At 45.6% G+C, this 71765-nt stretch overlaps 4 protein-coding genes across 4 annotated transcripts; all 4 read right to left on the reverse strand.

Annotated features, from left to right (window-relative positions):
• Positions 1–12656: 12656 nt before the first annotated feature.
• LOC115641097 (olfactory receptor 49-like) lies at positions 12657–13310 on the reverse strand. The gene has a single exon (XM_030544201.1). It carries the CDS (start codon positions 13308–13310, stop codon positions 12657–12659), a length of 654 nt encoding a protein of 217 aa, XP_030400061.1.
• An 18057-nt stretch (positions 13311–31367) lies between these two features.
• On the reverse strand, positions 31368–32339 carry LOC115641098 (olfactory receptor 49-like). Its single transcript, XM_030544202.1, has 2 exons — positions 32010–32339; positions 31368–31835 (listed from the first exon to the last, which is right to left on the reverse strand). Exons 1-2 carry the CDS (start codon positions 32337–32339, stop codon positions 31368–31370), a joined length of 798 nt encoding a protein of 265 aa, XP_030400062.1.
• Positions 32340–36398: 4059 nt separating this feature from the next.
• On the reverse strand, positions 36399–37379 carry LOC115641099 (olfactory receptor 6N1-like). The gene has a single exon (XM_030544203.1). The coding sequence runs from the start codon at positions 37377–37379 to the stop codon at positions 36399–36401; it is 981 nt and encodes a 326-aa protein (XP_030400063.1).
• A 21502-nt stretch (positions 37380–58881) lies between these two features.
• LOC115641100 (olfactory receptor 11L1-like) lies at positions 58882–59871 on the reverse strand. Its single transcript, XM_030544204.1, has one exon. The coding sequence runs from the start codon at positions 59869–59871 to the stop codon at positions 58882–58884; it is 990 nt and encodes a 329-aa protein (XP_030400064.1).
• Positions 59872–71765: the final 11894 nt, after the last annotated feature.

The following is a 71765-nucleotide window of genomic DNA, read 5'->3' on the forward strand; positions in this document are numbered from 1 at the left end:
TGGTACGTCTACATTACAGCATAATTTCGAATTAACTTAAACCGGTTTTATAAAACAGATATTATAAAGTCGATTTTATGCGTCCACACTAGGCACATTAATTTGGCGGTGTGCGTCCATGGTCCTAGGCTACCATCGATTTCCGGAGCGTTGCACTGTGGGTAGCTATCCCGTAGCTATCCCATAGTTCCCACAGTCTTCCCTGACCCTTGGAATTCTGGGTTACTACCCCAGTGCCTGATGGGGCAAAAATCATTGTCGCAGGTGGTTCTGAGTACAGCCTCACTCCTCCCTTCCTGAAAGCAGCAGACAGCCATTTCATGCCTTTTTTACTGGGTGAACTGAGCAAACGCCATAGCACAGCAAGCATGGACCCTGCTCAGCTCAGTAGCGCGATCGTGGACGTTGTAAACACCTCACGCATTCTCGTGCTGTCTATGGTAAACCATGAACTGCAAATGCAGGAGAGGAGGAGGCAGCTACGGCAGCGCGGCGACGAGAGTGATGAGGACATGGATACTGATTTCTCCCTAACTGCGGGCCCCCACGCTTTGGAGTTCTTGATGGTAATGGGGGAGGTTCTACCCATTGAACGCCGATTTTGGGCCCAGGAAATAAGCACAGACTGGTGGGACCGCATAGTTTTGAAGGTGTGGGACGATTCGCAGTGGCTGCAGAACTTTCGCATGCGTAAGAGCACTTTCTTTGAACTTTGTGACTTGCTTTCACCTGCACTGAAACGCCATAATACCAGGATGAGAGCAGCCCTCACAGTGGAGAAGTGAGTGGCAATAGCCCTCTGGAAGCTTGCAATGCCAGACAGCTACCGGTCAGTTGGGAATCAATTTGGAGCGGAAAAATCTACTGTGGGGGCTGCTGTGTTTCAAGTAGCCAAAGCAATCATTAAGCTGCTGCTACGAAAGGTTGTGACTCTGGGAAACGTGCAGGTCATAGTGGATGGCTTTGCTGCAATGGGATTCCCTAACTGTGGTGGGGCGATAGATGGAACCCATATCCCTATCTTGGCACCGGAGCACCAGGGCACCCAGTACATAAACCACAAGTGTTACTTTTCAATAGTGCTGCAAGCACTGGTGGATCACAAGGGACGATTCACCAACATCCACGTGGGATGGCCAGGAAGGGTTCATGACGCTCGCGTCTTCAGAAGCACTGCTCTGTTTAAATGGCTGCAGCAAGGTACTTACTTCCCGGACCAGAAAATAACAGTTGGGGATGTTGAAATGCCTGTAGTTATCCTGGGGGACCCAGCCTACCCCTTGATGCCATGGCTCATGAAGCCATACATAGGCAGCCTGGACAGTAGTCAGGAGCTGTTCAACTACAGGCTGAGCAAGTGCAGAATGGTGGTAGAATGTGCATTTGGCCGTTTAAAAGCCCGCTGGAGAACGTTACTCACTCGCTCAGACCTCAGCCAAACCAATGTCCCCTTTGTTATTGCTGCTTGCTGTGTGCTCCACAATCTCTGTGAAAGTAAGGGGGAGACCTTTATGGCGGGGTGGGAGGCTGAGGCAAATCACCTGGCCTCTGATTACGCGCAGCCAGATACCAGGGCGATTAGAAGAGCTTACCAGGAAGCGGTGCGCATCAGAGAAGCCTTGAAAACGAGTTTCATCACGGACCAGGGTACGGTGTGACTGTTGTGTTTGTTTCCCCTTCATGAACCTCCCCCCCCTTTATTGACTCCTCCTGTAAGCAACCCACCCTTCCCCTTTGATTAGAGCTTGCTTCTGGAAATGAAGTTACTATTGTTTAAAAAGCATGTATTCTTTATTAAAAGTCATTCCCTGTAAGCAACCCACTCTCTCCCTTCGATTACAGCTTGCTTATGGAAATAAAGTTTCTATCGTTTAAGAAGCATGTAATAATAAAAAGAGGCAGAGAATTAACAAGGTATCCCAGGTATGGTTTGGGAGGAGGATAGGAGGGAAGAAAAAGGCCATTAAGGACATTTCAATGTAATGACAGCTTTTTGGTTGGACTGTCCACGGGGGTGGACTGGGCAGGTGCAGAAAGCCTTCCCCCACGCGTTCTTACACGTCTGGGTGTGGAAGATATGGAACATGGTGAGTACTGAGGGTGGTTAAACATGGGCTGGAGCGGCACTCTGTGACGCTGCTGCTCTTCCTGAAGATCCACCAGATGTCGGAGGATGTCAGTTTGATCACGCAGCAGCTCCAGCGTTGCATCCCGCCACCACTGATCTTCCTGCCGCCACCTCTCATCTCGAGCATCTCTCCTATCCTCACGTTGGTCCCTCCTATCCTCACGTTGGTCCCTCCTGTCCTCACATTCACTAGCATCTTTCCTTTCCTTTGCTACCACGTCCTTCCACTCCCTCAGATGAGCTCTTTCATTGCGGGTTACTGCCATGATTTCTGTGAACATTTCATCTCGTGTCCTCTTCTTCCTCCGCTTTATCTGAGCTAGCCTTCGGGACGGAGTAGGGAGGCTTGAAAAATTTGCAGCTGCATGAGTGGGGGAAAATAGTGATAGAAGGATTATAAAAGATACATTTCACAGAACAATGGTTATACTCTTTCACAGTGAACAACACTATTCACCTTACATAGCACATGTGATTTCACTATAAGGTCGCATTTGGATTCTTTTAGTATTGAGTGCCTGCGGCTGTGGTGTAACAGATCAACACAGATGCAGGTTCGGGTATCACAATTCAGCTTGCATGCGGTCATGGTAAGACATACAGCTTCTCCCTGTGCTGCTGCTTTTACAAGGAGCAGCAGACGCCAAACCCTAACCCTAACACTGGAATTGCTTTACCCCTCCCCCCACCGCATGGCTGTTATAATGGCAGATCACTGCTAATCACCCCCCCTTTCTCCTCCCCCCACCCCCTCACCACGTGGCTGGTAGTTGGGAAGATTCCTGCTGGCCAAACGCTATAAAGCTCAGCACCATTAACCCCCTTCCCCTCCCCCCGCTTGGCTACCTGCACAGAAGAATTTCTTTTAAGCAACAGTCAAGCAGCCCAGTAGGAATGGCCAGCTCTGTCCCCTTAATAAAATACCTTAATTTCAACCAGGTTATCATGAACAATATCACTCTGCTGAGGATAACAGAGCGAGATAAAGAACGGATGTTTCTTGAATGCCTGCAATCACCGGGACCATACGCAGCTAGGCTTTGTCATGCAATGATACCAGATTACTTGCGACATGCATGGCATGGTAAAGTGTCCTACCATGGTGGACGGAACAAGGCTGCCTTGCCCAGAAACCTTCTGCAAAGGCTTTTGGAGTACCTTCAGGAGCGCTTCATGGAGATGTCCCTGGAAGATTTCCGCTCCATCCCCAGACATGTTAACAAACTGTTCCAGTAACTTTAATGCCTGCTAATGCATGCCAAACACTCATGGCAAATCAATCATTAAAAAACGCTTGCTTTTAAACTATGTTTTATATTTACAAAGGTACACTCACCAGAGGTCGCTTCCAAGGCTTCACTGTCTGGGCTAGTGGCTTGGGAGGGCAGGGACAGTAATTCCATCTGGGCCACAAAAAGCTCCTGGCTGTTGGGGAGAATGGAGTGCTGTGTGGTCTCTGCAAGCTCTTCCTCCTCTTCCTCCTCGTCATCTTCTCCCTCCGCTGAATCCTCATCCATGGTTGAGATTATAAACCCCACCTCGGAATCCACGGACAAGGGGGGGGGTAGTGGTGGCACAGCCCCCTAAAATTGCATGCAGCTCAGCGTAGAACCGGCATGTTTTTGGCCCTGATCCGGATCTGCCGTTTGCTGCTTTGGTTTTCTGGTAGGCTTGTCTGAGCTCCTTAACTTTCACTCTGCACTGCACTGAGTCCCTGGTGTGGCCTCTCTCCCTCATGGTATGGGAAATTTTTTCAAAAGTTTTTTCATTTCGTCTTTTGGAAGGCAGTTCTGATAGCACTGAATCCTCTCCCCATATAGCAATAAGATCCAGTACCTCTCGTGCGGTCCATGCGGGAGCTCTTTTTCTATTCTCAGAAGACTGCATTGTTACCTGTGCTGATGAGCTCTGCATGGTCACCTGTGCTGATGAGAGCTCCACGCTGACCAAACAGGAAATGCAATTCAAAAGTTCGCGGGGCTTTTCCTGTATACCTGTCCAGTGCATTAGAGTTCAGTTACCTGTCCAGAGCGGCCACTGGTGCACTGTGGGATACCGCCCGGAGACCAATAACTTCGATTTGCGGCCACACTAACACTAAATCGGTATGCTAATATAAATTTTAGCGTTACTCCTCTCGTTGGGGAGGAGTACAGAAATCGATTTTAAGAGCCCTTTAAATCAATTTAAAGTGCATTGTAGTGTGGACGGGTACAGAGTTAAATCGATTTAACGCTGTTAAAATCGATTTCACTGCGTAGTGTGGACCAGGCCTAAGACAAAGCCCCAAATATCGGGACTGTCCTTATAGAATGGGACATGTGGTCACCCTAATACCGGGTAGGCAATGGGTGGATACTGCAGCTGTAATCTCCCTACAACTGAACTGAGAAACAATCAACAAAAGGACTAGAGACTTAGTGTTCTGCTCTCCTCCCTATGAAGATGAGTCATGGAAGTGAATTGAGTTTGCAGGTCAGAGCAGATGGCAGGAGTGGGATGAAAACCCCAAGCAAAAGGAACTAGGGATCTCTATGTGGATTGGACGCTTGGAGCAGGATGTTTCTAGACATTAGCAAGAGATCCCCATCTGCTTAGCCTGAGTTAGTCCTAAAGGTCAAATGCAGCTTGCTGCTGAGAGAAGGCTGTGTTACCTTAGGAAACCTGAGACTGTGACTCAATCATGGGTCTGTTTGCTTGCATTAACATTGTAAATATCTCATTTCCTTTTCCTATTTAATAAATCTTCCTATACAGTAATTCACTATAGGATTGGCTCCAAGTGTCCTCTTTGGCGTGAGACCTAAAGTGCAATTGACCTGGGGGATGTCAGGAGTAACCTGAATATTGCTGTAATCCTTGCTGTAAGGGGGCATGTAACACAGATACACTCAGCTGGGTGGCAGGACAAAGCAGCGCAGCTAAGGGGAAGTTCTGGGGGGACTCTCTCAAGGCTGTTAAAGTGCCTGAGGAGTTTGCACTCGGTGCAGTTGTTTGGTGAAATCTAAGTTTAGACCTGACAACCAATGAGGGGCTTGTGCCCTGGTTTGTAACTGTCTGTCTGGAGTTTGGCACTCAGACTCTTACATCCCCACTGAGAGCATCACACTCACTGTCACAGGAAGTCACTGATATTAAAGACCTAACTAGATTCCAGAAGAGATTGGTTGTTCCTGATAGCCATATAAATATGCAGACTTATCATAATAATGGCAACAATAGAGTTTGGCTTAAATTCCAAACCATGAAGTTTAATAACCATTCCAAAACTAACTATTATAGACCAACACAACACATGTGAGGGGAGATTATTCCAGAACTGCTATTGCAGTGTTCTTACATTTACCTCTGAAACATCTAGTACTGCCTGCTCTCAGAGAGCAATACTGGCCAGGATGGCCCTTGGGTCTGATCTAATCGGGCAGTTCCTATGTATGTTACTACATTCTCATAGAACAACACAAAGAAACCCCAAATTCTAGTTAGTTCAATAATCTGCACTTTTGATATTTCAGCCTCTGACAGGCTGTTCCCTGAAAAAAACAGCTGACCTGGCACAGATAACTTCGTAACACTTTTTGGTGAAGATCGATACAAAAATCATTTGAGAGGAGGTTGTCAAACTGTCTATAGGATTGCAACATTAATTCTAATAAGAGATTAGGACACCCAATTCCTAGGTGGCTTCAAAATCTCAACCATAGCACCTAAGCAATGTCTATATCTTGTTTATTCCCTGGGTTCAGCTGACTCATGGATTCTCTTGCAACCTGACAGACTCAGATACGGTGAAACAGTTTATTTACTTTTAACTAAAAACATTTTTCAAATTCCTTCTCATCCTCCTAATTTCGTTCTTACACTTTACCCATTTAACAACGCATTTTAATGTTCCTTTTATCAGCTTCACTTAGTTTTGATTTCCATTATTCTATACCATGCTTCACCTCGTTCTGCAACCAAAGTTGGTCCAGTAAAAGATATCACCTCACCCACATTGTGTCTCTAATATCCTGGAACCAACACAGTTACAACAACACTGCTAACAATATTCACAAAGTACATTCATGCCACTATTTAGAAGGTGGTGTAGAAAAGCAATCAGGAAGAGGGTGCTCACCTGTAACCACAGGACAGCTCAAGTTTTGAGTGATGACCTCTTATTTCTCAGGGTTTGGTGGCCAGGACTCGGTTTTTTCCACTGAGGTAATTGGGTTTCATCATTCAGTAGAAATTGGATCTCCTCACCAAAGACACCTGCATTTACCTGAATAGATGAGCAACTGCTGCAATCTATCTTAGAACATTGATGAGCTGGTGCATGTGATCTACCTTTGGAAAATGGGCTTCCCCTTCGATTTAATAACTGTAAATGCTCTCTCATATTTGTATTCTTTCTTCATGCTTCTCAATATGGTCCCACTTCAACCTTTCTCTCACTTGGTTCATTTTGTGCCTCCAAAGCTTTGTAGCTAACAATGCCTAGCGTGACTTGCAATTATACAAGTCCCATTGTATATCATTTTTTGTGTAAGGATCCTTTGTGGAAAATATTTTAGATCATGTGTAGACATGCAGATTCACCCCTGCAGCGCGTCCTGCTGGTCTCTCAGGGAATTAACTCTTTTACCAGCCAGGAGCATCCTCTGCAGGCTGGTGATTCATCTGTTCTCTGGTCCTTGTGTCCCTTCCTGGATCCCGGTGCCCCTTTAACTGGGGTGCTAGCCCCTGGCAGTACCCCCACAGTTCTGGGTCTCCCCCTTCCAGGGGAACCCCCAATCCACTATCCTCACCTCGCCTCAGTTTCAGGCTACTGCCAGTCATCATCTAGTGCCCACACCCTGGCGCAGACTGCAGTATCAGCCTACTCATCACTAGCAAGGTTGGGTTTGGACCCTCTGGCTTTGCCTACCCCTGGGCTGCCCCCTGCAACACCTAGTACCTGTTGGCCTTGTGCTAGGCTGCAGTCTGGGGCTTTCCAGGCTGGAGTTCCCCAGCCCTGCTCCACTCAGGTACCATGTCTCTAGCTCCCTGCAGCCAGGCCCACCCCCCCCTACAGGCAGTGGGAGACTGACCCTTCTGGCTTCCCTGGCCTTCTTAGAAGGCCCTGTTGCTCAATTTGGTGCATGGCCCCAGCTGCAGCCACTTCCCCCAATCAGCCAGCGTTTTACCTTGCCCAGCCCAAGCCCTCTGCAGGGCTTTTCCAACCCCTTTCAGGCTGGAGCAGGTGGTCACCCCGCTACACATGGACAAACACCAGCATACATTTTTGGGAGATGCCTGTGCAAGGTGATGGCCAGTTATAATGTACTTGCACCGCCCTTTTATTAGCATTCAAGAGATGCTGCCATCTAATGGGCACTTTTGAAAGTAGCTGCCCATATCTCACGCCTACAACATGCTTCAACCTAGTGGACATTTTACAGTATAACTTTCCCATTATTGTATTGCCTACTGAAATCTTGATCACCAGCCAGTATTTCTGACACTCCCCTTCTCATTTCCTCTATTCTGCTGCCATGTAGTGTCGATTTCCCAGAATGACAGCCTGTTGCTCTCCTTTCCTCTACGGATTCTACTTGCTATAGCTGACTCTTACCCGTGCTCCAAAACGTCTGTTAGTCTATAAGGTGCCACAGGATTCTTTGCTGCTTTTACCCGTTCTTGACTCTCATGTCACCTGGTAGCCATTATTTAGTATAACTAACAACCCATAACTCACTCCATAACATCTGCTACTAGCCACAGTTCATTACGCTCCACAGTGCTCTCTGCTCAACGGTCTTCTGACAGTGGCCAGTGCCATAGGCTAGGGACATTACCCCTGCCCATCCTGGCTAATACCCATTGATGGACCTATCCTCCGTTAACCTATCCTTGGGTCTGGGCAGTCCCTGTGCCCCTGGCTTGTTAGTCTACCTCTTTGTTTGCCCAACCTTCCCACCTCCAAGGGCCCAGTGAGCCTGGAGCTATTGCTTTGCTGGAGCTGGTCACAGCCAGGCGTAGCCAAGATAAGAGCTTTGAAGCTATTCCTGGTGACGTGTCCAGGGCTCACTGCTGGGCCTAGCGGATTGCATCTGACCTGTGTGAGTTCAGTGGAGGTGGTTGGTTTGCGTAGTTGAGAGAGAGAGCTTGGTGCACTGGGCCTGGTATAAGACCTGAGGCCTGAACCATAGTCAGCAAAGTCCAGCCATGCCATGAACCAAAGTCAGGCCATGTATTATGGCAGATGCTTACAAGTTCACTGTCCAATACATGACCTAGGCAAAGGTGTTACTAGTGTGCTAACACACAGGTACTCCCAAAAGGCAACAGACATTGGGTATGTGTGTGAACACACTCCAGGAGATTAGCCCAGGCATATCCTGGCCTAACACCAGATAAGAGGGTTTGACAGGAATTTGCAGGTCAGGGAGATCCCTGAATCCCAGGATGATGAATTCTGTGATGGCTGTTTGGTTTCCCCAGTCTCTGCCTGCCATGGTTTGAGCTCAGGAACAATAGAACACCCTGTGCAATTGAATTGGAAGAATATAGACTTAAAATTAATCAAGTCTTGTGATTTCCATCACTATTTGGAAACTCCCCTTCCTGTCCTGAAAACAGGCTGAAATTTCAAACCTAAATGTAGAGTTCAAACCAAAGTGCCAGAAGTCTCAATTTGAGAACCGAACATTTGTATCCATGTAGACCAGCCTGTGCCATGATCACAGCAATCACTACTGTAACAACCCATATCTCTGGTAGCTGAGTACTGATATAGCGGATCAGACTATTTCTTTATCTACATGATATCCCTTCTAATGACATCTTAGAGCTTAACAATGATGCTTAAATGCTATATTTCATTTCTGGCAATGACCAGAATCACGCAGTGTCTTAGGAGTCAAAATCAAACAACTAAAATCTTGGACTGAGTTTTTTCAATGCGGTCTAGAGTTCTTAGTCACTGATCCTCTGTTAGATTTATTTATACTAATTCTACAAATCTGTCCTGGCATATTCAGCATTTCAGTGCCCTGTTGGAAAAGGAACAATTTTCTACCCCTCACAATCGATCAGTTTATGCCATAAATTATGAAGTGAAGTAAATTCTCCCTTAGTTCCTGTGGTGGTGATGGTGACATGGTATGTGACTGGCAGTGCCTTTTCTGTTTCCTGACGTTCACTATGTAGCAGTAAAAAAAACCAGCTCTTTGTACGGTGACTCTTAGGAAGGGATAAAAGCAGGTTGATGTGCAACCCTAATTGGGGAGTTACCCTCCCAATGCCATAATGATTGTGGGATGATAATACAGGAACAAGAAAGGCACTGGAGGGGTGAGATGCCGTCCCTGAATTTGGAGTCTAGAGACAATCTGGCATGCATGATTCAGGGTAATAAAACTCTTTTACCACTTGCCACCCCATTTGGGGCACACTGAGCCAGATCCTCTGCTGGTGCAAATCAAGGCAGCTCCATTTTTGTCAGTGGGGCAGATCCCCAACTGAGGACCTGTCACAAGACATGGATCTCAAGCTCCATCTCTGTGAAAAGGTGCTATGAATGCTGACTGGCACTGCGGTGAGAAGGAGAGGCCAAAACTGTTAATATTCACTTGAAGAAGAGCTCGGTGTAGCTTGAAAACTTCTCTCATTCACCAACAGGAGTTGGTCCAATAAAAGGTATTATCTCGCCCACCTTGTCCCTCTAATATTCACAAAGCACGTTCATGTCCCTGTTTCAAAGTGCTATGGAAATGCAATCAGGAAGACAGTGCTTACCTGAAACCACAGGACAATCCAAGCTTGAAGTGATGGGCTCTTGTTTCTCAAGGCTTGGCTGCCAGGATTCATGATCCTCACAGAGGTTCTTGTCTCTCCTCTTTCTACAGGAACTGGATTTTCTCAGTGAAGAGACCTGCAGTGACCTAAAGAGATGAACGGGTGCATTTTATCTTTATTTGGGAAAGGGGCTTCCCCTTTGATTTACAAAGTGTAAATGCTCCCTCGTATTTGCATTCTGTCTTCAAAGCTTTTTAACATGGTCTCATTTTAACCTTTCTCCCACTTGCTTCATTTTGTGTCTCCAAAGCTTTGTCGCTAACAATACCCCATGTGACTTGCAATTATACAAGTCCCATTGCACATCATTTTTTAGTCTAACGATCTTTTGTGGAAAATATTTTATATATTTTATAATATATTTTATATATATTTTATATTTTCCATTCTTGGGAGATGCCTGTCCAAGGTGATGGGCTGTTATAATGTACAGTAGAACCTCAGAGTTACGAACTGACCAATCAACCACACACCTCATTTGGAACCAGAATTATGCACTCAAGCAGCAGTAAAGACCAAAACTAAAAATAAAAATTAAATCCAATGCAGTACAGTACTGTTTTAAATGTAAACTACTAAAAAAAATAAAGGAAACACTTAAAAAGAAAAGATTTGACAAGGAAAGGAAACTTTCTGTGCGTTTCATTTAAATTAAGATGGTTAAAAGCAGCCTTTTTCTTCTGCATAGTAAAGTTTCAAAGCTGCATAAAGTCAATGTTCAGCTGAAAACTTTTGACAGAACCAACATAATGTTTTGTTCAGTTATGAACATTTCAGAGTTAGGAACAACCTCCATTCCCTAAGTGCTTCTAACTCTGAAGTTCTCCTGTACTTGTACCGCCCCTTTATGAGTAGTCAAGATATGCTGCCATCTAGTGGGCATTTTTGAAAATAGCTGCCTATGTCTCAGCCTTACAGCTTGTTGCTACCCACTTTCCCATTATTGTATTGGACACTGCAATCTATTGGTCATGAACCAGTACTTCTGACCTCCCCCCTCCACTCCTCACTTCCTCTACTCTGCTGCCATTTAGTGTCCATTTCCCAGCATGACAGCCTGTTACTTTTTTCTCCTGTAGGGCATTCTTCTCTTTGCTTTCCCATTCTTGTCTCTTATGTCACCTAGTGCCCATTATTCATATAAAAGCCCATTTCTCACTACTTAACATCTGCTATTATCCACAGTTAATTACGCAGCACAAAGGTCCTCTTCTCTTCAGTGCTCTTTACTCACCATTTATACACCATGATACAGCTTCACCTCCCTTTCCACTTCCCTTGGTTGGTCATTTGGCAACATAACATCTCCTTTCTTGCCCTTCCTGCTGTCCACTGGGCAGCACTGCTACACCTATCCCATTCCTCTGCCCTGTGTGGCCCTACACAGCATAATCTCATCCCTCCTCATTCCTTACCTATTGCTAGATGTGTACTGTTCCAAATTATAGCTACTAGGAACCAATCACACAACATCATGATTGCAACATTAGTGGCTACGGGAGCACATACACCAGCAGCAGCTTTCAAAGTATTAGCAGTTGTTTCCCTTCCATTCAATGCATTTGTGTTGTTGTGGGGTCTGCTTCCAATGGAAATGCATAGATTGAATCTACCATGACAGAGTTCCCATTGCTCTTCTGGCTGAGATTCTCAGAGGCGTCTATGGAAGTTAAGAGTCCAACTCCCTTTTCAAAGTGATTTGGGTGCCTAACTCCATTAGGTCCCTTGGAAAATCCTTTCCATTGTGTTGGAGCCCTACGGTTCTCTCACCATTGCCCAGGTCCCCTACCTCTGGCCAAACCCTGACATGCTCCGTGTGACTGAGCCAGCGCTGCCATGCTAGGAATCACAGGAGCTCTGTCCGTTGGTAGGCAGAAGCTTTGTAAGGCACCTGGGGCTGACTAGACACAGTGTCCTGAGAACTAGACCTCTCGGGACATGCGTTTGTTGCAGTGAGGTCTGGGGGCACTGATTGTAACAGGTCCCCTCCCTTTGAACTTCTCTGTGCAGTTGGTGGCAGAAGAGCAGCAGCTGCCCTGAAGAGCTGCAGGCAGAGTCCTTCATCAGTGATGGTTTGACAGATCCAACCACAAAAGTGGCCTCAGTTCTATGTGTGCCTGGCAAAACCACAGCTGGGTCTGGAGACAATCCCAGTGGACCTAACGTGCATATACTTCTCTGTGGTTGCCCAACCTCCCCGCCTTTAAGGGCCCAGTGAGCAGTTCCTTAACTGGAGCTGGTCACAAGCAGGGCTTAGCTCAGATAAGAGCTATGAGGCTGTTCCTAGTGAAGTGTCCAGAGATCACTGCTGGGGCTTGGTTATTTCTGTCTGGCCTGTGAGTGCAGTGAAGGTGGTCGATTTACAGAGGACTATGCTGGCAATAAGCACAATTGCAGGGGTGGCATATTTCCTAGGCTTACGTCCCCACATATGCTGCATTAGGAGTTACTATTTTTATTGTCCAAACATTTATTTTGATCAAAAATGGCTTTTTTACAGATATAAAAATTGATTAAAATTTGGTCCCCACTCTGCTTAGTGCCCAGTTAAAAACTCCATGATGGGAACCTGATTATGGCCACCTCACATCCTGGTCCTTCCACTGAGATGCACAACACTGAGTGTTGAGATTTTCAAAGGGAGTTTTCAACTTAATTTTAATGGGGGCTAATGGCTGAAATCACCCAGGCAGCTTTGAAAACTTCAAGTTACATTATTATGTAGGTGTATCTGCACATTTTGGTGAATTATTATGTACGTGTATCTGCACGTTTTGGTGAAAGTCCATTTACTGACTCTTTTGCACAAGGCTTCCTTGACCTCTCTGTTTCTCAGGCTGTAGATGAGGGGGTTTACCAGCGGAGTCAGGACTGTGTAGCAAAGAGAGAGCACTTTGTTCAGGTCTCTCAGTGTATCACGTTTCGGTAGCAGGTACACAATCATTATGGATCCATAGAAAATTGTCACCACAATCAGGTGAGAGGAGCAGGTGGAAAAGGCCTTTTGTCTCCCAGTGGTGGAAGGGATTCTCAGGATGGTAGAGATGATGCACATGTAGAATGTCAGGGTTAGTAGGAGTGGAGGCAGGGTGAATATGGAAGCTATTATGAAAGCCAGGAATATGACCAGGTGGGTGTCACTGCAGGAAAGTTCCATTAGTGGGATGGGATCACAATAGAAATGGTCAATTTCATTTGGGCCACAGAATAATAACTGTGATAGGAATGAGACTAAGATAATTACAGCTAAACAACCATTTAGCCATGACCGAGCAGTCAACTGGACGCAAAACCTGATATTCATAAGAGCTGAATAGTGCAGGGGTTTACATATCGCTAAATACCGATCATAAGACATTGCTGCTAGGAGATAGCACTCTGCACATGTCAGAGAACTACAGAAATATAGTTGTGTGATGCAGCCACTGACTGAGATAGTTTTGTCCCCCGTCACGAGACTGGCCAGCAACTTGGGCAGGATGGTTGAGGTGTAGCAGGTCTCCAGGCAGGACAAGTTGCCCAGGAAGAATTACATGGGGGTGTGAAGGTGCTGGTCAGCCACAATGAGCACCACGATGAGGGTGTCCCAGGCCACGGTTGCCATGTACATCACTAGGAACATCAGGAAGAGAAGAATTTTCAGGTCAGGGAGATCCTCGAATCCCAGAAGGATGATTTCTTTGATGGCTGCTTGGTTTCCCCAGTTTCAGTCTGCCATGGTTTGAGTCCAGGAACAATAAATCAATTTGTGCAATTGAATTGGAAGAACATAGAGTTAAAAGTTAGTTAAGTCTCACGAATTAATTCCATAAATATTTGGAAACTCCCCTTTCTGTCCTGATTACAGGCTGAAATTTTAAGCCTAAATGTAGAGTTCAGAGCAAAGTGCTAGAAGTCTCGGTTTATTTCTCAGGGTTTAGACAAGGTGGGTGAGGTAATACCTTTTACTGGACCAACTACGTGGGTGAGAGACAAGTTTTCCACGACACAGAGCTCTTCAGGGTTTGGCAGACAGGACTCCAGTTGCACTGAGGTTCTTGTCTTTCATCATTCTGCAGAAATGGGACTTTCTCATTAATGAGACCAGCAGTTATCTGAAGGGATGAACTGGTGAATTCTTTGATGGCCATTTGGTTAACCTGTGTCTGTCTGCCATAGGTTGAGTCTAGGAACAATAAATCTTTTCCTAGATTGAAAGGGAAGGACATAGAGTTAAAAGTTAATCAAATCTCATGAATTAATTCCATAAATATTCAGAAACTCCCTCTCTGTCCTGGGTACAGGCTGAAATTTTAAGACTAAATGTAGATTTCAGAGCAAAGTGCCAGGAGTCTCAGTCTGAGGACTGAACATTGCTCTGATGGGGAAAAGGGTGTTTTACGGGGATACCAATGACTACTATAACAACACGTCTCTCTGGTAGCCAATACTGATAGACCGAGAAAAGATCTGATCCATCATATCATATACCATCTAGTGACAAACCAGAGCTTAACAATGATGCTTAAATGCTGTATTTCACTTCTGACAATGGCCAGAATCATACCACGTCTTAGGAGTCAAAATCAATAAATACATCAACTGAAATCTTGGACTGAGATTTCCAATGTGCTCTAGTGTCCGTAGGCACCAATCTTCTGTAATAATTAATGGAAATAAATCTAACACTATATCCTGGTATATTCAGCCTTTCAATTCTCTGTAGGAAAAGAAACAATTTTCACCCCCTCACAAGAGATAACTTTATCATAATTTATGAAGTGGAGTAAATTCTCCCTTAGTTCCTGTGATGGTTACACGGTAAGGGACTGGCAATGCCTTTTCTGTTTCCCAACATTAACTATGTAGCAGTAATAAAATACAGCTCTTTGGATGGTGGGTCTTAGGAAGGGGCAGAACCAGACTGATGTGCAGCCCTAACTTGGGAGTGACCCTCCCCACTCCATAATGAGTGTGAGATGACAATACAGGAACAAGAAAGGCACTGGGGTGGTGGGGGGAAGATGCTGTCCCTGAACTCAGAGTCTAGAAATAATCTGGCATGTGTGATCCAGGCTAGTAAGACTCTATCACCACTCACTACCCCATTGAAAAGTCATGGAAGATGGGAGACATTCCAGAAGACTGGAAAAGGGCAAATATAATGCCCATCTAGAAAAATAGAAATAAGGACAACCTGGGGAATTACACACCAGTCAGCTTAACTTCTGTACCCAGAAAGATAATGGAGCAAATAATTAAGCAATCCATTTGCAAACAACCAGAAGATAATGAGGTGATAAGTAACAGTCAGTATGGATTTGTCAAGAATAAATCATGTCAAACCAGCCTGAGGCTACGTCTTCACAACCCGCCGTATCGGCAGGTGGCAATCAATTTCTCGGGGATCGATATATCGCGTCTCATCTAGACGCGATATATCGATCCCCGCACGAGCTCCTCTCGATCCTGGAACTCCAGCAACCCGAACAGCGGTAGTGGAGTCGACATGAGGAGACGTGGAAATTGATCTCGCGCCGTGAGGACGGTAGGTAATTCAATCTAAGATACTTTGACTTCAGCTATGTTATTCACGTAGCTGAAGTTGCATATCTTAGATCGATTTCCCCCCATAGTGTAAACCAGCCCTGACAGCTTTCTTTGACAGTGTAACAAGCCTTGTGGATAGCGGGGAAGCAGTAAATGTGATATATCTTGACTTTAGTAAGGCTTTTGATACTGTGTTACATGGCCTTCTCAGAAACAAACCGGAAATACAACCTAGATGTATAAGGTGGGTGCATAACTGATTGGAAAACTGTTCCCAGAGAGTAGTTATCAGTGGTTCACAGTCATGCTGGAAGGGCATAATGAGTGGGGTCCTGCAGGGATCAGTTCTGGGTCTGGTTCTGTTCAATATCTTCATCAATGATTTAGATAATGGCATAGAGAGTATGCTTATAAAGTCTGTGAATAATACTAAGCCAGTAGGGGCTGTGACTGCTTTGGAGGATAGGATTAAAATTCAAAATGGTCAGAACAAACTAGAGAAATGGTCTGATGAAAAAAGTATGAAATTCAATAAGGACAAATGCAAAGTACTCCACTTAGGAAGGAACAATCAGTTGCACACATACAAAAAGGGAAAAGACTGCGGAAGGAAGGAGTACTGCAGAAAGGGATCTGGGGATCATAGTAGATCACAAGCTAAATATGAGTCAACAGTGTATCACTGTTGTAAGAAAAGCAAACCTTATTCTGGGATGTTGTAAGCAAGACACAAGAAGTAATTCTTCCACTCTACTCTGTGCTGATTAGGCCTCAACTGTAGTATTGTGTCCAGTTCTGTGCACCACTTTCAGGAAATATGTAGACAAATTGGAGATAGTCCAGAGAAGAGCAACAAAAATAATGAAAGGACTAGAAAACATGACCTACGAGGGAAGATTGAAAAAAAATGGGATTGTTTAGTCTGCAGAAGAGAAGACTGAGAGGGGACAAAACAGTTTTCCAGTACTTAAAAGGTTGTTACAGGGAGGAGGGGAAAAAATTGTTCTCCTTAACTTCTGAGGACAGGACAATGAGCAATGGGCTTAAATTGAAGGAAGTGCAGTTTAGATTCGACATTAGGAAAAACTTCCTAACTATCAAAGTGGTTAAACATTGGAATAAATTGTCTAGGGAGGTTGTGGAATCTCCATCATTGGAGCAGATTGTACAAACACCTCTCAGGGTATATCTAGATAATACTTAGTTCTGCCTTGAGTGCAGGGGACTGGACTAGATGACCTTTCAAGGTCCCTTCCACTTCTACAATTCTATGATTGGGGCTCACACTAAGCTGGATCCTCAGCTGGTGTAAATCAAGGTAGCATAATTTGTGTCAGTGGGCCAGATCCTCAACTGAGGACCTGTCACAAGACATGGATCTCACACTCCATCTCTGAAATTGTGCTTTGAACGCTGACTGGCACCGCAGTGGGAAGGTGAGGCTAAAACGGTTCATATTCATCTGAAGAAGAGCTCTGTGTAGCTCAAAAGCATCTCTCATTCACTACCACAAGTTGACCCAATAAAATATATTACCTCACCCACAAATATATTACCTCATTCACAAATTCCATTCAATCCTCTGTTTGGAAGGGGATATAGAAATGCAGTCAAGAAGATAGTGCTCACCTGTAATTACAAGACAGCCCAAGCTTGAAGTGATGAGCTCTTGTTTCTCAGGGTTCAGGGGCCAGGACTCAGGATCCTCAGCTTGACGGTCCTCTTTCTGCAGAAACGGGGAGAAGATAGAATGGGGGTCTTTTGTTTCCCCTGCCCCTTAGTCCAAGAACAAGGGGAGCATGCAACAAAATTAAAAGGTGGGCAGCTTAAAATCTATAAAATGAAATACTTGTTCACCGAAAGTGTAATTAAACTGTGGCACTCACTATGATGCTGGCAGACCAAGTTCTAGCTCATGCCAAGGTCCCTCGGTCTCAGCAGAACACTAACAGATACACAGCAGGAATGAGTCTGGCTCACTTGTGGGTTAGTATTCATGTAAGCAGAGTCAGGATGAGCTCTACCCTGACATCTGGTGGTGAATTATGGCGAGTGTGGAAAAGAACTTAGGGGGCTGATCTTGTTTGCATAGGCACATCCACTCCACGTAGCGTGAGCCCCAAATGGTCACTTTGAAAGCTGTGGGATCCCCAATTTCTCAGTTATTGCGGTAGGAGGAATAAAGTGTTGTTACCCTGATTATGTGAATGAAGGACTATGAGTCTGCTTTATGACAGACAGTCTCACCACCAACTAAGTAATACTAGGTAGACATGGGACCCAGGTTCCAAAACCCATTGAATTGAGAGAGATTGGGGGCAGGTGTGTGTACCTGATAGCATGGGCCACTTTTGAGGGCCTGACACATCAATTGCACCTCCTTCTGTCTCTCCACTTTGAATAGCAGAGCTAATTTTGATTCTATTAGAAGTCTAGCTAGAGGCTGCTGAGCTGAGTTCATTTTCTGCCAATCGTGCACTGGGGCTCCCCTACTACAAGCTGAAATAATTAAGAGCTTAAACCACTAAAAGAGCTAAAATTACTGAGCTGAGATCACTGAGTGCTGTGCTAACTAGTGGGGGAGCCTGATGATATATTGCTAAGCGGCTGGCAGAGCAGTTTGCAGGATCGTTGGAGCGGTGAGCACAGTGGAGTGGAGCAGCTGGTGGAGTGGAGCAGCGTGTGGGATGGTTGGAGCAGCCCACAGAACAGTGAATGGAGCAGAGCTGAGCGGTTTGCGGGGACAGTTGGAGAAGAGGAGTGGAGCAGACAAGCTGGAGCAGCAGAGCTGTTCGTGGGGAAGGCTGCAGCAGACCTCCACAGAGAGGCAGGGCAGTCGGCCTCGGCCCACGTAAGGTGCACCTTGACAAACCATGTGCACCCCACCCCCAATTCCACCCATGCTGGGGGGTGTAAAACTCTGCAATTGAACTTTTGAACACTGGGACGGCACTGACCAGAGACAAAGACTTTTGAGTTGTTGGACTTTGGGGTGATTTGGACTTAAGACCCTGAGGGGAAAAAGACATTGCCAAACTTACTTGGAGGTGGGTCTTTTGCTCATGGTTTGTGTTATGAATCCTGTTTGTGGTATTTCCCCAATGTAATGCCTCATTGTTTCCCTCCTTTATTAAAAGGATTTTGCTACACTCAGACTCCGTGCTTGCGAGAGGGGAAGTATTGTCTCATAGAGGCACTCGGGGGGATGGTATGTAATTGTCCCAGATCACTTGGTGGGGGCTCCACTTGGTTTTCCATTGCTTTATTGAAACGGAACCACTGGACACTGAACCCGGCCCTTGTTCCTGGCAACTCAGAGGGGCAGAAGGGTTACATTAATAATAAGGGTATTAGAATTATAGGAAACTTTTGAATGCTTGTCAGTTGCTACCTGCATTAATCTTCCCTGTAATATCTGTTCCATATTGTAATTTAATATTTGAGTGGTTGTAGTGAGCTTCTGTGAGTATGAATCACCACACAGGAGAGGGACGTTAATGACTGTGAAGAGCTGCTCTTCCACAGACATGAAGCCTCTCTTGAAAAAGGAAACCCATCGGTACTAGATCGGGTGACCAGATAGCAAGTGTCAAAAATCAGGACAGGTGATGGGGTTAATAGACATCTGTATAAGACAAAGCCCCAAATATCAGGACTGTCCCTATCAAATCAGGACATCGGGTCACCCTAATACCAGGTGGGTAATGGGTTGATATTACAGCTGTAATCTCCCTGCGACTGGATTGAGAAGCAACCAACAAAAGGACTAAAGACTTATTGTTCTGCTCTCCTCCCTATGAAGATGAGTCATGCAAGTGGATTCAGTTTGCAGCTCAGAGCAGGTGGCAGGAGGGGGAGAAAAACCCCAAACGAAAGGAACTAGGGATCTCTATCCTGATTGGATGCTTGAGGCAGGGTGTTTCTGCACATTAGCAAATGATCTCCAGCTGCTTAGCCTGGGTTACTCCTAAAGGTCAAATACAGCTTGCTGCTGAGAGAAGCCTGATTACCATTGGAAACTTGAGACTGTGACTCATTCATGGGCCTGTTTCCTTGCTTTAACTTTGTAAATAACTTTCATTTCCTTTTCCTATTTAATAAATCTTCCAATACAGTAGTTCACAACAGGATTGGCTCCAAGTGTCCTCTTTGGTGTGAGACCTAAAATGCAATTAACCTGGGGGAAGTCAGGAGTAACCTGAATATTGACATGATCCTTGGCATAAGGGGTCGTGTACCACAGATACACTCACCTGGGTGGCAGGACAGAGCGGTGCAGCCAAGGGGAATTTCTGGGGGGACTCTCTCAAGGCTGTTAAAGTGCCTGAGGAGTTTGCACTCGGTGCAGTTGATTGGTGAAATCTAAGTTTAGACCTGACAACCAATGAGGGGCTTGTGCCCTGGTTTGTAACTGTCTGCTCTGAGTTGGCACTCACTCTCTTGGATCCCCATTGAGAGCATCACACTCACTGCGACAGGAAGTCATTGATATGAAAGACTTAACTAGATTCCAGAAGAGATTGGATGTTCCTGATAGCCATATAAATAACCAGAGTTATCATAATAATGGCAACAATAGAGATTGGCTTAAATTCCAAACCATGAGGTTTAATAACCATTCCAAAACTAACTATTATAGACCAATACGACACATGTGAGGGGAGATTATCCCAGAACTGCTATTGCAGTGTTCTTACATTTGCCTCCGAAACATCTAGTACTGCCTGCCCTCCGAGAGCAATACAGGCCAGGATGGCCCTAGGGTCTGATATTACTACATTCTCCTAGAGCGACACAGAGAAACTCCAAATTCCAGTTAGTTCAATAATCTGCACTTTTGATATTTCAGCCTCTGACAGGCTGTTCCCTGAAAAAAACAGCTGACCTGGCACAGATAACTTCATAACACTTTTTGGTGAAGACCGATATAAAAATCATTTGAGAGGAGGTTGTCAAAATGTCTAAAGGATTGCAACATTAATTCTAATAGGAGATTAGGACACTCAATTCCTAAGTGGCTTCAAAATCTCAACCCTAGCACCTAAGCGATGTCTATATCTTGTTTATTCCCTGCGTTCAGCTGACTCATAGATTCTCTTGCAACCTGCCTGACCCAGATACACTAAAACAGTTTATTTACTTTTAACTAAATACATTTATTTTTCAAATTCCCTCTCATCCTCCTAATGTCATTCTTACACTTTACCCACTTAACAATCTATTGTAATGTTTCTTTTAATCAGTTTCACTTAGTTTTGATTTCCATCATTCTATTCCAGGTTTCACGTGTCTCTCTCTCCAACCGAAGTTGGTCCAGTAAAAGATATCACCTCACCCACCTTGTGTCTCTAATATCCTGGGACCAATATCCTGGGACCAACACAGTTACAACAACCCTACTAACAATATTAATAAAGCACATTCATGCCCCTGTTTGGAAGGTGTAGTGGAAAGGCAATCAGGAAGAGGGTGCTCACCTGTAACCACAGGACAGCTCAAGTTTTGAGTGATGACCTCTTATTTCTCAGGGTTTGGTGGCCAGGAATCAGTTTCTTCCACTGAGGTAATTGGGCTTCATCATTCAGTAGAAATCGGATCTGCTCAGCAAAGACATCTGCATTTACCTGAATGGACAAGCAACTGCTGCGATCTGTCTTAGAACACTGATGAGCTGGTGCATGTGATCTACCTTTGGAAAATGGGCTTCCCCTTCGATTTAATCAGTGTAAATGCTCTCTCATATTTGTATTCTTTCTTCATGCTTTTCAATATGGTCCCACTTCAACCTTTCTCCCACTTGGTTCATTTTATGCCTCCAAAGCTTTGTAGCTAACAATGCCCAGCGTGACTTGCAATTATACAACTCCCAGTGTACATCATTTTTTGTGCAAGGATCCTTTGAGGAAAATATTTTAGATCATGGTGTAGACATGCAGACTCACCCCTGCGGAGCCTCTTGTTGGTCTCTCAGGGAATTATCTCTTTTATCAGCCAGGGGCATCCTCTATAGGCTGGTGATCCACCTGTTTTCTGGTCCCCGTGTCCCTCCCTGGAACCCGGTGCCCCTTTAACTGGGGTGCTGCCCCCTGGCAGTACCTGCACAGTTCTGGGTCTCCCTCTCCCAGGGGAATCCCCAACCCACTATCCCCACTTCGCCTCAGTATCAGGCTACTGCCAGTCATCATCCATTTCCCATGCCCTGGGGCAGACTGCAGTATCAGCCTACTCATCACTGGCAAGGCTGGGTTTGGACCTGCTGCCTTTGTTTACCCCTGGGCTGCCCCTGCAACACCCAGTACCTGTTGGCTTTGTGCTAGGCCGCAGCCTGGGGCTTTCCAGGCTGGAGTTCCCCAGCCCTGCTCCACTCAGGTACCATGTCTCTAGCTCCCTGCAGCCAGGCCCATCTCCCTCTACAGGCAGAGGGAGACTGACCCTTCTTAGAAGGCCCTGTTGCCCGGTTTGGGGCATGGCCCCAGCTGCAGCCACTTCCCCCAATCAGCCAACATTTTACCTTGCCCAGGCCCAGCCCTCTGCAGGGCTTTTCCAACCCCTTCCATGCTGGAGCGGGTGGTCACCCCGCTACATATGGACAAACACCAGCTTACATCTTTGGGAGATGCCTGTCCAAGGTGATGGCCAGTTATAGTGTACTTGCACTGCCCCTTTATTAGTATTCAAGAGATGCTGCCATCTAATGGGCACTTATGAAAGTAGCTGCCTATATCTCACGCCTACAACATGCTGCCACCTAGTGGCCATTTTATAGTATAACTTTCCCATTATTGTATTGGCTACTGAAATCTTGATCACTTGTCAGTATGTCTGACACCCCACCCCCATATCCTCTACTCTGCTGCCTTCTAGTGTTGATTTCCCAGAATGACAGCCTGTTGCTCTCCTTTCCTCAGTGGATTCTTCTTGCTATAGCTGAGTCTTACCCGTTCTTGACTCTCATGTCATCTGGTAGCCATTATTTAGTATAATTGCCCATGACTCACTCCATAACATCTGCTACTAGCCGCAGTTTATTACACAGCACAGAGGTCCTCTTCTCTTCAATGTTCTCTGCTCAACACTTATACACCGTTATATAGCTTCACGTCCCTTTCCACTTCTCTCTGTGTTGGTCATTTGGCAACATAATGTCTCCTTTCTTGACCTTCAGCTTTGGCTGGTGTCCACTGGGTCAGTCTTGTCTGTTTAAGTGGAAGGACCAGGGATGGAGGTGGCTATATCCATGGTTACATCATGGAGTTTTTAACTGGGTATCAGGGAGAGTGGAGACAAAATTTTAACCAGTTTTTCTATATCCATATACTGATGATTGTTTGACAGACCTGACCCAAGGAACAGCCTCAGTTACCCTGGCAAAACCCCCAGCTGGGTCAAAAGAACAACTGTTCTGGGTCAGATCAATGGTCCATCTAGCCCAGTATCCTCTCTTCCAACAGTGGCCAGTGCCATAGGCTAGGGACACTATCCCTGCCCATCCTGGCTAATACCCATTGATGGACCTAACCTCCCTTAACCTATCCTTGGGTCTGGGCAGTCCCTGTGCCCCTGGCTTGTGAGTCTACCTCTTTGTTTGCCCAACCTCCCCACCTCCAAGTGTTGGTGTCATAAAGCATAGCCCTAAGTAACTTTAAAAGGTAAAAGGCAATAAGGAGATGGAATCTCCCTGTTTAGGCCTCAGATGAGCAAAAGTCCCTCCATGTTTAAACTCTAATTGACCTAACAGGCCAATAAATAGAAAAGGCCAGGTGCAACATCCGTTATCAGTTGCCATACAGCTCAAACCAGTATAAGGCAGAACTAATGAGGCTTGCATACTTTTGGCGGAGTGGGAAGAGATAACGGTTCACAAAGAAGAAAGGACAAGGTCATAATTCAAAAGAGTGGACCTAACAAGATAGACTTGTAGTCTCCAGTTTTAATTAACTGTTTAGTGTAACTGCTTGATGTAACTGCCACGAGGGGGAAAAGGGGGAGAGAGAAAAAAAGGGATGGGCTTAGCTAAAAGTAAAGTATAAAAAGGTAAACTGCTTGTATTAGATGTGCTGGATCTGAGGCGTGCCAAGTCTCCCAGCACAGCTTTGAGCTCAAATAAACTTGTGTTTTGCTTCTCCACCCTGGTGTGTTTATTGGCGCTAATCACTCTGGGCACAAACCACTGTTGCTTGCCTTGGGCAGAGTCTGTGCCTGCAACAGTTTTTGGTGTCCCTGGGTGGGCCATAGAGCCTAAAATCAGCCTTGCTTGGACCCCTCTCGGCAGCCGACGGATCGCGATGACGACCGACGCCCAGCGTGCACCGGTGACTTCATCGGGGGCCTCGGCGAAGACGCGGTTTGATCGACCCCAGAGGGCACAACGGTGCAAAGCGCTCGGACAGTGGAGAAGCAGCTGCAGGCGACGGTGCAGAACCGGTCCCTCGGATAAGGTAGGAACAGTCCAGTTGTCTGGATTTTTTCCTTTTGCCTGTTAGGACCTGGGGACGCCCAGTGTCACCCTAGGATATGGGGCAGGGACAGAGTACAGGCAGGGCATGGTGTACACCCTTAGAATGCATTCTAGCCAATTGGGAAGTGTTTGGATCAGATCCACTAACTAAAAGCAAATTAAAAAGATTCTGTACAGTAGACTGGCCTCAATATCAACTGGAAGTTCAGGAAAGGTGGCCACCGGAGGGATCACTTAATTACAACACGATCCTTCAGTTACTTTTGTTTTGTCAGTGTACGGGTAAATGGAATGAACATATGTATGCTCAGCTGTTTAAGTTGTTAAGAGATAGATCATATCTTTTGCAAAAGTGTAATCTGACTCCGGCAGGTCCAGTAGTTGCTATTGGTATTCCCCAGAACTCCCCTCCAATTGTAATGACAGATTCGATGTCCCCTTCAGCTGTAACACCCCCACAGTATAATGAGAAGGTGCCTAAAGCCCCAGGGAATGTCCCCTCGGTGGGACTCTATCCGTTAGTTACAAATGCCAGGATAGCACACATGCCAGAGAGAGATGATGAACAGGCTACTATCCTGCAAGTTTACAACCATGTCCCTTTTAGCCCCGTGGAACTGGCAGCCTTTAAAGCACAGGCTGGGGAATTTTCAACGAACCCAAGCCAGTTTATCTCAGTTTTTGAGGGGTGCCTAGCTAGTCACAAACCTGACTGGAATGACTGTCAAATCCTTCTAAAAACCCTGTTGTCTGAAGTGGAGCGGAATCAGGTTATAGCTAAGGCAAGGGAGGAAGCACAATGGAGACATGAGCATAACCCACATGCCCCCCATCCTGATGTGGCAATCCCCCGGGCTGATCCTGGGTGGAACCCTAATGCTGCCCTGCAATTCACCGTCCTCACTTCCTATAGGAATTTGCTTTTATATGGTCTCCGGCACTCAGTGGTTAGACACAATAACTAGGCCAAGACCTTTGAAATTGTGCAGGAGTCAAAGGAAAGCCCAGTTGCCTTTTTGCAGTGTATTCGGGCAAACATACTAACACAGACCCCGATGACCAGGCAACTGAAGCAATTTTACTAGCCATGCAGCCCCTGATATTAAAAGGAAATTACAGAAAAAGGAGGATTTAATGGGCATGACCATGGCACAAATTCTGGAAATGGTCAATAAGGCTTATAGCCTTAGAAAAGCAGAGAAGGAAAAGAGACAAGTGAAAATGATGGTTGCAGCAGTATAGGCTGGTGGCAAAAGAAGGTTTCGGGAAGGTGGTAGGGGCCAAGGAATGAGATGCCGTGGGCGTGGACGCCCTGGTTCGAAGGAGAGGTGTCTGGGCTACAACCAGTGTGCTATATGCAGACAGGAGGGACACTGGAAAAATGAGTGTCCCGAGATGGAAAGTACCCCTATGATGGCAGCAGAAAATCAAGACTATGGTTGTCAGGGGAGATGGACCATCCTGCTCCCGGAACCCCGAGTAAAAATGAGGGTGGGAAATTCAGAAATAGACTTTCTAATAGACTCTGGAGCAGCACGAACTGCTGTAAACCAACCCCTTCAGCTGCCAGTGGCAGATTCTCTCACAGTAGTGGGTGCTACAGGAAAAGGAGCTGAGTGTATACCGACGGCAGTAGTACTGTTAGAAACAGACAAAGGATGGAGGGCTATGCTGTTGTAACTCTTCACGAGACAGTGGAAGCAGAAAGCTTGCCTGCCGGGACATCAGCCCAGCTGGCTGAACTAGTAGCCTTAACCCGCACACTTGAACTGTCAAAAGGAAAAAGAGTTAACATTGTCACTGACTCCAGATATGCCTCTGGAGTGCTACACGCTCATGCAGGTCTGTGGAAGCAGAGGGGAATGCTGACTGCCCAGGGCTCTCCGGTCAAGCATGGACCCCAGATTCTCCGGCTTCTAGAAGCAGTACAGTTCCCCTCAGCAGTAGCAGTGATACACTGCAAGGCTCATCAAAAAGAAGACCATGATGTAAACAGGGGCAACGCCAGAGCAGATAGGGAGGCCAAGCGAGCTGCTACCCTGGAACCACTGGAAACTGAGGATGCCCAGATGCATGTCCTCATCCCATCGGTAGGGGAGCTCCCATCCCTTCAGTACTCTCACAAAGAAAGAAACCTGGCCGACACACGTGGGCTCCAGGAAAAGGAGAGATGGCTTCACTCCACAGAAGGAAAAATCCTCCTACCAAAGAGCCTAATGCGGCCAGTGCTGCAGAGACTACATCAAACCACTCACGCTGGCAGAGTGTCTCTAACTCAGCTTGTGAATAAATATTTCCTGACCTCTGGACTCAGACCTCTGGTCTCCCAGGTACAGGCCGAATGCTTAATCTGCCAAAAGAATAATCAGAACTTTCAGTGCCACCTGCTACTCTGGAACCCACCCCTGGTCCAGGACTGGTCTGGCAAATAGATTTTACTGAGTTCTCTCGAACTCAAGGGTACAGATACCTCCTCGTCTTAGTGGACTGATTCAGCGGATGGCCCGAAGCCTTCCCATGCCAAAATAATACTGCCAGAACAGTGGCTTTGAAGTTTGTCAAGGAAATCATTCCTCGATTCGGACTTCCCCAGTGGATGGAATCTGACAATGGACCACACTTCACATCAAAGATCGTTCAGAATATCTCAGATGTCCTACAGCTCACCTGGAAGCGCCACACTCCATGGAGACCGCAGGCCAGTGGAGTAGTGTACCACACCAATCAGACACTCAAGCGACATCTCTCAAAGATCTGCCAGGAGGCCTCTCTTCGGTGGGCTGATGCACTGCTCCTTGTTTTACTCCGTGTCCGTGCTCTCCCAAAGGGTAGATTAGGGCTTAGTCCCTTCGAGATTATGTTTGGAAGGGCATGGCCTATGAATGGTACACCGGTTCTGTTAGGGGAGTGGGAAGTGGGTTGTGGTTTCTTGTCTCAGTATGTGCGCTCTCTGTCTGCTGTTCTCTGTTCTCTTCACAGATACACCAAAGATTTGCAGCCTCTCCCGCTGGACGAACCTATCCACTCCCTGCAGCCAGGTGACTCCGTCCTCGTTCGTACCTGGAAGGACAAGCCTCTCCAAGAGAAGTGGAAGGGACCCCACACCGTCCTGCTGACCTCCCACGCAGCGGCCAAGGTTGAGGGACATAAGAACTGGATCCACCACTCTAAACTAAAAAGAGTGCCCACTCCTGAGCAGTGGACCATCCAGCCAGCACCAGAGACTGCCAGTGACGATCTGGGACTTAAACTGTTGTTTAAACGACATAAGGACCAAGCCTCACCCTCTCCAATCTCTTAGGCCCTTATATGGGTGGAAGCCCTTTAGTGTGGTCTCACATCCCTCCTATTTGTCGACCACAATATTGCTCCTTTCACCAGCGGTGGGCAGTGCACGTATAGGTACACACAGTACACAGGGGCCCCAGCCAAAGGGTTCACGGGTTCTTATCACCCTGCTTACATCCTGTGGGTCCCACCTGGGTACAGATTCGTGGGCAGCCCCGCTATTATTTCCACCCTACCGGTATGGAATAATAGATGCAGTGTTTCTCCTTTGGGCACCCTAATTCGCTTCCCCGGGAAAACCCTGAAACCTAGTTATGTTTGTTTTCAGATGGCCAGCCTAACTTGTTGGCCTGGTCCCTCCTGTTCTTAATTTGCCTGCTATTAGTAATTGTTATTTTGTGGATATTTGGGGAATTGTAGTTGTTAGGTCCTAAGGTCACCTACTCGGTATGGGTCCAGGTCCAAAGTCTGCCATAATGTTACTTTTTGCCATGGGGGCACTTTTCTTGTTAGTCCCCGCTTCCCTCCCAGCCCATGCGGGGTGGAGAGGAAATCTCACTAACCTGGAAACAAACACCTATGAAGCCTTAGATATTGCCTTTGCCAAGAGTTTAACGTTTCTAATTGCTGGATATGCTCCCAAATCCCGCACCACGCGGCAGGATTGCCATGGAGAGCAGTTCCCCAAAATTGGTCGGATATTTGCCAGGTATGGCAGAGCATTAATGGCTGTCAATATCCCCCACCCATCCCAAGAATTGCCCCTGGATGGCCTACTCTAGCCGCAAACTGTTCCAAGGAAGCCCAGTTTAGCCTCACCAATTATCCTTGGAAGCCCATCTGGAACAGCGCTGTTATCCCTCAGCCCATCAGGCTTCGTGCCGTTCCCCGTGACCTCCTCTGTCGTGCGCAAAATAGGACGGTCAAGCACACATGGTTTGCAGGTAATAGCACCTGTCAATAGTATTTAACCCCGACCGCTAACGTGTCCATTCCGATTTATAACAGCTCCGAACAGGACTCTGGGGAAGGGTTTGCATATTGGACCCCTGCAAAGACTGCACAAAGGGCTCAGGGATATAATGGCTTATTGGGCAATGGCCTGCTCTATCACATATGTGGTCAGAATTCCTATAAGTGGCTCCCTAATGGGTGGTATGGAAGCTATTACCTGGGATTCCTTGCCCCTCCGTTGTGGGTCCTGGCCCAAGCCCCGTATGGCCACCCCAGATGGCGTAGGTCGCCGTACGCCACCCCAGAGCCCATTAGTGAGGGAGACAGGCTTGGTATGATCCTCCCTCCATCACATGGAGTGGGACGACTGGCCCAACTCTACTGGAGGCTTTCTGTGTTCCTCACCAAGTTTGCCAATGACACCCTGGCTATAGAAAAAGGCATCAGCTCTGAGCTTTATCAGCTCTGACTGCTGGCCCTGCAAAACTGCCAGGCCCTAGATTATGTTCTGGCTTCACAGGGCGGGGTGTGTGCCCTTATTGGAGATGAATGCTGTACTTATGTCCCAGAAAATGCACAGGACATTAACAAGCACATCCTGTGGGCAGAACAAGCTTTAAAGCAGTGGAAGGCCCAAGAAAGGGAACCTGTCACTTTTGACTTCCTCTGGAGTTGGTTGCCCAACCTAGGAGGAATAGGAGGGGGCCTCATGCGGCTCCTCCTCATGGGGGTGATGCTGTGCCTGGTCACCCTCATCCTGGTTGCTTGTTTTAAGATGCTCCTCCGTAAGCTTTGTGCCCACCGTACCCCAAAACTCCCGATGTACCCCCTTATGGATAACCCCAGCTACATGGCATTTAATCATATCTTATCCGCAGAGTATGAGAAAACACAGCCAAAAGTTTGTTGCGTATTCTCAAAGGAGGGAATTGTTGGTGTCACAAAGCATAACCCTAAGTAACTTTAAAAGGTAAAAAGCAATAAGGAGATGGAATCTCCCTGTTTAGGCCTCAGATGAGCAAAAGTCCCTCCATGTTTAAACTCTAATTGACCTAACAGGCCAATAAATAGAAAAGGCCAGATGCAACATCCGTTATCAGTTGCCGTACAGCTCAAACCAGTATAAGGCAGAACTAATGAGGCCTGCATACTTTTGGCCGAGGGAGAGGAGATAACGGTTCACAAAGAAGAAAGGAGAAGGTCGTAATTCAAAGGAGTGGACCTAACAAGATAGACTTGTAGTCTCCAGTTTTAATTAACTGTTTAGTGTAACTGCTTGATGTAACTGCTACGAGGAGGAAAAGAGGGAAGGAAAAGAAGGGACGGGCTTAGCTAAAAGTAAAGTATAAAAAGGTAAACTGCTTGTATTAGATGTGCTGGATCTGAGGCATGCCAAGTCTCCCAGCACCGCTTTGAGCTCAAATAAACTTGTGTTTTGCTTCTCCACCCTGGTGTGTTTATTGGCGCTAAGCACTCCGTGCACGAACCACCGTTGCTTGCCTCGGGCAGCGTCTATGCCTGCAACACAAGCGTCCAGTGAGCCTGGAGCTATTGCTTTGCTGGAGCTGGTCACAGCCGGGCCTAGCCAAGATAAGAGCTATGAAGCTGTTCCTGGTGACGTGTGCACGGGTCACTGCTGGGCCTAGCGGATTGCATCTGGCCTGTGTGAGTGCAATGGAAGTGGCTGGTTTGCGTAGGTGAGAGAAAGAGCTTGGGGCACTGGGCCTGGTGTAAGATGTGAAGCCTGAATCATAGTCAGCAAAATCTGGCCACACCGTGAACCAAAATCAGGCCATGTATTACAGCAGATACTTACAAGTTCACTGTCCGATACATGACCTTGGCAAAGGTATTACTAGTGTTGCTAACACACAGGCACTCCCAAGAAGCAACAGACACTGGCTATGTGTGTGAACACACTCCAGGAGATTAGCCCAGTCACATCCTGACCTAACACCACATAAGAGGGTTTGACAGAAGGGATGAATAGGGATGTTTTGCCCGAGACACCTGGAGCAAGGTACATGGGGAGGTAACAAGCAGATGTCATGAAACACGTGAGGTGGGATGTAAGTTGTTTGTCTCAGTCTATAAATGTCGGGGTACCACAATTTAACCCTTTGTGTGGCCTAGGGGACAGCAGAAATTCCAGCAGCTGACTGAGCTGCTCCTTGGCACTGGGCACACGTGTGTTAGTGTATCTGTAACCACAGAACCAGGATGCTAGAACTCTGCCTTGAGGGCAATAAACGTGGCTGAGTGCCTTTGCCACCAAACCAGGCCTGTGGTCTTTCTTGCTGGGTAGTACTATCGAGGTCTGCCCAGGCCTGCAACACCATATGGAGAGAGCAGGCAAGCATGTGAACTGACAGCAGTTTGCAGAGGGCTATGATGGCAAGAAGCACAATTACAGTGGTGGCAGATTTCCTAGGCAACATCCCCAACTATGCTGCCCCAGGAGTTATTATTTTTATTGTCCAAACATTTCTTTTGATCAATGACTTTTTTATGGGTATAAAAAATTGGTTAAAAATTGGTCTCCATTGCATCTGGGGCCCAGTTAAAAATTCCATGATGGTACCATGGTTATGGCCACATCCCTCCCTGGTCTTTCCACTTAGATGGACAACTGTGACGTGAGCTCTGCCTGGATTCTGCATTGTATCCTTAGGGGCATAAGAAACAATCTATAACAACAAATATGATGATGTCAGCCATTGTGTTCTGTTTGTATTAGACTATCTGAATTTGATTACAAGACTTTATTATCTTATATAGAGAAACAATGAACACGGGATATACCCAGGGATTTATTTTCATTTTTAGCGGATTTTGGCCTTACATAACATCAGCTCTGTGCGGTTTCAGATGCTGTACGCACTTCTCACAAAGGGTGAACACTTAGCCAACACCCTGAAGAAAAATACCATCATACTGTGTGTATTAGTGCTGAACATGAGAGAATGACAGAGCTGTCAACATCCTCCCTTTCCTGGAAGATGTGTTACATGGACACAGTGGGGGACCATAAAGACTGTCTCAGTAACTCCATGCAGATCATCTCCTTTTCTTTTTCCTTTTCCTTTTCACATTAGTGCTGAGATTTTCAAAGGGAGTTTTCAACTTAATTTTATTGGGGGCTGATTGCTTAAATCACCCAGGCAGCTTTGAAAACCTCAGGCTAAGTTATTCTCTTGGAGTCTCTGCACATTTGGTGAAAACCAAATATTTACTGACCGCATTGCACAAGGCTTCCTTGACCTCTCTGTTTCTCAGGCTGTAGATGAGGGGGTTTACCAGCGGAGTCAGGACTGTGTAGCAAAGAGAGAGCACTTTGTTCAGGTCTCTCAGTGTATCATGTTTCAGTAGCAGGTACACAATCATTATGGATCCATAGAAAATTGTCACCACAATCAGGTGAGAGGAGCAGATGGAGAAGGCCTTTTGTCTCCCAGTGGTGGAAGGGATTCTCAGGATGGTGGTGATGATGCACATGTAGGATGTCAGGGTTAGTAGGAATGGAGTCAGGGTGAATATGGAGGCTATTATGAAAGCCAGCAATATGACCAGGTGGGTGTCACTGCAGGAGAGTTCCATCAGTGGAATGCAATCACAATAGAAATGGTCAGTTTCATTTGGGCCACAGAATATTAACTGTGATAGGAATAAGAGAAAGATGGCAGCAGCCAGACAACCATTTAACCATGACCCAGCAGCCAACTGTAGGCAAAATCTGCAATTCATAAGAGTTGAATAGGGCAGGGGTTTACATATTGCTAAATACCGATCATAAGACATCGCTGCTAGGAGATAGCATTCTGTACATACCAGAGAACCAAAGAAATACATTTGTATGATGCAGCCACTGGCTGAAATAGTTCTGTCCCCAGTCAGGAGACTGGACAGCAACCTGGGCTGGATGGCTGAGGTGTAGCACGTCTCCAGGCAGGACAAGTTGCCCAGGAAGAAGTACATGGGGGTGTGAAAGTGCAGGTCAGCCACAATGAGCACCACAATGAGGGTGTTCCCGGCCACGGTTGCCATGTAGATCACTTGGAACATCAGGAAGGGAAGAATTTGCAGGTCAGGGAGATCCCTGAATCCCAGGATGATGAATTCTGTGATGGCCGTTTGGTTTCCCCAGTCTCTGTCTACCATGGTTTGAGCTCAGGAACAATAGAACACCCTGTGCAATTGAATTGGAAGAACATAGACTTAAAAGTTAATCAAGTTTTGTGATTTCCATCACTATTTGGAAACACCCCTTCCTGTCCTGATTACAGGCTGATATTTTAAACCTAAATGTAGAGTTCAGGACAACGTGCCAGAAGTCTCAATTTGAGAACCGAACATTTGTATCCATGTAGACCAGCCTATGCCATGATCAGAGCAATCATTACTGTAATAACCCATATCTCTGGTAGCCGAGTACTGATATAGCAGTTCAGACTATTTCTTTATCTACATGATATCCCTTCTAATGACATCTTAGAGCTTAACAATGATGTTTAAATGCTGTATTTCGTTTCTGGGAATGATCAGAATCACGCCGTGTCTTAGGAGTCAAAATCAAACAATTAAAATCTTGGACTGAGTTTTTTCAATGCGGTCTAGAGTTCTTAGGCACTGACCTTCTGTTAGATGTATTTCTATTAATTCTACAAATATGTCCTGGTATATTCAGCATTTCAGTGCCTTGTCGGAAAAGGAACAATTTTCTACCTCTCACAAGCGATCAGTTTATGCCATAAATTATGAAGTGGAGTAAATTCTCCCTTAGTTCCTGTGGTGGTGATGGTGACATGGTATGTGACTGGCAGTGCCTTTTCTGTTTCCTGATGTTCACTATGTAGCAGTAAAAAAACCCAGCTCTTTGTACGGTGACTCTTAGGAAGGGATAAAAGCAGGTTGATATGCAACCCTAATTGGGGAGTTACCCTCCCAATGCCATAATGATTGTGGGATGATAATACAGGTACAAGAAAGGCACTGGGGGGGCAAGATGCCGTCCCAGAACTTGGAGTCTAGAGACAATCTGGCATGCATGATTTGGGGTAATAAAACTCTTTTACCACTCGCCACACCATTTGGGGCACACTGAGCCAGATCCTCTTCTGGAGCAAATCAAGGCAGCTCCATTTTTGTCAGTGGGGCAGATCCTCAACTGAGGATCTGTCACAAGACATGGATCTCACGCTCCATCTCTGTGAAAAGGTGCTATGAATGCTGACTGGCACTGCGGTGGGAAGGAGAGACCAAAACTGTTAATATTCACTTGAAGAAGAGCTCAGTATAGCTGGAGAGCTTCTCTCATTCACCAACAGGAGTTGGTCCAATAAAAGGTATTATCTCGCCCACCTTGTCCCTCTAATATTCACAAAGCACATTCATGCCCCTGTTTCAAAGTGCTATGGAAATGCAGTCAGGAAGACAGTGCTTACCTGAAACCACAGGACAATCCAAGCTTAAAGTGATGGGTTCTTGTTTCTCAAGGCTTGGCTGCCAGGACTCAGAATTCTCAGCAGAGGTTCTTGTTTCTCCTCTTTCTGCAGGAACTGGATTTTCTCAGTGAAGAGACCTGCAGTGACCTAAAGAGATGAACGGGTGCATTTTATCTTTATTTGGGAAAGGGGCTTCCCCTTTGATTTACAAAGTGTAAATGCTCCCTCGTATTTGCATTCTGTCTTCAAAGCTTTTTAACATGGTCCCATTTTAACCTTTCTCCCACTTGCTTCATTTTGTGTCTCCAAAGCTTTGTCGCTAACAATACCCCATGTGACTTGCAATTATGCAAGTCCCATTGTACATCATTTTTTAGTCTAATGATCCTTTGTGGAAAATATTTTAGATCATGAACAACAACCAGCCTACATTTTTGGAAGATGCCTGTCCAAGGTGATGGGCTGTTGCAATATACATTAGAACATCAGACTGACGAACTGGCCAGTTAGCCACACACCTCATTTGGAACCGGAACTATGCAATCAAGCAGCAGTAAAGACCAAAACTAAAAATAAAAATTAAATCCAATACAGTACAGTACTGTGTTAAATGTAAACTACTAACAAAATAAAGGGAACATTCAAAAAAAAAAGATTTGACCAGGTAAGGAAACTTTCTCTGCTTGTTTCATTTAAATTAAGATGGTTAAAAGCAGCCTTTTTCTTCTCCATAATACAGTTTCAAAGCTGCATTAAGTCAACGTTCAGTTGAAAACTTTTGAAAGAACCAACATAATGTTTTGTTCTGTTACAAACATTTCAGAGCTAGGAACAACCTTCATTCCCAAGGTGCTCATAACTCTTGAGGTTCTTATGTACTTGTACCACCCCTTTATTAGTATTCAAGATATGCTGCCATCTAGTGGGCATTTTTGAAAATAGCTGCCTATGTCTCAGCCTAACAGCTTGCTGCCACCCACTTTCCCATTATTGTATTGGACACTGCAATCTATTGGTCATGAGTCAGTATTTCTGACCCCCCGCCAACTTCCTCTACTTTGCTGCCATTTGGTGTCAATTTCCCAGCCTGACAGCCTGTTACTCTTTTCTCCTGTAGGGCATTTTTCTTTTTGCTTTCCCATTCTTGGCTCTTATGTCACCTGGTGCCCATCATTCAGTATAAAAGCCCATTTCTCACTATTTAACATCTGCTACTATCCATAGCTTATTACACAGCATCAAGGTCCTTTTTTCTTCGGTGCTCTTAACTCACCACTTATACACCATGATGCAGCTTCACCTACCTTTTTACATCCCTCGGCTGGTCTTTGGCAACATAACATCTCCTTTCTTACCCTTCCACTTTGGCTGCTGTCCACTGAGCAGCACCGCTGCACCTGTACCATTCCTCTACCCTCTAGTGGCTATAGACAACATAATCTCATCTCTCTTTATTCCTTACCTATTGCTAGGGGTGGCTGTTCGAAATTATAGCCACTAGGAACCAAATCACACAACATCATGAGTGCAACATTAGTGGCTATGAAAGCGCATACAACAGCAGTGGCTTTCATAGTATTAGCAAGCATTTCCCCTCCATTCAGTGCATTTGTATTGATGTGGGGTCTGCTTCCAATGGAAATGCATAGATTGAATCTACCATGACAGAGTTCCCATTGCTCTTCTGGCTGAGATTCTCAGAGGCGTCTATGGAAGTTAAGAGTCCAACTCCCTTTTCAAAGTGATTTGGGTGCCTAACTCCATTAGGTCCCTTGGAAAATCCTTTCCATTGTGTTGGAGCCCTACGGTTCTCTCACCATTGCCCAGGTCCCCTACCTCTGGCCAAACCCTGACATGCTCCTTGTGACTGAGCCAGCGCTGCCATGCTAGGAATCACAGGAGCTCTGTCCGTTGGTAGGCAGAAGCTTTGTAAGGCACCTGGGGCTGACTAGACACAGTGTCCTGAGAACTAGACCTCTCGGGACATGCGTTTGTTGCAGTGAGGTCTGGGGGCACTGATTGTAACAGGTCCCCTCCCTTTGAACTTCTCTGTGCAGTTGGTCGCAGAAGAGCAGCAGCTGCCCTGAAGAGCTGCAGGCAGAGTCCTTCATCAGTGATGGTTTGACAGATCCAACCACAAAAGTGGCCTCAGTTCTATGTGTGCCTGGCAAAACCACAGCTGTGTCTGAAGACAATCCCAGTGGACCTAACGTGCATATACTTCTCTGTGGTTGCCCAACCTCCCCGCCTCTAAGGGCCCAGTGAGCAGTTCCTTAACTGGAGCTGGTCACAAGCAGGGCTTAGCTCAGATAAGAGCTATGAGGCTGTTCCTAGTGAAGTGTCCAGAGATCACTGCTGGGGCTTGGTTATTTCTGTCTGGCCTGTGAGTGCAGTGAAGGTGGTTGATTTACAGAGGGCTATGCTGGCAATAAGCACAATTGCAGAGGTGGCACACTTCCCAGGCTTACGTCCCTGCATATTTTGCAGGCTTATATCCCCACATATGCTGCACCAGAAGTTAGTATTTTTATTGTCCAAACATTTATTTTGATCAAAAATGGCTTTTTTACGGATATAAACATTTGTTAAAATGTAGTCTCCACTCTGCTTAGTGCCCAGTTAAAAACTCCATGATGGGAACCTGATTATGGCCACCTCACACCCTGGTCCTTCCACTGAGATGCACAACACTGAGTGCTGAGATTTTCAAAGGGAGTTTTCAACTTAATTTTAATGGGATCTGACGGCTGAAATCACCCAGGCAGCTTTGAAAACCTCAAGTTACATTATTATGTAGGTGTATCTGCACGTTTTGGTGAAAGCCACATTTACTGACTGCTTTGCACAAGGCTTCCTTGACCTCTCTGTTTCTCAGGCTGTAGATGAGGGGGTTTACCAGCGGAGTCAGGACTGTGTAGCAAAGAGAGAGCACTTTGTTCAGGTCTCTCAGTGTATCATGTTTCAGTAGCAGGTACACAATCACTATGGATCCATAGAAAATTGTCACCACAATGAGGTGAGAGGAGCAGGTGGAAAAGGCCTTTTGTCTCCCAGTGGTGGAAGGGATTCTCAGGATGGTGGAGATGATGCACATGTAGGATGTCAGGGTTAGTAGGAATGGAGGCAGGGTGAATACATAGGCTAGTATGAAATTCATCAGTATGACCTGGTGGGTGTCACTGCAGGAAAGTTCCCTCAGTGGGATGGGATCACAATAGAAATGGTCAATTTCATTTGGGCCACAGAATAATAACTGTGATAGGAATGACACTAAGATAATTACAGCCAAAAAACCATTTAACCATGACCCAGCAGCCAACTGTAGGCAAAACCTGCTATTCATAAGAGTTGGATAGTGCAGGGGTTTACATATCGCTAAATACCGATCATAAGACATTGCTGCTAGGAGATAGCATTCTGTACATACCAGAGAACTACAGAAATACAGTTGTGTGATGCAGCCACTGACTGAGATAGTTTTGTCCCCAGTCACGAGACTGGCCAGCAACCTGGGCAGGATGGTTGAGGTGTAGCAGGTCTCCAAGCAGGACAAGTTGCCCAGGAAAAAGTACATGGGGGTGTGAAGACGCTGGTTAGCCACAATGAGCACCACGATGAGGGTGTTCCCGGCCACGGTTGCCATGTAGATCACTTGGAACATCAGGAAGAGAAGAATTTGCAGGTCAGGGAAGTCTCCGAATCCCAGAAGGATGAATTCTTTGATGGCCGTTTGGTTTCCCCAGTCTCTGTCTGCCATGGTGTGAGTCCAGGAACAATAAATCGTTCTGTGCAATTGAATTGGTAGAACATAGAGTTAAAAGTTAGTTAAGTCTCATGAATCAATTCCATAAATATTCAGTAACTCCCTCTCTGTCCTGGGTACAGGCTGAAATTTTAAGACTAAATGTAGATTTCAGAACAAAGTGCCAGGAGTCTCAGTTTGAGGACTGAACATTGCTCTGATGGGGAAAAGGGTGTTTTACGGGGATACCAATGACTACTATAACAGCACGTCTCTCTGGTAGCCAATACTGATTGTCATGGTATAATTCCCCACTCTGAACCTTAGCGTCCAAAAGATGGGGTACCAGCATGAATTCCTCTAAGCTCAATTACTAGCTTAGTACTTGTAGCGCAGCCACCAACCAGGAATTCCAGTGCCTGGTACACTCAGGTCCTCCCAAAACCTTGCCCGGGGACCCCCAAGACCCAGACCCTCTGGATCTTAACATAAGGAAAGTAAACCCTTTCCCTCACCGTTGCCTCTCCCAGGCTTCCCCTCCCTGGGTTACCCAGGAAGATCACTGTGATTTAAACTCCTTGAATCTTAGAACAGAGAGGAAAATTCACCTTCCCCGCTCCTTCTCTCTCTCCCTCCCAGACTGTCCCTGAGAAAGAAAGTGATCCTAACACAGAGAGAAAATTCACCTTTCTCTCCCCATTCCCTCCTTTCTCCCCACCAATTCCCTGGTGGATCCAGACCCAGTCCCTTGGGGTCTCACCAGAATGAAAAAACAATCAGGTTCTTAAACAAGATAAGCTTTTAATTAAAGAAATAAAAACAGCAAAAATTATCTTTGTAAATTTAAGAGGGGATATGTTACAGGGTCTTTCAGCTATAGACACTGGGAATACCCTCCCAGCCTAAGTATACAAGTACAAATTAAAATCCTTTCAGCAAAACACAAATTTGAACTCCTTCCAGCCAAATACACATTTGCAAATAAAGAAAACAAACATAAGCCTATCTCGCTTTATCTACCTAATACTTACTATTCTGGACATATAAGAGACTGTATCAGAGAGATTGGAGAGAAACCTGGTTGCACGATGGTCATTCTCAGAACCCAGAGAGAACAACAACCAAAAACTAACAGCACACACAAAACTTCCCTCCCTCAAGATTTGAAAGTATCCTGTCCCCTGATTGGTCCTCTGGTCAGGTGACAACCAGGCTCACTGATTTTGTTAACCCTTTACAGGCAAAAGAGATATGAAATACTTCTGTTCTATTAACTCTTACTTATCTGTTTAAGACATGCCGCCCAAATCGCTGACATTGTGGAACCACACTGGCAGTGATTTCTCCCTAGAACTCTAGAATAAACAGATCAGTAAACATATGCACCCTTACATATACTACTAACTATGTAAAACTACAAGATTCTTCACATTGTAAGGACAATTTTTAACCAGTCGATTCTGGGAAACTTTCACGGGAGAGTGCATCAACTCCTTGATCTGTTGCCGCTGCAGACGTTCCCGAGTTGCGGAGAGGTTCACCTCTTCCACGCCACCGTCACTTTTCCCTTCATCGTAGACACCGTCAGGCCACTCAGCATTATCTCCTCCTTGGGCTGTAAATTGACAAACCTGTAAGTCTCTAGAATAAAAGGTCTTGAGAGAATTAACATGGTACACTTTGGGCTTTAGGGAGGAATTGGGAAATGCTATGAGGTAGTTAACAGCTCCCAGGCGCTCTTGGACTGTGAATGGCCCTTCCCATGATGCTTCCATCTTATGGGCCTGTGGCGCCTTCAAGACCATAACCTGGTCTCCTACCTTGAAGGAACCCTCTCTGGTATGTCTATCATACCAGGCCTTTTGCTCTTTTTGAGCATCCTTTTGGTTTTCTTTAGTGAAGGCTAAAGAGTGTCGGAGGGTGTTTTGTAGGTTGCTTACAAAGTCCAGAATGTTAGTTCCTGGAGAGAGTGTAAACCCCTCCCATTGCTGCTTTACCAACTGTAATGGCCTTTAACCTTGTGGCAACACACAAGCTCAAACGGTGAGAACCCTAAACTGGGATGTGGTACAGCCCTGTAGGCAAAGAGCAACTGCTGCAACACTAGGTACCAGTCATTGGAGTGTTCATTCACGAATTTACGTATCATGGCCCCCAAAGTTTCATTAAACCTTTCCACCAGGCCATTGGTTTGATGGTGGTACGGGGTGGCAACTGAGTGATTCATCCCATGAGTCTCCCACAATTCTTTCATGGTCCCGGCCAGGAAATTAGTCCCTGAATCCTAAGGATATCGGAGGGCCAACCTACCCTGGAAAAAATGTCTGTTAGGGCCTGGCACACAGTTTTAGCCCTGGTGTTGCCTAGAGCTACTGCTTCCGGCCATCGGGTAGCAAAGTCCACGAAAGTCAGTATGTACTGCTTTCCTCTGGGGGTCTTTTTTGGGAAAGGACCCAGAATATCCACAGCTACTCGCTGAAATGGGACCTCAGTTATGGAGAGTGGCTGGATAGGGGCCTTGACCTGGCCTTGGGGCTTTCCCACTCTTTGGCATACCTCACAAGACCGGACATATTTGGCAACATCCTTGCCTATCCCCTCCCAGTGGAAGGACTTCCCCAGCCTGTCTTTGGTTCTGCTCACCCCAGCATGGCCACTGGGATGATCATGGGCTAAGCTTAAGAGCTTCCCCCGGTACTTAGTTGGAACCACCAACTGTTTTTGCGGATGCCAGTCTTCCCGGTGTCCACCAGAAAGAGTCTCCTTATATAAAAGCCCTTGTTTTACAACAAACTGGGATCAGTTAAAAGAGCTGAGAGGCGGTGGGGTGCTCTGTGCCACCGCCCAAGCTTTCTGAAGGCTGTCATCTGCTTCCTGCTCAGTCTGGAACTGTTTCTGGAGGCTGGAGACACCAGTTCTTCCTTAGACTGTGGACTTGGGCTTGGTCCTTCAGGAAGCAATGTAGGTGATGAGGTTATTTTTGTGACTGGTGAACCGCTCTCCGCTGGTGCACCAGGTGGTATTTCAGGCTCCGGTTGAGCCTCTTGGGTATGGTTGTCTGCTGCTTCTGCCAGTTGAGGCTCGCTGGTGTTTTCTGGCGTTGGGGTTGAACATGCATTTGCAAGCGCTGGCATTAGTGCTGGCAATGGTTCTGGTGCTGGTTGCGTTTCCAGGTCCGGGACTGGGACTAGAGGTACTGTGGCTGTTGCAGTCTTTGGCAGGGAATCCAGGTCCACTACCTCTGTCTGGGTCTCTGTTAACACAGACAGGGCCCCTGTGGACGGCTCAGGAACAGGGATGGGTCGGGAAGCTTTCCTAGCTTGGCTGCGTGTAACCATTCCCACCCTCTTGGCCCACTTTACCTGGTTGGCCAAGTCTTCCCCCCGCAGCATGGGGATGGGATAATTGTCGCAGACTGCAAAAGTCTACATTCCTGACCAGCCTTTGTACTGGACAGGCAGTTCAGCTGTAGGCAAGTCTACAGCTTGTGACATGAAGGGGTAAATTGTCACTTGGGCCTTTAGGTTGATGAATTTGGGGTCCACCAAGGATTGGTGGATAGCTGACACTTGTGCCCCCGTCTCCCCATGCGATAACCTTCTTTCTGCCCACTCTGTCTTCAGAGATGCTCTACCCATGGCAGGTTCTTTCAAAATTTTTTAGGAAGGCCTCAGTGTCATCACTTGCCTTGTAGATGGGAAATTTCTTGGGATGTGGACCAATAACTGGAGAAGGGTTGTTAGGGTTGGCTGGAGCATGCTGCCTAGCCTGCGCTAATTTCAGGGCCTGCCAGTGGGCCTCTGTCTGGAGTTCCAACTCTTTCTCTTTTATTTCCAGCTCTCTCCTGTGGGTAGCCTCTCTTTCTCTTTCTCTCAGCTCCATCTCTTTTTGTTTTATTTCTAGTTCTTGTAGTTTCTTTTCCATGTCTCGCTTGTGGTCTGCATCTTTGATCTGTTTCTCTGCCTCCAGTCTTGCTCGTTCCTGTTTCAGGCCATCCTTGGCATTCATGGTTTCTGCTTTCTGGTGTTGGGGTGCCCTCTGCTGTTTACTGCCTGAAATGCTGCTTCTCTGTTGCCTTCTTAGGGTTGCTTAGCAACAAAGTCTTTCTTTAACTCCTTCTACCTAGCTATTCCCGACAGAATAAGAAAGAAAAAAACCCATTCATTTGCAAATGTGTTTTGCTGGTGTATGGTGACTCACAACTGGAGTCCCTTTGTTTAACAAAGATCCTTGTTAAATCCTAATGTCTTTGCCTTCAGAGTACTCAGAAGGGAGAGACCAAAAAAAAAACTTGCAGACCTTTGCTTTTAAAACAATCTCTTCTAGCCTGCTTTACACACAACTCGCAGGGAAAGAGAAAGAAAAAATTCTACTGGCTTTTGCTTCTAAACCCAAACCTCAGTCTGCTGCAGATAGCTAGCAGGGAGAGAAATAAAAACCTCACTGGCCTTTGGATTCTATCTTATCTATTGATCCCACCTCCGCCACCATGTCATGGTATAATTCCCCACTCTGAACCTTAGCATCCAAAAGATGGGGTACCAGCATGTATTCCTCTAAGCTCAATTACCAGCTTAGCACTTGTAGCGCTGCCACCAACCAGAAATTCCAGTGTCTGGTACACTCTGGTCCCCCCCAAAACCTTGCCCAGGGACCCCCAAGACCCAGTCCCTCTGGATCTTAACACAAGGAAAGTAAAACCTTCCCCTCATCGTTGCCTCTCCCAGACTTCCCCTCCCTGGGTTACCCTGGAAGATCACTGTGATTCAAACTCCTTGAATCTTAAAACAGAGAGGAAAATTCACCTTCCTCTCTCCTTCTCTCTCCCCCTCCCAGACTGTCCCTGAGAAAGAAAGTGATCCTAACACAGAGAGAAAATTCACCTTTCTCTCCCCATTCCCTCCTTTCTCCCCACCAATTCCCTGGTGGATCCAGACCAGTCCCCTGGGGTCTCACCAGAATAAAAAAACAATCAGGTTCTTAAACAAGATAAGCTTTTAATTAAAGAAATAAAAACAGTAAAAATTATCTTTGTAAATATAAGATGGGACATGTTACAGGGTCTTTCAACTATAGACACTGGGAATACCCTCCCAGCCTAAGTATACAAGTACAAATTAAAATCCTTTCAGCAAAACACAAATTTGAATTCCTTCCAGCCAAATACACATTTGCAAATAAAGAAAACAAACATAAGCCTATCTCGCTTTAACTACCTAATACTTACTATTCTGGACATATAAGAGACTGTATCAGAGAGATTGGAGAGAAACCTGGTTGCACGTCTGGTCACTCAGAACCCAGAGAGAACAACAACCAAAAACTAACAGCACACACAAAACTTCCCTCCCTCAAGATTTGAAAGTATCCTGTCCCCTGATTGGTCCTCTGGTGAGGTGACAGCAAGGCTCACTGATTTTGTTAACCCTTTACAGGCAAAAGAGATATGAAGTACTTCTGTTCTATTAACTCTTACTTATCTGTTTATGACACTGATAGACAGAGAAATGATCTGATCCGTCATATCATATACCATCTAGTGACATACCAGAGCTTAACAATGATGCTTAAATGCTGTATTTCACTTCTGACAATGGGCGGAATCATACCAAGGCTTAGGAGTCAAAATCAATAAATACATCAACTGAAATCTTGGACTGAGATTTCCAATGTGCTCTAGTGTCCGTAGGCACCAATCTTCTGTAATAATTAATGGAAATAAATCTAACACTATATCCTGGTATATTCAGCCTTTCAATTCTCTATAGGAAAAGAAACAATTTTCATCCCCTCACTAGAGATAACTTTATCATAATTTATGAAGTGGAGTAAATTCCTCCTTAGTTCCTGTGATGGTTACATGGTGAGAGACTGGCAATGCCTTTTCTGTTTTCCGACATTAACTATGTAGCAGTAATAAAATACAGTTCTTTGGATGGTGGGTCTTAGGAAGGGGCAGAACCAGACTGATGTGCAACCCTAACTTGGGAGTGACCCTCCCCACTCCATAATGAGTGAGATGATAATACAGGGACAAGAAAGGCACTAGGGTGGGGGGACAATGCTGTCCCTGAACCCAAAGTCTAGAAACAATCTGGCATGTGTGATCCAGGCTAGTAAGACCCAATCACCACTCACCATCCCATTGAAAAGTCATGGAAGATGGGAGACATTCCAGAACTCTGGAAAAGGGCAAACATAATGCCTATCTATAAAAATGGAAATAAGGACAATCTGGGGAATTACACACCAGTCAGCTTAACTTCGGTATCTGGAAAAAGATAATAGAGCAAATAATTAAGCAATTAATTTGCAAACACCTAGAAGATAATGAGGTGATAAGTAACAGTCAGCATGGATTTGTCAAGAACAAATCATGTCAAACCAGCCTGAGAGCTTTCTTTGACAGGGTAACAGGCCTTGTGGATAGCAGGGAAGCAGTGCATGTGGTATATCTTGACTTTAGTAAGACTTTTGATGCTGTGTCACATGGGCTTCTCAGAAACAAACGGGAAATACAACCTAGGTGTATAAGATGGTTGCATAACTGATTGAAAAACTGTTCCCTGAGAGTAGTTATCAGTAGTTCACAATCATGCTGGAAGGGCATAATGAGTGGAATCCTGCAGAAGGAAGGGGCACTGCAGAAAGGGATCTGGGGATCATAGTGGATCACAAGCTAAATATGAGTCAACAGTGTATCACTGTTGCAAAAAAAGCAAACCTTATTCTGGGATGTTGTAAGCAAGACACAAGAAGTAATTCTTCCACTCTACTCTGTGCTGATTAGGCCTCAACTGTAGTATTGTGTCCAGTACTGTGAGCTACTTTCAGGAAATATGTAGACAAATTGGAGATAGTCCAGAGAAGAGCAACAAAAATGATGGAAAGTCTAGAAAACATGACCTACGAGGGAATATTGGAAAAAATTGGGATTGTTTAGTCTGGAGAAGAGAAGACAGAGAGGGGACAAAACAGTTTTCAAGTACTTAAAAGGTCACAGAGAGGAGGGGAAAAAAATGTTCTCCTTAACTTCTGAGGACAGGACAATGAGCAATAGGCTTAAATTGAAACAAGGGTGGTTTAGATTCGATATTAGGAAAAACTTAATAACTACCAGAGTGGTTAAACACTGGAATAAATTGTCTAGGGAGGTTGTGGAATCTCCATCATTGGAGCAGATTGGACAAACACCTCTCAGGGGTTATCTAGATAATACTTAGTTCTGCCTTGAGTGCAGGGGACTGGACTAGATGACCTTTCGAGGTCCCTTCCACTTCTACAATTCTATGATTGGGGCTTACACTAAGCCGGATACTCAGCTGGTGTAAATCAAAGTAGCTTCATTTGTGTCAGTGGAGCAGATCCTCAACTGAGGACCTGTCACAGGACATGGATCTCACACTCCATCTCTGAAATTGTGCTATGAACACTGACTAACACCGCAGTGGGAAGGTGAGGCTAAAACTGTTCATATTCATCTAAAGAAGAGCTCTGTGTAGCTCAAAAGTGTCTCTCATTCACTACCACAAGTTGGCCTAATAGAATATATTACCTCACCCACCTGGCCCTCTAATATTCACAAATTCCATTCAATCCTCTGTTTGGAAGGGGATATAGAAATGCAGTCAGGAAGATAGTGCTCACCTGTAACTACAAGACAGCCCAAGCTTGAAGTGATAAGCTCTTGTTTCTCAGGGTTCAGGGGCCAGGACTCAAGATCCTCAGCTTGACGGTCCTCTTTCTGCAGAAATTGGGAGAAGGTAGAATGGGGATCTTTTGTTTCCCCTGCCCCTTAGTCCAAGAACAAGGGGGGCATGCAACAAAATTAAAAGGTGGGCAACTTAAAATCTATAAAATGAAATACTTGTTCACCGAAAGCGTAATTAAACTGTGGCACTCACTGTGATGCTGGCAGACCAAGTTCTAGCTCATGCCAAGGTCCTCTGGTCTCAGCAGGACACTGACAGATAACACAGCAGGAATGAGTATGGCTCAATTGTGGGTTAATATTGATGTAAGCAGAGTCAGGGTGAGCTCTACCCTGACATCTGGTGGTGAATTATGGTAAGTGTGGAAAAGAACTTAGGGGGCTGATCTTGTTTGCATAGGTACACCCACTCCATGTAGCATGAGCCCCAAATGGTCACTCGGAAAGCTGTGGGATCCCCAATTTCTCAGTTATTGGGGTAGGAGGAATAAAGTGTTGTTACCCTGATTATGTGAATGAAGGACTATGAGTCTGTTTTATGACAGACAGTCTCACCATCAACTAAGTAACACTCGCTAGACAAGGGACACGGGTTCCAAAACCCATTGAAATGAGAGAGGTTGGGGCCAGGTGTGTATATCTGATGGCATGGGGCCTTTTGAAGGCCTGGCACACCAATTGCACCTCCTTCTGTCTCTCCACTGTTGAATAGCATAGCTAATTTTGATTCTATTAGAAGTCTAGCTAGAGGCTGCTGAGCTGAACTCATTTTCTGCCAATGGTGCACTGGGGCTCCTCTACTACAAGCTGAAATTATTAAGAGCTGAATCCACTAAATGAGCGAAAATTACTGAGCTGAGATCACTGAGTGCTGTGTTAACTAGTGGGGGAGCCTGAAGATATATTGCTAAGCAGCCAGCAGAGCAGTTTGCAGGGTGGCTGGAGCGGCGAGCACAGTGGAGTGGAGCAGCTGGTGGAGTGGAGCAGCATGTGGGACAGTTGGAGCATCCGACAGAACAGTGAGTGGAGCAGAGCGGAGCAGTTTGTGGGGACGGCTGGAGGAGAGTAGTGGAGCAGAGCAGCTGGAGTAGCAGAGCTGTTCGTGGGGAAAGCTGCAGCAGACCTCCACAGAGAGGCGGGGCAGTCACTTCGGCCCATGTAAGGTGCACCTTGACACCCCGTGTGCACCACCCCCCAATTCCACTCATGCTGGGGGGAGGGTAAAACTCTGCAGATGAACTTTTGAACTCTGGGGTGGCACTGACCAGGAACAGAGACTTTTGGGTTGTTGGACTTTGGGGTGATTTGGACTTAAGACCCTGAGTGGAAAAAGACATTGCCAAACTTACTTGGAGGTGGGTCTTTTGCTCACGGTTTGTGTTATGAATCCTGTTTGTGGGGTTTCCCCAATGTAATGCCTCATTGTTTCCCTCCTGTATTAAAAGGATTTTGCTACACTCAGACTCTGTGCTTGTGAGAGGGGAAGTATTGTCTCCTAGAGGCGCCCGGGGGGGGGGGGGTATGTAATTGTCCCAGGTCACTTGGTGGGAGCTTGACCCGGTTTTCCATTGCGTTATTGAAACGGAACCGCTGGATACTGAACCCAGACCTTGTTGCTGCCAACTCAGAGGGGCAGAAGGGTTACATTAATAATATGAGTATTAGAATTATAAGAAAGTTTTGAATGCTTGTCAGTTGCTACCTGCATTAATCTTCCCTGTAATGCCTGTTCCATATTGTAATTTAACATTTGAGCGGTTGTAGTGAGCTTCTGTGAGTATGAATCACCACACAGGACAGGGACGTTAATGACTGTGAAGAGTTGCTCTTCCACAGACATGAAGCCTCTCCAGAAAAATGTCAAAAATCAGGACAGGCGATGGGGGGTAATAGACACCTGTATAAGACAAAGCCCCAAATATCGGGACTCTGCCTATAAAATCAGGACATCGGGTCACCCTAATACCCGGTGGGCAATGGGTGGATATTACAACTGTAATCTCCCTACAACTGGATTGAGAAACAATCAACAAAAGGACTAGAGACATATTGTTCTGCTCTCCTCCCTATGAAGATAAGTCATGCAAGTGGATTGAGTTTGCAGTTCAGAGCAGATCGCAGGACGAGGAGAAAAACCCCAAACAAAAGGGACTAGGGATCTCTATGCTGATTGGATGCTTGGGGCAGGGTGTTTCTAGACATTAGCAAGAGATCCCCAGCTACGTAGCCTGGGTTAGTCCTAAAGGTCAAATACAGCTTGCTGCTGAGAGAAGCCTGTGTTACCTTTTGAAACCTGAAACTGTGACTCATTCATGGGTCTGTTTACTTGCTTCAACCTCATAAATAACTCTCATTTCCTTTTCCTATTTAATAAATCTTCCTATACAGTAGTTCACTATAGAATTGGTTCCAAGTGTCCTCTTTGGTGTGAGATCTAAAGTGCAATTGACATGAGGGAAGTCAGGAGGAACCTGAATATTGCTGTGATCCTTGGCATAAGGGATCGTGTAACACAGATACCCCATCTGGGTGGCAGGAGAGACCAAGGGGTCTTTCTGGAGGGACTCTCTCAAGGTTGTTAAAGTGCCCGAGGAATTTGCACTTGGCGCATTTGGTTGGTGAAATCTAAGTTTTGACCTGACAACCAATGAGGGATTTGTGCCCTGGTTTGTAACTTTCTGTCCTGAGTTTGGCACTCACACTCTTGCATCCCCATTGGGGGCATCACACTCACTGCCACAGTAAGTCATCGATATGAAGGACTTAACTAGATTCCAGAAGAGATTGGAAATTCCTGATAGTCATATAAATATCCAGAGTTATCATAATAATGGCAACAATAGAGATTGGCTTAAGCCCCAAACCATGAGGTTTAACATCCATTCCAAACTGAGTTATCATAGACAAACATGACATATGTGAGGGGAGATTATCCCAGAACTACTATTGCAATGTTCTTACATTTGCCTCTGAAACATCTAGTCCTGCCTACTCTCGGAGAGCGATACTGGCCAGGATGGCCCTTGAGTCTGATCTAATCTGGCAATTCCTATATTACTACATTCTCCTAGAGCGATACAGAGAAACCCCAAATTCCAGTTAGTCCAATAATCTGCTCTTTTGATATTTCAGCCTCTGACAGGCTGTTCCCTGAAAAAAGTTGACCTGGTGCAGATTACTTCATAACACTTTTTGGTGACGATCAATACAAATAAATCATTTGAGAAAAGGTTGTCAAACTGTCTATAGGATTGCAACATTACTTCTAATAGTAGATTAGGACACCCAATTCCTAGGTGGCTTCAAAATCTCAACTATAGCACCTAAGCGATGTCTATATCTTGTTTATTCCTGGGTTCGGCTGACTCATGGATTCTCTTGCAACTTGCCTGACTCAGATATAGTGAAACAGTTTTTGTTATTTATTTTCTTCAAATTCCCTCTCATCCTCCTAATTTCGTTCGTACACTTTACCCACTTAATAACCCATTTTAATGTTCCTTTCTATCAGCTTCACTTAGTTTTGTTTTCCATTATTCTATTCCAGGCTTCATTCTAGTTATCCTGAGCCAGATCCTTAGCTGAGAACCTTTCACAAGACATATATCTCACTTTCCCCATTGTTAAATAGTGCTATTAACACCGACTGGCACTGCTGTGGGAAGGTGAGGCTAAAACTGCTAGCATTGATAGAGACAAGAAGGGTAAGGTAATATCTTTTATTGGACCGACTTCTGCTGGTGAGAGGGACAAGCTTTTGAAAGTTAGAGAATTTGTCTCTCTCTCCAACAGAACTTGATCCAGTAAAAGATATCACCTCACCCACCTTGTCTCTCTAATATCCTGGGAGCGACACAGTTACAACAACACTGCAGACAATTTTCATAAAGCACATTCATGCCCCTGTTTGGAAGGTGATGTAGTAACGCAATCAGGAAGAGGGTGCTCACCTGTAACCACAGGACAGCTCAAGCTTCGAGTGATGACTTCTTATTTCTCAGGGTTTGGTGGCCAGGACTCGGTTTCTGCCACTGAGGTAATTGGGTCTCATCATTTGATAGAAACTGCGTCTTCTCAGCAAAGACACCTGCATCTACCTGAATGGATGAGCGGCTGCTGCGATCTGTCTTAGAACATGCTCTTCCCCCTTCACTTACAAAGTGCAGAGTCCTCATATTTGTAGCTTTCTCCACGGAAGGCTGCATCTCCCTTGATTCCACCTCTGAAGAGGTTGAGCCTGGGGAGTTAACCCTGTGTTTTCTGTGGGTACAGTAGAACTGTCCTCATGCAACTAACCTCTCATGCCCAGAGGAATCGCCTTTCTGCTACCAGCTGTATGAGGTTATTGCTCTGCATGGCTGAAATATAATGTAGCACCCCTGGAGTGCATGGCAATGCAGAGCATGAAACTACTCAGCAATCTTTACTTATGTCAATTGTCCCATTGCCTGGAGTGGAACAATTGCATAAGAAAAAATGGCTAAGATGACTCAAGCCTGCCAGATTGGGTGCTGAAGCCACAGTTTAACAGACACACAGGAAACTGAATGTAAAGTAAATTTAATCCATAGTTTGCAATTGAAAGATTTGGATGAAAGAATCTCTTTCTCCCACTTACACCCCGTAGTGAGGCGGTCTGGCTCCCTGTCACCCCAGAGGGGGACGAGCCTCTCTGGACACCAAAGTGGGCAGAACCAGCAACTCAGAGGTCAGGGTGCAGGACAGGAAGTATAAAAGCCCGACCCCAGAGCTCACTTGGAACTCAGCCACCAAAGTGACAAGATGCTTGTGACATAGCTCCCGATGGGGAGAACATGGTGATCGGTGGCTGACATGAGGACTGGCCAGACCAGCTAACGCCTGATGGTAGTCCAAGCCCAGAGATGCTGCCAAGCCTACAGCTCACCTGTTACCCTGAGGAACTGCCAGGCCTACCGCTCGCCAGCTACCCCGAGGAGCCCATGGGGTGTGACCCCGTGAAGGATGCCGTCCGGACCTTGGTACCTCTAGAGGGGGAGGTAGGAAGTAGCCCGGAGCCAGCCAACCCGAGTCTGGCTGCAACACTGCCATAGCCAATGTTGATGGGTTGCGGTCAGGATCCCCATTGACACAGCAGCAGGTCTTCTGCTGCTGCTAGGGCCCTGGGCTGGGATGCAGTGGAGTGGGTGGGCCTGCGTCCCCCCTGCCACCCACCTTGCTGGTGGTAGTCTCCCCCTCTCCCAGGCTGCTTGGAGCCAGGAGCCTGGGGTTTGCATTTGAACCTGTCTGCTCAGCCCTGCCTGAGGGCCTGAGCTACTGACTGTTGCCCACCCTGATCCAGGGCCCGGGCTTGCTACTATTGACCTGTTTCCTCAGCCCCCACCCCCAGAGGGCCGGAGCTGCTGACTGACACACCTGACCAAAGTAGCAAGGTGATCTGGCTCCCTGCCACCCCGGAGGGGGACAAGTCCCGGCCGAACAGCCTACACGTGGTGGAGAATATGGACATTGATTCCAATCCTTGTGAGAAGGGATCTGTGGTGGAGCGTGCCTGAGTGACCATGGATATGGACAAGCTTATTAAGTTCTTAGCCAAAAGCCAACAACAGCAGCAGCAGCTGGTCCAGCATTGGTTGGGACCCAATAGCAACAGCTGATTTTGGAGCTGAGACGTCAGAACCAGGACCACCAGCAGCAGTGCCTGCAGCAGTTGGCAACCTTTCTGCCCCATCCAGCAGAGCCCCAGCCTGTGGGTGCCACTGGGCCCCCCAGCCTAGCCCCTCCCATCCGGTTAACAAAGATGGCCCCAATGCCGACCCAGAAGCTTTTCTGGTAACTTTTGAAAGGGTGGCGTTAGTCACACACTGGGCCCAAGACCATTGGGCTACAATTTTGGCCCCATATTTGACCAAGACCATCAAAATCGTATATTAGAGCCTGTCCACGGATGCGGTTTGGGACTACACCCGGGTAAAGGCAGAAATCTTACATGCCTTGGACATTAACCCGGAGACCTTCCGACAGAGGTTCTGGAGCTTGGTCTACCGTATGGGGGCCTGACCCCAGATGGTAGCCCAAGAGTGGAGGGAAGCCTGCAATCGGTGGCTACAACCCGAAAGGCAAACCCTGGATGAGCTCGTTGAACAAATTATTCTGGAGCAATTCATCCATATACTCCCATCGTGAGGGAGGGCCTATGTCCACCACCATCGGCCTACAACCTTAATGGTTGTCATCACAGTCATGGAGGATTTTCTCGTCACTGAGGCACCAGTGAGACCGATCACTCAAGCTGCCCTGCCAGGACTGGAGCGCCCTAACCCAGAGAAAAGAGGAGCCAACTGCAGTGAACCATGAAATTCGTCACGGGGCCCGGAGTCCCGACCCCGACCTGCCAAGGTCCCGGTTCGACATGCCTCGGCACCTCAACCAGATGCCCGAGGGACCAACCAAAGCCTTCCCTGGGGCCAGGTGGGAACATTCTCCCAGCCTGGACGCTCGGATATTGGACCCTGTTTTTCCTGTGGGAAATATGGCCACTTACAATGAGACTGTGCTGAGATGGATTGCAGCTTCAGCCAGGTCTGCACGGGAGAAGCCCACACCCGTCGCTCACGAGCCGTCAAGATTACAGTGCCAGTGGTTGTCGGGGATCACCCAACCTTGGCCCTAATTGACTCAGGCTGCGGCCAGACACTGGTTCGCCAAAGCCTTCAGGCTGACCCGTGCCTGGGGATGATCTGTCTAAAATGCATTCACGGCAACATACAGCCCTACCCCAGTGCCCAAGTCCGACTGACTGTGCATGGGGTCACGTGATTGATGGTTGGCCTGGCTCCTCGGCTTGCCTACCCAGTGATCCTGGGGGCGGGACTGTCCAGACTTCCTGGAAGTCCTCCACTCCAATGCCGACGAGAGGCCTGCAACTACCCCAGTACTGGAAGGGAGCCTCCCTGAGACCCAGTCAGAGGGAGAGGAAGTGCCAGACCCCAACAGACTGGAAGAAGAGCCCAAGGACTCCGCTTCAGATGATCCTGCTGAACCCCTGCTTCATAGTGACTTTTGTCATGACCCAAGGGCAGATCCCACCCTCAGTCACACTTATGAGCAACTAACCACAGTCGATGGGGCCATAATTGACCTGCACCGGGCGAAGCAGTGGCCACACATTGAACTGCGACAGGATCGGCTCTATCAGGTAGAACAGGTCCCGCACACTAGAGAACCCCAGAGCCAACTACTCGTGCCTCAATGTCACTGGCGGACAGTAATGAAACTCGCCCATGACATCCCTGCTACCAGCCATTTGGGCCATGAGAAGAGTCTAGCTCGGATACTGACACGCTTCTTCTGGCCAGACATGCATGAGGAAATAAGGAACTATTGTAACTCCTGTCCAGAGTGCCAGCTAGCCGCAGCCCCCACGCACACCCCATTGGTCCCAATGCCCATAGTCAAAACGCCCTTCGAATACGTGGCCATGGACCTGGTGGGGCCCTTCCCAAAAAGCACTGCGAGGTTTCAGTATGTGTTGGTCCTAATAGATTATGCTACTTGTTTCCCAGAGGCAGTATCGCTGCGGAGCATCACCGCCCAAACCATTGTGGGCCAGTTCGTGAAGGTCTTTGCTCGTGTAGGCGCCGGGGAATTCTCACAGACCAGGGCACCAACTTTACCTCCCAACTGCTCCGGCAGGTGTGTAGGCTCCTGGGGATCAAGCAGTTGTGCACCACTATCTACCATCAACAAACTGATAGTTTGGTTGAACGGTTTAATCGTACTCTAAAAGATATATTGCACAAATTTCCCCCAGAAGAACTGCACCAGTGGGACCAGCTACTCCCTTCTTTGCTTCTGGTGATCTGGGAGGTGCCCCAGGCCTCTACAAAGTTTTTCCCTTTTGAGTTGTATGGCCGCCGCTCATGGGGGTTGCTTGACCTGATGCACAAAAACTGGGAACAAGCTCCATCACTGACCCAAGGCCTCTTTAAGTATGTCCTCCAGCTCCAGGAACGCCTCGCTCAGGCCGGGAAGCTCACCCGGGAAAACTTAAGGGCCACCCAGGAGGCTCAAGCATGAACCTATAACTGAGACACGCAGAGCTGTGACTTTAAACCTGGGGACCGGGTCCTGAGGGCCTGAGCTGCTGACTGGTTGTTGCCTGCCCTGATCTAGGGCCGGGGCTTGCTACTATTGAACTGTTTCCTCATCCCCCGCCAGAGGGACAGAGCTGCTGACTGTTTGCCACACAGCCAAGCTAATTCCCCGACACACCTAACCAAAGTAGCGAGGTGGTCTGGCTCCCCGCCGTCCCGGAGGGGGACGAGCCCCGGCCGAACAGCCTATACACCCCCAGTGGAAATATTTTTCCCAACTTTGATGTTATCAGTAATTACTAATGTTAGTTTATTTAACAATATTCTCATCCTTCTGCTGAGCTGTAGCAGAATTCAGGGTCTTGCAGATTGGTTTCCCATTGGAAAACCAGTGATGTGGAGTCTGGGTAGTTCTTAGCGTAACATGTTTGTTTTTATACTATATACACCAGTCCTGGAGCAGAGGTGACCACAGACAATATGCCGGAATCCTCCTTTTAGGGATCTCAGCTCATACGTCAGGAGCAGGACTAGCAGGACTCCCACAAAATACTTTCAGCCCATGACCCTAAGGGTGAAAGCTAGGCCATCACCATTGAGTGGGAACTGGGCAAGGCAGGGTACTTCTCTGTATGACCTCTCTGACAAGTGTAGCTGTGATTCTCTCTAATGCAGTTACATCATGAACTAACTTCACATATTTTTCATGCAAAAGCCCTTCGGTCTGTATCCTAATAGCTATTGCAATAGTTTCTTTATAGTCCACTGTCATTCATGGGATGTGCCCTGTGGGTTGCCTGACCATTTTGTGTGTTGGAGTCTCATTTCTGAGAGATTCCTGCCTCTCCCAAAAGAACAGAAAATAAATCATTTGAAATGGGAAAGGAAATCTCCAGGATTCTCAGTCTACTGGGGTGATGCACAGTGCCCACTTTTGTGGAAAACATTGTTTTAAAGTAAACTTCTTAGGTTTTCTGATCTTTGCTTTGGCCAATGTTCATCCCAAACATCACTGAGTCCTCAAACCTGTACCTGCAAAAGTGCCAGAGAGATTGTAGAGATAACAGTTTGGAAAGGGTTTTCCATAAATGTGTCCTTTTTTATATTCAGTCCTTTTTGAGCCCCTCCCTGGTTACAGAATGGAACCTGGACATTTGGAGGCTGCCTAACTAGTTTCCCCTGTCCCTGGTCTTCCTGACTGAAGAGATAGAGAGCAGGACAATGTATTTGAACTCACGTCCTAGATGGAAATATCTGAGGTGTGAAAAACCTCATGTTTCAGTGCTTGAGCCAATCTCTAAGTATTAGAGATCCAGGTGAGAGCAATAAGGGGGCAGATTATCCCACCTCTGCCTCCTGTGGCGTTCTTACACCTTCCTATTAAACATCTGGGTCTGGCCACTGTCAGGATATTGGACTAGATGGACCATTGTCTGATCCAGTCTGGCAATTCTTATGTTCCTATGAAAACAGAATAGGTGAAACTGGGCTCATCCTGCTCAAAGCACAGACCAGTATCTGAATTCTGGAATACTTGAATTAGACATTAACATAAGAGGGCACATTTGACAAGGTTAAGCTCCATCCACTGGATTGCAGTCCCCCGTCCCATTTCCCCTGCGCCCCCCCCCACACAGCTGCTTAAGTTCTTTTGATATTGTCTATAGATCCATTCTGTTTCTGCATTACACTGTTCTCCACACACTTGCCTTCCAGAAGCGGGTATACTAGCACAATGTTCTTTTTGGTTAAAAAAAAATTCTCATATGAACCCAAATAAAATAGTTTGTTTCAGCCTTTGGTCAACAAACTACTTTATATTTATTGATTATTAGCATGAGTGCAAAATTGATTGGGAAAACAAAATTCTCAACCCCTTTTAGGCATTGTTCATTTTTATGGTGATGGTTTTTTAGCCTGTCTCCCAGCTGACTAATTTTATGTCTCCAAAGCTTTTTTTGCAAACATTGCCCAATATGACTTCTTGATTCCTTATAAAATGAAAGAAAAACCACATGGGAGAAAATACTACACATAACAAACACTAGTTTAAATTTTTACGAGATACCTGTCCAAGGTGATGGCCTGTTATAATGTAACATAATAAATAATAATTAATAATAATCCTATATCTGCTGCCATCTAGTGGGCATTTCAGAAAATAGCTGCCCATTTTTCCTGCTTAGAATATGCTGCCCTCTAGTGGACATCTTGCAGCATCATTGACCTTTCCACATTACTTTACCCTGTTCTGAAATCTATTGGTCAATATTGCTGACCCTTCCTCATTTCTTCCAATCTGCTGGCCTTAGTGTCGATTACGCAGCTTGACAGTCTATTGCTCTGTTCTTACCCTCTCCTCTCTTCTAGAGTTAGCTCCAATCGAAGCTATTAGCTGCCTCTTTCCATCCTTGATGCTCTTGTGTTCCCTTTGGTCATCATTCAGTATAATAGCCCATTTCTCGTCCCTTACCATCTGCTACCATTTCACATTCCTTGTTCCACCGTGGTACACTTTTCCTGACTTTAGGTAATGTTGGTGTCCTAGGAATGGGTTGGCTATCTGCCTCTAATTCCCTAAGTAACGTGACTACAGGGATCCTCAATATCTTAATTTATGCATTGCTCACTCACATATTCTTCACTTCGGTTTCTAAAGATTTTTCCAGTTCATTACGTAGCATAGACATCCATTGCTCCACAAAGTTTTTTCTTCACCGTTTATACTGGTGCCTTCTAGCCTGTATTATACAGCTTTACCTTTTTACACTGGCCTCTGATGGTCACTTGGCAGTGTGACTTCCCCTTTCCTTCCCTTCCATTTCTCCTGCTGCTGTCCATTGGCCACTGACCAGCATCACCACACCCTTCCCATTCCTTACATCCTCTGCCCTCTAGACACCTAAGAACATAACCTCTCATTTCTTACCTTCAGCCATGTTTGGTCTATTCCATATTATTGCTGCTAGGAAATGCTGTCAATTTTAATGGAATCAATGAGCCCACAGAGTCAAAGCTCTTTACATGACCTTATCACTATACAACATTACATATGCCTTGGGGCTTGGAATACAGAAACCTCAGCCTGCTTAGACTCATGACAAGCACACTAGAAAATTCATGCAAAAATTTGGAATTGCATTGGTTAGTATACAAGTCATAAAGCATTTTGAATCAGGAATTTGGTTTCTATAAACGCTCATCTCAATTAAAACTTATCTAAGTGCCTCATTTAGAGACTAGTTCTTGGTTTGAATCCTTCTTTCATCAGAGTCCTTAGTGGGGAAGACAGTGTTAGTTGTGTTCTTGGATTTTTACTCAGCTAAGAGTTTTGTGGTCATTTTTCCTGCTTGTCAGAAAACAGACAAAATGGGAGAGAAGAGAGAGAACAGCAAAAATGGGGGTGGGGGAATGTGGCTTTTTATTGAAGTTCTCAATATTTGAGGTAGCTGGTCCATGGACAGATGCTCTGGGTTGGCAGGTTGGCCACAACTCTTGTTGCTCTGTGTGTGGGTCTAATTCCCCAGTCTGGGACATTATCTTTTTGGTCTGGGCAGTGTCTTCTCTTTCACTGGTTGTTCTGAGGCTGGGCAGGGCTGGATGGGCCGTCTCATTGCATTAATAATTCAGGATGCAGAATCAGGTCAAAAGAGATGGACAGGGCACAGGGACAGGCAGTAAGGTGCATGCAGGGGGCAGGGGGAAGATGAGCATCTGATGAAGGAAGCCTACTGTGATTATGAGGAATGAAATGAGTGAGAGGATGATGGAGAAAAAGATGGAGAGGATGATGGTGCAAAGAACGTGTCCATATGTGCAAGAGGGAGTGAAAGAGACTCTGCATGGGAAATTTCAGCTGAATTATTTAAAATTTGCAAAAGTTATAAGCAGCTGAAAATCTCATCTGGGAAGTGTCAGACAACCTGAACGGTAGATGTTGCTATGTGCTATACACACTGCATGTTATTAAAAGCATCTACACTTCTCATTAGAACACCCAGCTCTCCATTGCTTATGACTAAAGTTATGATTTTGTCACAGCTATTGTTAGAAAAAGTCACAGGCAGGACGTAGGCAATAAACAAGAAATCACTGAAGCCCGGGGCTGAAATTGTGGAGGTCATATAAAAATCCCAGACTCAGTGACTTCCAGGACCAGATCGTAGCATTACTTATGGTTTTGCCACACATTAACCATTTCAGCTGAAATTGTATATGCTGCTCTCAGGTCTGATACTGTTGTGATCACGAAGGCTGTGGTACAGATTCCTTTTGATAGTGCAAAGGATGGTGATGGATTGTCTACTACTGGTGTGTACATTAAAGAGAAACTAACCGTTTAAAATGAGGTTTGGGTAAAGAAAGTTTTTGTTTTTTTTATCATTTGAAGTGTGGGAATGTTGCTAATAAAAGATCTAAAAATTGTTGCTTTAAAGACTTTTTTTTCCTAGGGAGTATCTCACTTTTTTTCAACCCCTCCACCCCCACAGAGAAGAAATGACCCAGAAAGCTGATGTTACCAGCTGTGCTTAAATTTATGCCATTTTCAACCCAGTAGATTCCTTTCTATTAACCAGACATTTGACACTTTGTAGGATTAGACTTAATTTCTCGCTCCTACTACTGGGACATCCTGCCCAAATAAATCCATCCTGCTCACGACCTTTAGTCCTTCTTAGCCCCTTATGAATCCATAACCCCTGCTGCACCAGCTCCCTGACCCCTTCCCCACTCTGCCTCCAGCCCTCCTGGCTCTTCTGTGCCCCGCAGCACCAGTTCACTGAACCACAATGGGATCTCAGGCACCCTTATATCAACAGATCAGCACATCAGTCACATGCTCCATGCAGTTGGAAGTTGTTCAACTGTAATGATGCTTAGGTCACCATTGGGGTGTTGGGTTGGAGGGTGAGTGTGATGAAGCTGGGGTATGTATTGCACTTCAGTATGAATTGGAGATGGAAGCAAAAGCCTCCCAGTGTCATGATGTGTTTTATCCACAGCATTGCAGGCAATGTGTATGTAGCAAGGGACATCAGGGGGCTTTTCCTTGACCTTCTGATTTCCATCCTGATAAGGTATGGGGTGACAGGGGTGTTTCCTGATGCAACCTATACAAGATTTGTTTGTTCTATTCCATTCTAGTCTATTCATCTGTTTATATGACACCCATCTCCATGGTATATGAATAGGCTTGGCAGAATTAAATTTTGATATTTTTTAAATAATTTCAGTGGAGAATATCACTGTTTGTTTTTAATCATTTTATTTTTTATTTTTATTGATTTAAATGTTCACTGTTCCCCCAAATTATGGGGCATGTGTCAGACTAGGGATGTCAAACAATTATTTAATGACCGACATTGAGATTTGTGAAGTTAAAGCTTTATAATCCTTAAAATACAAATTGTCAATATCACATGTCAAAATACACAAAGTAAATATCTGTAAATTAAAATCAAATATGTCCTCAAGAAGCATTTTTCTTACTTTGTCCATCTGTAAGTTTTGATTGGTGTTGATGGAAATATATTTTTGGTGGTTTGTGTGTACAGTGAAATCAATGTTTACCAATGCTTACCGAAAAAATCAAAATCCTTCCAAGTCTATGCATGAGCAGCTTCTAGCAATGCATTGAGCAATGTGACTAGCAAGGATGTGGTTCTTTCTCTCCATCTCCTCAGTTAGAACATTTCATGTGGATAATTTTTTAAATATTTGTTTATCTAGTTCATTTTAACCTAAAAAACCCCCAGTTTAGTAAAATTTTTGAACTCTGGAAAGTTATATATTTCCTAAGAGCTTTCCTCATGGCCTCCTTCACCTCTTTGTTTCTCAGGCTATATATGAGAGGATTGACCATGGGAGTCAGGACCGTGTAGAAGACAGAGAACACTTTGCTTAAGTCTTTCAGCCTATGGGTTGCTGGAAACATATAGACAACAGTTATGGTCCCGTAGAAAAGTGTAACCACGATGAGGTGAGAGGAGCAGGTGGAAAATGCTTTTTTCCTCCCTGTGGTGGAAGGGATGCTCAGGACTGTGGAGATGATATAAATGTAGGATGTCAGAGTTAAAAGAAATGGGATTAGAGAGAAAATCAAGGATAGTGTAAAAGCCAAAACTTTCATCAGGTGAATGTCACTGCACGTGAGCTTCATCATTGGGACAAAATCACAAAAGAAATGGTCAATTTCATTGAGACCACAGAAAATTAACTGACACATTGATAATGTTGATACGATACCAGATAGGAATCCACTTATCCAAGACCCAGCTGCTAGCCAGAGATGGGACCTGCTGTTCATAAGGGCTGCATAGTGCAGAGGTTTACATATCGCTAAACATCGATCATAAGACATTGCTGCTAAGAGATAGCATTCTGTAGATGCCAGAAAAACAAAAAAGTAATATTGTGTGATGCAGCCACTAAATGAGATGGTTCTGTCCTCAGTCAGGAAACTGGCCAGCAGCCTGGGCAGGATGGTGGAGGTGTAGCAGGTCTCCAGGCAGGACAAGTTTGCCAGGAAGAAGTACATGGGGGTGTGAAGGTGCTGATCAGCCACAACTAGCACAACAATGAGGATGTTCCCAGACATGGTCACGATGTAGATCACCAAGAAAACCAGGAAGAGAAGGCTCTGTAGTTCAGGGAGATTCCCAAATCCCAGGAGGATGAAATTGGTGATGGACGTTTGATTTCTCCAGTCTGTGTTTGCCATTCAGAGTATGTAGGGGAAACTAAGCAAATTCTTCAATATAAAAAAAATACTAAAGTGAAATTTGGGGACATAGTAATCCATATAACTTGATAATATTTAAAGCCAAGATCCTATGAGCCTCACTGTTGTGTCTTCCCAGACTAGAGAGATTTTTTTTTGTCTGGGAAGTTCTAGATGGTCACAATGGTCCCTTCTGGCCTTGGAATGTCTATCTATGAATCTTAACAGCTGATAGTCTATGATCCCACCACAATTTGGAGAAGATAAAATTAAAAATTATTATATACTTATCAATTAAATGCTATAACCTAATTCTGTTTATCTAATGGCCCCATAACCAGATCTTTGATGTTTCAATAGCATTTAAGTGCCTAAACCTTAAGCCCCTTTCAGATCTCAGCCTGATATTTCACTATCTCACCATCCTGTGTGGGGAAAAAAAATCTGGTCATTGTTTCATCTGTTGAGGTATCCCTCCTCTTAGGACAGAAGTACAACTCACCTACTCTGGGGTTCTGCTATGAGTATTTGATATCAGAGGGGACGATGAAGATTTATATTTATAGACCACTTTTCTCATTCAAAACACTTTACTATAGATACCAAATCTGATTTAAAAATGCCTGTTACTTTCATGGGAGATTTTGGAAGGGAACAGAATTAAAATTTGCCATTACTTTTTTTCAGACGTTTTGCAAAATGATGGAAAAAAAGGTTTTCCAAAACACAATTTTTAACTGAAAAAAATTCCATTTCTACTTATTTGAAAATATCACAGGATGTTCAAAACCTACATTTTTATATTGTTTTGATGAAATGTTGAAATGAGATTACCTAGCTACCTAACATAACTTGCTCCCAAACCATTATTTTACTGAATATTAAATATATATACCGGGGTAGACAACCTATGTCACATGTGCCAAAGGCGGCATGTGAGTTGATTTTCAGTGGCACTCACACTGCCTGGGTCCTGGCCACTGGTCTGGGGGGCTCTGCATTTTAATTTAATTTTAAATTAAGCTTCATAAACATTTTAAAAACCTGGTTTACTTTACATACAACAATAGTTTAGTTATATATTATAGACTTATAGAAAGCAGGGCTGGCCCTAGGCACCAGCCCAGCAAGCAGCTGCTTGGGGCGGCCAACGGTGAGAGGCGGCACATCTGGGTCTTCAGTGGCAATCCAGTGGCAGGTCCCTCACTCCCTCTTGGAGCAAAGGACCTGCCGCCAAATTGCCGCCGAAGGCTCTAGCGGCTGTGGTAGAGCTGCAGATTGTGATCGTGGATTTTTTTGTTTTGTTTTGTTTGGGGGGGGTTGCTGCTTGGGGCAGCAAAAACCCTGAAGCCGGCCCTGATAGAAAGAGACCTTCTAAAAACGTTAAAATGTATCACTGGCACGCGAAACCTTAAATGAGAGTGAATAAATGAAAACTCGGCACACCACTTCTGAAAGGTTGCCGACCCTGATATATACTTTTTGAAAGTCTGAAATGAAAACCAGCCACCACAGAACCAAACAAAATATAATTACCAAATACAATTGTAAAAAAAAAAAAAATCCAGCCAGTTGTCCTCAATAATGCCATGATGGAAATTCAGCCTAGTGGTAGAAAAATCCTGAGTTGGGCTGGAGAATTGCAGAAATTAATCTCCTAGTGGATTGAAACTAGGAGAGGGATGGTGAAATTATTTCATTCTATGACAGTGGAGACCATAGAAACAGATAATGATTCAAATTTTAAACTGAAGGACTGGGAAAGGTTTGTTTACCTGATGTAAAACAAAGTTGAGTCTCTGTTGTGATCTCTGGACTCAGAAGTTTGGAGACCAGGCTATGGGAATCTTAGTCTGTCATCTAACCATACCTCTTTCATGTACTTCACTTCATTCAGTAAAAGAGCTGCAGATACTTGAAGGAACTCTCTAGTTCTGGTGAGATCCATGGTACGTTTAGTTTTGTATCTCTTACCAGACAATGAATGTGTCTTCTGATTTGTTGTTCACCCTTCATATGAGAAGGTGAAGTCTCCCTTGATATATCTAATAATGAGCATCGTAGTGGGAATAAAAATTTAATTATCACACTTTTTTTTCAACAGTGGAAACATCATTAATGGAGTGAGATCTCTAATCTGCAAGGGATAGGAAACTCAAAGGATGTTTTCAGTCCACTCTAGAACTGTGGAAAAAACACGCCATAGGTTGAAGCAGGAGAATTTTAAAGGCCCAGTGCATCATTCCACTAGAGGAACTATGAGGATTTATTAATGGCCAGAAGTTAGAGCATGCACATCCAGCCTGAGAGTTTTCAAAGCTGCCTGAGAGATTTGAAGCCCAAATCCCATTACATTTTAATTAGAATTGGATGTCCTAATCCTTGAGATAGCTTTGAACATCCAACTCCATCCTGTCTTCCACTTCCTCCTCACGTGACAGAGGGATGTACCAGCTGCCACCTGAAATGAGCTCAAGTTTCCATCCACATGGCCACCTTACAACCCTGTGAAGTCCCCAAAGGAGCTCAGGTGGCATGCCCAAATGAAGATTTATTAGGAAACCAGAGCCATGAGAGCTTAAAGAGGTCTACGGCTGCTGAGAGCTGTATCATATCACTCCAAGGGGCAGGAAAGTAGCGCTTGGTTCAGGGTATGGACTGAAGACAGAGTTTTATCTGTGTCTCTTGCCTTCCTTGCAATCTTGAAGACAGGTAGGTGGGCAGTGAGGCCAGGATCCTCAGGCCAGGTTGGAGATGGACCAGGGCAGAAAAGGAAAGGATCCTGCTGGATCAAATGTGACGAGAGGACAGAACCCTGAAATGTGAGAGGAATTTTCCATAAACAGGTCCAAGAAGGCAAGGTGCAGGCAGTGAGGCAGACCACAAAAAACAAAACAAGGTAAAGCTGCTCAGGGTCTTAGAGTAAGGCAAGAACCCTGACCTGGCAGAAAAATGAGAGCACAAGATGGGGAGCTGAGTCCAAAGTGTAACCCAAGCCAGCCCCAGACAGGATGCCTGGCTCTCACTGAAAACTAGCAGCCCAGACAGTAACAGCAGCAAAACGTAGGTAGGGAATGCATGGCACACATTCCAGATCAATGGTTTGAGCCAGTTACCGGGGACCCACCAGTGATTTAGTGAGGACAACACCTGGGCCAATCAGCAATCTCCAGCTTGGGTCATCACCAATGGATGGGAGCTGAGAGGGGTCTAACAAACACCCTGGAGTGTGTCTCTTCATCTTGATCACTGCTGCGTTTCTTAACTGGACACACATTCCACCCCCTGCGGGTCACTATTGTGGTAGCCGCTTGCTACAGGAGAAGTACAAGTGTCATTTGCTGGAGCTCATTCTACAAAAAACATTTGACTACATCTGCATGTTGAGATTCTCATTCCCAAAATGCTCCTACCTCAACCAAATACACAGGAGAAGTCTGAAGGGTCCTCAGGATTGAATTCTGTTGATCATTCATGGTCTCCTCTTATGAGGATAGCCTACAGTCTTAAATGGACTTGTTAACAATCTCTTTAACTAAGTCTATATTCTTCCACAGTGTCACTCAGGATTTCTCAAAGCTGGATCTGAAAACATTCAGGAGACATTTTGATCAGGAAATCAGAGAAGGGACTTTTATAACTGGGGCCTTTATTGTCCAGCTGGGTTTGAAGTGTCTTTGCATGGTTGCAAAATGAAATGTGGACTTTAAACTTTGGTGCCTTAGCTGTTTCTGAGATCTTTGATTTCCCTCTCAGTATTTCCTCCACACACACACTACAAGCTCCTCCCCCCACCTTTAACTGCACAAAGCACCTTCCAATAAAGCAGAACACTCAGAAAAAGCTTTGTGTGTGACCAAGTATTCATGGTTGGAGGGAGGGTTAGGCAGCTGTGAAGAAGTTTGTACTGAGTCCCACCTCTCAATCCTAAATATCCTGGCACTGCACAGATGAGGGTCTTATACTGGAACTAATCCTTGACCACCTTAAATTTGGCTAAAATTTTCAAAGGAGCCCAAGGGAGTTAGGCACCGTGTACTTGAGTTCACTGGGGCTTAACCCTCTCCGGGGCGGAGGGGAGCCACACCACCTCACTACACACTCATATCCAACTGGGATTTGGGTGTGTAATTACCTTAGGTTCCTTTGGAAATCCCAGCCTTCCTGTTTGCCATTCAACGTTGTCATGCTGGCTATCACCTGAACTCAAGAGAACTTGCTCTACGAGATTTAGAAAAGAGCAAACTAGAGGCTATCTAAAACCATACAGAAGAGGAGAGCGGTTTGTGCAGAGGAACAATTTACACACATACAGATGTGTGTACACACATCAATCAATGCAAATATTGTGGTATAGTCTGTGTAACCACTGTATTTGTGCATCACAGTGTATTGTCCATATTCCCTGAAGTTGGCATTTCTATCAGTAAGTTTTCTTTCAGATGACAGCTGTTCTATTTTGACCTGAATTAAACTAGTGTTTTGGGGCATGAATAAGACCATCCACTTATTTCTGATTACAGATCCCTGTAGGAGATTGTTGTTTCTTATCCAATTCCAAATTTTTAAATAAGTACAATTTGGTTCCAAAACTTTTTAATAAGGTCTCACTTCAACTCATAGCCATTATGGATAATTTTGTGTTTCCTGGTGTGTCTTGACTTGTTTTTCCCCAAATGTAATTGCATTTAGAGAAACTGCCTAATGAGTCTCGGGGTGGAAGGAGGATGTTTCATATCACCATGAAGCACTAGTTTACCTTGCATGATGACTGTGCAGTATGATGGTGCATTACAATCCACTGCTTTTTGCTAATATTCATCCTCTGCTGTCTTGTAATGGTTATTTCATGGAATAGCTGTCCATTAGTAATTCCTGAAAGCACTGTCATCTACCAGACACTTCAAAGAATAAATCTCTTTTCCATCAGGAATCCTGGACCGATATGTAGTGGCCAATATAGCTGACTATTTTTCTCCCTTCTTCCCTCTCCTACACTTTTTGCCACCTAGTGGTCATTGTGAAGCATAACATCCCTTTCCTTGCGCTCTCTAATACAACATTACAGGCCATATTCTACTCTGATGTAAACTGCTGTAGCTCTGATGGAGACCGTGGGCCAAACTCCTTGCTGGCGTTGCCCATTAAAATAAACAGAACTATTCAAGTTTTGCTAGAGTTGAGAATCTTGCTCTATAGCTGACTCTTTCTTATCCTGCATTTTCTGCAGCTATCTAGAGAGGTCTTTCTATTTCAGCCACTTTCCCACCCCAGAGATTCTGCTGACATCTGACTTCCATTATAATTTATGCATATCACTCATCCAGTACAGTATCCATGCTAAGTTCTCATCAGAAATCCTATGCAGCAACAGTTAGACAGTATATCTGTCCTTCCTTCCTTTCCTCCAACCCAGGCTAAGGGCACATTTGCTTCCTGGATCTGCCACTTACTTGCTGGCTGGCCTGTGAACAGTCACCTTTCTTTGCTGTGCATCTGTTTCTATTCCCACCTTTGGTTTGGTTTATGTATTTAGAATGTAAGGCCATCAAGTCAGGGATCGTCTCATACAGTGTTGAAGCCATGCGAGCACAATAAGGCTGTGATCCTGGACAGACATGAAAGCACAACTGTCAGAGATCAATACTACTATTACTACTAATTGTTCCTTTTGGCCTATTAAACTCTCAGATTGATAGGAAAGAAGTGGAAGGGATATGTCTGGTGTTTGCCATCCTGAAGCTAATGGGCCTGGGATCACAAACAGTGCCCTCAAATAGTGAAACCCTAATTTTTCATTTCACAGCTATGGTGACAATTTGAGATGCAAGAGATTTGAGTCTTTGCACAAGTTTGTCTCTATTTGAAGACTCCATGATGGGAATATTTTTTCTTGTTGTGCCCCTAAACCTATACATCACATGGCCACCACTGACAAACATCGCAGTTGTGATTGCCTCTGAAAATGTGTTTTTCATGGCACAAAGCAAGATTTATAGGCAGAAACTCCATGGAAATTTAACCCTTTGTGTAAACTAGTTTTATTTTTTCATTAATTTGCTCTAAAGGTGTTGCACTCTGACACAGAGGAACATTAAAATACAACAGGTATAATGCACTGGGAATGTGTTCTTCAACTTCAACTACACACACATTATCCGCTGCTGAGGTGGGGTTGTTGGAGGCCCCAGGGAGCAGTGGGTCCAACACTCCATTGAGATGAATGGTGCAGCTCCCCCCTCTGAAAGCTATAGTCTCAGGCTCTCTGCACACTCAGGCAGACAGTGAGCACTAGGGGCAGCAAAGTATGAGGGGTGGGGAAGGGGTGGCTATACTGTTTAATGAGTGCAGGGGCCAGTAGAGGGTGAGGGGTGGGGAAGCAGCGACTATACTGTACAATGAGCACTAGGGGCAGCAGAGGGTGAGGAGTGTGGAAGGGGTGGCAATACAGAGAAGGGTAGGGGTGAGGCCTAGCCAGGGGAGGATGAGATCTGTGTCTCAGGTGGGGCAAGAAAGGTAGACTAGGGGTGGGGCCGAGCTGCGGGCAGGGCTGTGTCTGAAGCAGGGAGCTGATGGGCTCAGGCCAGGTGCAAAGTGCTTAGGCGGCTCCATTGATGCAGTTGGAAGCGCTGAGGTTGGGTGGCTGGGGAGAGACCAATGAGGGAGAAGTGAGGGACAGGGGAGCTCTGGCTGAGGGGGGAAGGGAGGAGAAGGGGGGCTCAGGCTCAGGGGGGAAGTGAGGGGCTCAGGGGAGAAGTCAGAGTGGGGGGGCTCTTTAGGCAGGAGGGTGATAGGTTAGCTTGGGCTGAGGGGGAAGCGAGGGGCGGGGGGCTTGGGCTGAGGGGGAAGCGAGGGGCAGGGGGGCTTGGGCTGAGGTGCGAAGGGAGAGGTGGGGCTCTTGTTTAGGCGGGAGGGTGATAGGTTAGCTTGTAGGGATATTAAAGAAGGTTTATATTAGAAATGAAAGTGATTCCCCATAATTGCTCTCATAACATTACCAAGTAAAAGATCTCCTGGATTTATTGGTAATTTACAAGCTACTGTCCATTGATAGCATCCGTTTCCAGAAAGTAAAACTTATAAACAGTCAATTGACTCTGTTCTCTAAGCCGGCTTTGTAATTGATACTTTATAATTAACCGCGGCTGTGAGCCTGAGCCAGCAATTGACTCTAGGCGATACTTTGTAATTGACACTGTGTAAACCATTAATTAACTCCCCACTTAAAACTGCATGCATCCGAAGAAGTGGGTATTCACCCATGAAAGCTCATGCTTGTCATAACCTATTCCCAGATTTGGACCTTAGCGTCCAAAATATGGGTTTTAGCATAAAAACCTCCAAGCTTAGTTACCAGCTTGGACCTGGTAAAGCTGCCACAACCCAAAAAATTAGAGTGTTTTGGGGCACTCTGGTCCCCCCAAAAACCTTCCCTGGGAACCCCAAGATCCAAATTTCTTGAGTCTCACAACAAAGGGGAATAAACCATTTCCCTTTCCTTCTCCCTTCCAGGTGTTCCCTCCCTGGGTTCCTGGAGAGATACGCAGAAGCAAGCTCCGTGAATCTAAACAGAGGGACTCCACCCACTCTATTTCCAGTCCTGGAAACACAAGGAGAGAGAGCCAATCTCTCCCCCACCCCCCTCCTTCACCCAGAGGGAATGCAAAGTCAGGCTAGTAAATCTAACACACACAGATTTCCCCTTGACTTCTTCCTCCCACCAATTCCCTGGTGAGCACAGACTCAGTTCCCTGGAGTTCCCCACTAAAGAAAAACTCCAACAGGTCTTAAAAAGAAAGCTTTATGTAAAAAGAAAGAAAAATACATAAAAATGGTCTCTCTGTATTAAGGTGACAAATACAGGGTCAATATGAATAAACAGCCTTATTCAAAAGAACACAATTCAAAACACTCCAGCAACTACACACATGTAAATACAAAAGAAAAAAAACAATAACCCCTATTGTTTTATGATCTTTGTACTCACAACTTGGAAACAGAAGATTAAAAAGCAGGAAATAGAAAAATCCTTCCCATAGCCAAGAGGGACAGATACAAGACAAAGAACTCAGACACAGACTTCCCTCCACCCAGATTTGAAAAAGTCTGGTTTCCTGATTGGTCCTCTTGTCAGGTGTTTCAGGTTACTCCTTTCCAGGTGTAAGAGACATTAACCCTTAGCTATCTGTTTATAACACGCCCTCCAAATTGCAGACAGTGGGGAAGCTCACTGGCGGCGATTTCCTCCTAGAACTTTAATATAAACAGATTAATACAACACATGCACCTTTACATATACCACTAAGTATATAACTAACAGACTTCTACATTTTAAGAACACTTTTTAACTACTGGATTCTGGGAAACTCTCATGGGAGAGTGCATCAGCTACTTTGTTAGAAGCTCCTGAGATGTGCTGAATTTCAAAATCAAAATCTTGGAGAGCTAAACTCCAACAAAGAAGTTTTTTGTTGTTTCCCTTGGCAGTATGAAGCCACTTTAGCGCAGCATGGTCAGTTTGTAGATGGAACTGTTCCCTTGAGGCTGGGGTCACCAGTTCTTCCTCAGACTGTGGACTTGGGCTTGGTCCCTCTGGAAGCGATGTAGGTGACGGGGTTGTTTCCGTTGCTGGTGAACCGCTCTCCACTGGCGCACCTGAGGGTATTTCAGGCTCTGGTTGAGCCTTTTGGGTATGGCTGTCTGTTGCTTCTGCCAGTTCTGGCTCGCTGGTGCCCACTGGCGTTGAGTTTGAAGATGTGGTTGCAATTGCTGGTGCTGGTTGCTGTTCCAGTTCCGGGCCTGGGACTGGAGGTGCTGTGGCTGTTTCAGTGGTTGGCATGGAATCCGGGTCCACTACCTCTGTCTGGGTCTCTGGTAACACAGATGGGGCGTCTGTGGACGGCTCAGGAACAGGAATGGGTCTGGAAGCTTGTCTGGTTTGGCTGCGTGTAACCATTTCCACTCTCTTGGCCCGCTTCACCTGGCTGGCCAAGTCTTCCCCCAGTAGCATGGGGATAGGATAATTGTCATAGACTGCAAAAGTCCACATTCCTGACCAGCCTTTGTACTGGACAGGCAGTTCAGCTGTAGGCAAGTCTACAGCTTGTGACATGAAGGGGTAAATTGTCACTTGGGCCTTTGGGTTGATGAATTTGGGGTCTACGAAGGATTGGTGAATAGCTGACACTTGTGCCCCCGTGTCTCTCCACGCAGTAACCTTCTTTCCGCCCACTCTCAAATTTTCCCTTCGCTCCAAGGATATTTGAGAGGCATCCGGGCCTGGGGATCTTTGGTGTGATGGTGGTGTAATGAACTGCATGCGGTTGGTGGTCTTTGGGCAGTTGGCCTTGATATGTCCCAGTTCATTACACTTAAAGCATCTTCCATCTGATTGGTCACTGGGTCGAGGTGAATTACTGGAGACTGGTGAGGTGGAAGAATAGGGCGTCTGTGGGTTTACTTGGGTTGTATGTGTGGTCTTTGGCTGTCCTCGGTTGTAGGATTTATGGTCGGTGTGCCCTCTGGGGTATTCATTCCCCTTGACAGTAGCTTTCTTGCTTTCTGCTACTTCCATCCATCTGGCTCCAATCTCCCCCGCCTCGGTGAGATTTTTGGGTTTTCCATCTTGTATGTACCGTGTTATGTCCTCAGGAACACCATCCAAGAACTGTTCCATTTGTATGAGGAGATGCAGTTCTTCCAAGGATTTAACATTGTGTCCTGATATCCAGGCCTCATAATTTTTCCCAACGTAGTAGGTGTGTTTGGGAAATGACACATCTGGTTTCCACTTTTGGGTTCTGAAACGCCGACGGGCATGATCTGGGGTTATCCCCATTCTGTATCTGGCCTTGGTCTGAAAAAGTTTATAGTCGTTCATTTGCTCCTTAGGCATTTCAGCCGCCACCTCTGCTAAAGGTCCACTGAGCTGTGGCCTCAATTCTACCATGTACTGGTTTTCAGGGATGCTATACCCAAGACAGGCTCTTTCAAAATTTTCCAAGAAGGCCTCAGTGTCATCACCTGCCTTGTAGGTGGGAAATATCCTGTGCTGTGGAACAAGTACTGGCGAAGGGTTGTTAGGATTGGCTGGGTTTTGTTGCTTAGCCTTTTCTAATTCCATGGCCTGTCGGTGGGCTTCCCTCTGGAGTTCCATCTGTTTTTGTTGTTTTTCCATGTCTCGGCGGTGGGCCGCATTGTTGGCTTCTTCTTGTTTTTGTAGCCTTTCCATCTCTTGTTTGTGAGTTGCCTCTCTTTCTCTTTCTCTCAGCTCCATCTCTTTTTGTTTTATTTCTAGTTCCTGTATTTTTTTTCCATATCTCGCCTGTGCTCGGCGTCTTTGATTTGTTCTTCGCCCCCCATTTTTGTCTTGTTAGGAATGGTTCCTGTTTTCTTGTGTTGGGGTGCCCTCCGGTGTTTATCTTCTGAATTGCAGGTTCTCTGTTGCCTCCTGGGGTCTGCCTAGCAACAGTGCATTTTTCCCTTTCTTCCTCAAGCTAATCTTTTAAATGTAAAGTAAACCAGAAAAACCACTTTATTCGCATGTGTATAGTGCTGGTATTTGACTCCTAATGGGAGTGCTATTGTGTCACAAAAGACCCTTTTGTCACAGCTTAATGGCTCCTTGCTTAATATGCAAGCCAGAAACTGCAAGAGAGAGCAGAGAAAAAAAATTCTCTCTGGTTCCTTTTAAAACCAAACTGTTTCTCTCTGCTTAAAAGCCCCTAGCAGAGAAAAGAAAAATATAATATTCCTACTGGCTTCTGGATTCTATCTATCTCACCACTGCACACCATGTCATAACATATTCCCAGATTTGGATCTTAGCGTCCAAAATATGGGGGTTAGCATGAAAACCTCCAAGCTTAGTTACCAGCTTGGACCTGGTAAAGCTGCCACAACCCAAAAAATTAGAGTGTTTTGGGGCACTCTGGTCCCCCAAAAAACCTTCCCTGGGGACCCCAAGACCCAAATTCCTTGAGTCTCACAACAAAGGGGAATAAACCATTTCCCTTCCCTTCTCCCTTCCAGGTGTTCCCTCCCTGGGTTCCTGGAGAGATACGCAGAAGCAAGCTCCGTGAATCTAAACAGAGGGACTCCACCCACTCTGTTTCCAGTCCTGGAAACACAAGGAGAGAGAGCCAATCTCTCCCCCACCCCCCTCCTTCACCCAGAGGGAATGCAAAGTCAGGCTAGTAAATCTCACACACACAGATTTCCCCCTGACTTCTTCCTCCCACCAATTCCCTGGTGAGCACAGACTCAGTTCCCTGGAGTTCCCCACTAAAGAAAAACTCCAACAGGTCTTAAAAAGAAAGCTTTATGTAAAAAGAAAGAAAAATACATAAAAATGGTCTCTCTGTATTAAGGTGACAAATACAGGGTCAATTGCTTAAAAGAAATATGAATAAACAGCCTTATTCAAAAGAACACAATTCAAAACACTCCAGCAACTACACACATGTAAATATAAAAGAAAAAAAAAACAATAACCCCTATTGTTTTATGATCTTTGTACTCACAACTTGGAAACAGAAGATTAAAAAGCAGGAAATAGAAAAATCCTTCCCATAGCCGAGAGGGACAGATACAAGACAAAGAACTCAGACACAAACTTCCCTCCACCCAGATTTGAAAAAGTCTGGTTTCCTGATTGGTCCTCTTGTCAGGTGTTTCAGGTTACTCCTTTCCAGGTGTAAGAGACATTAACCCTTAGCTATCTGTTTATGACAATGCTCCAATATGTCTGTTAGTCTATAAGGTGCCACAGGACTCTTTGCTGCACTTAAAACTGATACATTGTAACAGCAACTGCTCTTAGAGGCAACACAGAAAAAAACCCTCCCTCTGTAATCAAAGGGCAGGGAGTCTCAAACAAATTAGTAACACCCCAA

The sequence above is a fragment of the Gopherus evgoodei genome, unplaced genomic scaffold (genome assembly GCF_007399415.2).
Source record: "Gopherus evgoodei ecotype Sinaloan lineage unplaced genomic scaffold, rGopEvg1_v1.p scaffold_33_arrow_ctg1, whole genome shotgun sequence".
In the NCBI taxonomy this organism is placed as follows: domain Eukaryota; kingdom Metazoa; phylum Chordata; order Testudines; family Testudinidae; genus Gopherus; species Gopherus evgoodei.

Bases quoted from the DNA above. Each gene is read 5' to 3' on its own strand.
- LOC115641100 (XM_030544204.1), bottom strand. From the start codon at position 59,871: ATGGCAAACACAGACTGGAGAAATCAAACGTCCATCACCAATTTCATC.
- LOC115641097 (XM_030544201.1), bottom strand. From the start codon at position 13,310: ATGTCTTATGATCGGTATTTAGCGATATGTAAACCCCTGCACTATTCA.
- LOC115641098 (XM_030544202.1), bottom strand. From the start codon at position 32,339: ATGGTAGACAGAGACTGGGGAAACCAAACGGCCATCACAGAATTCATC. The intron at 31,836-32,009 runs GTATGTACAGAA...TTCCTATCACAG, and splicing joins TGTATTTCTTTGGTTCTCTG to TTAATATTCTGTGGCCCAAA.
- LOC115641099 (XM_030544203.1), bottom strand. From the start codon at position 37,379: ATGGCAGACAGAGACTGGGGAAACCAAACGGCCATCAAAGAATTCATC.